Here is a 71,458-nt window from a genome sequence, read left to right as displayed (position 1 = left end):
TGGCTGGCCTTGCTCCCTGGTCGAATGGGAAGAACGCCATGCGTTCTGGCCTCCTTCCTGGACACAACCTCCCTCCCCTCGGCCTCCTCATGGAACTTCCCACCTAGCTCCAGAGCAGGTTGTTGGGACGATGGAGAAGGTAAAGGCTGGGGGTGGGTATCCACCCCCACGTTCCTTGGCTCTGCTCCAAAGCGCGCCTCTACCCGTTACTTCACTTCACTTCACTTCACTTCGCTTCGCTTCGCTTCACTTCGCAGCTGCCATTTTGCCTGTGGGGCCAAGGTCTTTCCTCAAATGGGCACCCAGGGTGGGGGGGTGGCGATGATTCACCCGAAGGATGCGGAAGGGCCTTCAGTAGGAGGGCATTTGGCTCCCCTGTAAATGCTTGAGCAAAAAGTGCTGTCAGGAGGCCATAGCCGGGGGCTAACCCTTCTCTCTCCAGGACAGTCTTTGTTTGACGAGGGTGTTTCCCCCACGGTTGCCAAGGTGCCAGCAGCTCCTACAAGATTCCACTTGATAAGGCAGGGCTAGGAGTGGGGGCGGGAAGGGGCGCCCGGGGATTCGGCTTGGCAGGTGGCAAGTGGAAGCCTGCAGAAGATTTTGGCGCCCCAGGCCCTCCCGCTGCCGTGAGCCAGTGACTGTCCTCCCGGAGCAGAGCTTCAATGAGCACATCTGGAGAGCGTGCGTCTGGCCCCATGACAAACCGTCCTCCTCAGTAGTGGAAGGGGGAAAGCTCCGCGTGGTCAGCGGGGCCCGACGGAAGCGCAGAAGGGTCCCCGGTGCCCCCCCGAGGCGGCTGGCCATCCTGAGATGCGCAGCCTCTGTAACCACCAGATCGCACCCGGGGCCTGTTCTGAGCTCACCAGGGCTCAGCCCCCTCCCGCGCCAGGAACTGGACATGTCAGGGGTGCATACGCTGGCCGGGGACCGGGGGACGAAACCATGCCTACAGCTCGTCCCCCAGACCCACCGTCCACGTGGCAAAAGAGTCCAGGGGTGGGCCGTAAGTCGACAGCACCCAGAGCTAAGTGGCTGGTGGAGATTGGATGGGTGATTGCACTTCCCGGACGCTCATCTGAAAGGACAAGGTGCGGACAGTGACGTGACGGCGGGAATGGAGACGGGCCGTGTCCAGCTGCTAACACGGTCCCGGGCGCTCGTTGGGAAAGCACTCAAGACACGGTGGCCGCTGCCCCTTGGGGGTGTGAGGACACAAGGGAGGAGGCGAGAAGCTGGGTCCCCAACCACTCAGAGCCCTGATGTGTGGAGAACCTTGGCTCTGGTTGTGCCCGGAACATGCTTCCCTAACTTCACTCACCGCACTCTGGTATCCTGCAAGGTCTCCCCCACGTCCCCTCGGGCTCCGCAGGCAGACCTTGTGGGGCCTCCCTCCATACTTCTAGCACAGCCCTCTATGTTCTGGATGCTGAGTGTCTGCATTTGCCCCTCCCCCATGCCCCCACCACTTGGGTGTGGGGGTTCAGCCTCATTCGGTCCTGCCCCTTCCCTGGCGCAGAGGTGCCCATAAATGTGACTCTCCTCTGGGCCCCAGCTCCGCTTCAGAAAATGCCAGCGGCCCCAGGAGCAAGGATGAGGCGGGCCCTGTAGAAATAGGGCGGCGGTGATCCTTCCTCCCACCTGGACCCCATTCCCGCACGGTGCCGGTGAGATCATCGTTCATCAGCTGGAGGGCACCTGGCGTGCAGAGAGGGCAGGGGAGTCATGGAAGGGCATTTATGACTACATTAATGGCACATCAAAGACAAAGATCCGGCTCAGGGCCAGGCTGAACCTACACCCCATTTTTTTCCATGACCGAATGACAACCTCAGACCATTCCCAAAAACGTGGGCACCTTGAGAGCTCAAATCAGGCGACCGCCTTGTGCACAGAACATTCCTCTCTTTGAAACTGAAGCCAAGAGAAGGTACGTCCCATCCTCATTTCAGCTGTGGGTCTCCTGGCGGCTCTGCCTGACCCCGGAGTCTGAGCTAGGTCCCCTTGCTCTCATCTGTCATCCTTCCCTGGAGTTTTCTGCTACACAGAACTCACCACATAATCCAGGTATGCTCTAATGTGCAAGAGCGTTTGTTTAATATCCAGCTCCCCTCCATACCCATAGATACCAGGGCGGTGATGTATCCAAAGAGGCTAGGGCTGCGTGACAGAATTAGTTTCCGGTTGCCGCTGTGACGAATGTCCACAAACTCAGTGGCTTCAAACAAAATTAAATGTATTCATCAGAAGTGAAAACTCAGTCTCACGGGGGGTAGGATCAAGATGTCAGCAAGGGCTGGTTCCTTCTGGAGGCTCTAAGGAAAGAGCCCACTTCTTGCATTTTCCACTTTTGGAAGGCTGCCCGCATTCCTGGCTCCTGGTCCCTCCCTCCGTCTTCCAAATCCCTCCATCTTGAAATCCCTCCGTCTCTGACCTCTGCACCTGTGGCCATGTCTCCTTCTTGGACCCTGACCCCACCCCACCCCTGGCTCTCTCCCTCTTATAAAGACCCTCATGCTGACATTGGACCCACTCAGATAATCCAGGATAATCTCCTCATTTCAAAACCCTTAACTTAATCGCATCTGAAAGTCCCCTTTACCGTGTAAAGTGACATATTCATAGGTCCCAGGGATTAAGACGTAGACATCTTTGAGGGGCCATTAGTCAGCCTGCCACAGCGACCTGTGTGACATGTATTTGGAAATCTTAGAAGAAAGGAGGCTTCCTAAATCCCAGCAGGCTCGCCCTCCAGACCTCAAGATGTTTTTGTAAATCTGTGCGGCCCATACGTGGAAGCCACACCTTGCTCAACTTGGAGGTGATGTTTTCTCATCAGCTCTGTGTGTTTGTGAAGCATGCAAGTGATGTGACTACCTGTGTAGAAGCAAGAGGACCCCCTCCTGCGTGGGTTGAATTGTGTCCCCCAGAAAAATATGCTCTGGCCCCGCGACCTGTGAATGTGACCTTATTGGGATATGGGGTCTTTGCAGATGTAATCGAGTTAAGATGAGGTCCTGCTGACGTAGGCTGGGCCCTAACCCCAATGACTGGGGTCCTTATGAGGAGAGCCAGATTTGGACACAGAGACAAGGACGGGGGACGAATGCCACGTGAGGATGAAGGTGGAGATTGGGCTGACGGAGCCACGAGGCAAGGAATGCCGAGGATTTCCAGCCACCCCCAGAAGCTGAAAGAGGCAAGGAAGGACCCCCCCAAAGCTTATGCAGGGAGCACAGCTCTGTAGCACCTTGATTTCAGATTGCTAGGCTCCAGAACCGTCAGAGAATATGATTCCATTGTGTCAAGCCACATGGCTTGCGGTCATTTGTAATGGCGGCCACGGAAACTGACACACCCCTTCCCTCCCGCCTCCCCCTGGGATCCCATAAATACGCCCTGAAGACCCTGCTAGAGGAACGGCCTCGCACGTCTATCTCCCAAGCTCTGGCGCCTGCCTTCACGGCCCACATTCTGGGCCACAGCGAAAGGCTCTGCCGTCGGGAGCGAACCACTGACGGCCCCTCGGCGGACTCAAAGTCCCCGCTGCGAGTTCAGTTTTTAACTTGTTTCTTGGAAAGCACCTCTCAGGACCATTTCAAGAAAAACAAACTGTGAGGTTTGCTTCGGATCTACTTCATGTGAATCATCAGCGCTCGCTCCAACAGCAGACCAGAGGCCCGTCAGAGCTTTAGGACAAGACTGGGGCGTCTGCGAGGGTACGTGGCTGGAGCAGGGCTCCTGCACCCCCGTCGCCCCACACACCCCCTCGTTCGCTGGCCCCCTGCCCAGGCCTCTGCCCAGATGGACGCAGAACTGCACAGTCAGCAAACAAGAACTTTCAAGGCGTATTGTTGTAAGGCTTACCACGTTGGCAAATTCAACAGGAACATTTTGAACTCAGACGGTTCCTTTCACCCAGAAATCCCACACCGTTTGGTTCCCCACCAACGCTGCGTGCAAAGCCTCTTGCTAGCCCTCCGGGGCTCCATCAGGTGAGCGGGAACCCTCCTTCTAAGAAGGGTGCACTCAAGCTAAGACCTAAAGGAAATGAAGAAGTCATGGGATGACTCAGGGGACCGTAGTCCGGGCAGTACGTGCAAAGGTCCTGAGGCAGCAAACAGTTGGCCAGTGTTCAAGAAACTGCAAGAAGGCCGATGGGGCAGGAGCGATGTGCATGTTCAGGAGCATGGAGAAAGAGGGGCTGGAGAGGGGGGCAGGGGCCAGGTCATGCGGAGTGTTGCTCTATTTTAAGTACAGTGGGAAATTACCGAAGGGTTTTGATGAAGTCCAGGGAGGGCTGACATAATAAATTCTCATCCTCCTTTTTTCCCCTCCTTCTTTTCTTCCTCATTCTCTTCTTCCTCTTTTTCCCTCCCCCTCCCTGTTCCCTCCTTCTCCTTTCCCTCTCCTCCTCCTCGTCTTCTCTCCCTTCTCCTTCTCCTTCTTCCTCTTCCTCTTCTCCTCCGCCTCCCCCTTCTTCTCCTCCTCCTTCCCCCATCACTTTTGCTCCGTGTTGAGAATAGACTAGACGTGAGCACGAATGCAGGAAGTGGGCATCTTAGGAAAGATGGCCCAGGGCTCCGCACTCGGGTGGTGACCACAGCGAGGGGCAGAGGGCATAATCAGGAGTGTACCGGAGGCGGAATGATAGCATTTGCTGACGTGCTGGGGGCGGGGGGCGGCGGTGACAGACTGCCTGCCCTTCACTGGGTCTCTGCCCCGACACAGAGTGGCACCCCCGGCCCACCAGCTCATAGGTGACCCTGGGGGAGCTGTCCCAAGGTGACCAGAGTCCCACCCAGGCCTCACTGTCATTAATCAAGTTGGATGGCTCCTCTCCGTCTGGTGCGAGATCCCTCAGTGACACTTTCCTCCCGCAGGACAGGTAGTAGTTTTTCCAAATTTTGATGGTCTCCTTTGCACACAATAGGGCCACGTTTCATTTTTTAATTGGCAGGAAATATCGTGCCTGGGAGGAGCCCCCTGCCCCAAGCAGGGTCCTACCCCCAAACCAGTGGTGATCTGGTCAACCGGGCGAGAGCAAAGGAAACCCTGATGTGCAGCCTTTACCAGTTTCTACGCTGTAAATACTCTCCCCGGGGCCACTTTCACGCTGTCAACAGTTAAGTGACTCACAGGATTCCTGAATAGTTGACATTTGGTTCTGGCCTGACGGATCTGACCTCTGGTTCCCGCCTGCAGCAGCCGGCCGTGGAACGATGCTGCACGACTCCTAGTCCGGAACTCTCCACCAGGTGACCCTCTGCTTCTCAGCAAGCATGCTTACCCAGGCCAGGAGCACAGTCCCCAGGAAACATGAGGACAGGCAGAGTCCATAGACCAGGGGACATCCTCGGTGACTCGCCGTGTGCTCAGTCTGTATAAGTTAGCTGCAAAACCACAGCTATTACTCAGGCGGCTTCTCTCCACTGGGGGTGAAGAGAATGGCCCGGCGGAACATTCCCCATGGGTAAGTGTGGGGAAGCATACAGAGTCAGAAAACCTGAGCGCCGGACTCTGACTCCACCGCCAACTGGCCAAATGACTCCAGACAAGTCACTCAACCTCGATGAGCCTCGGCCTCCCGTGTCTGCAAAATGACAGACAGATCGTGTCTGTGGAGCCCACATTGTTTCCTGGAGAATCTGCTTCTGACCCGGGCACCTGTGGGCTGAGAGTCTGGACGAGATCGCTGGCCTCGGACTCCTGGGCCAGCCGCCACGCGTGTTGAGCTAAGAGCCGGCTCCTACGGGCCGTCCCGTCCCCCTCCACCCTGTCCTCCGGGACCCCGGGAAGAGTCAGGGGGACGGAAAGGGAGAGAAGATGGAGACGACTCAGGGAGGAGTGATGAGGTTTGATGGCCGGGCGGGTCTTGGAAGTGTAGACAAGGTAGAACTCCAAGATGGCGCCCAAGGTTGAGCCGATGCTACCGGTTCCCACGCCACGTGGCAGACCGTGTGAGCCTCTGGGCACACCCAACCTCGCCTCTTCTGCTAGCTGTGTTCTCTCCCTTCAAAACCGCAGAAGGGAGAGTCGTTGAGGGAGGTCAGAAGAGGGGACTGGAGGTGTTTAAACACCCAGAGAGCAAGGACTAAGTCCCTTCCTTCCCTTCTTGTTCTCAAGCCCTCCTGCGCATCCTGGGAACACTGGCTGTTGACACACGAAATACTGAGGCAACCTTGTTGATGCTCTTGGCCCTCTACTTGGGTGAATGTGCCTTTTCAAAATCAAGATGTGCTGGGGGGGGGCGGTTCTTAATAAAAAAATATATGAAAATATCCCCACACAGAAAGGAATAGTGAGAGTGACCATATAAAAACAATTTCAGCTGAAAAAAAATAACACGGTTTCCCACCAAGTCCCAAAGAGAACCTAGGTTTCCATGGGATGTTCAGGAGGTGTAGAACCTCTAGCCGTGGGTGGGATGGGACGCTTGCTGCCTGTCCAAATAAGCAAACATCCTCCCTGAACCCATATCCGTGCCCCACATGCCGTGGTTCCCATTTGCTTCCTGTTTTCGGCCCTCCCAAAAATACAGCTCACAGGCGTTTTATTTTCACCTCCTCACCTTGAAAAGCACAGATCTGCCAGAATGTGTCTGTCTTCGCAGGGAGACAAACCCAGCAGGCATTCAAGACACTCAGGCGAGAAGAAATGCATCCCATCGGAAAATTTCCATCGCCAGCATTTTTTTTTTTTTAATTTCCAAGATAAATGGGGTTTTACTTATAAGAAGACCAAGGGCTCCATTATCTTTCAAATACTTTGCTGCTTCCAAGGAGCCGAGAAAATTGGTCATGCACCTGGCCAGCTGATCCAGCCTCAAAAAATCTTCCGACCTTAATGAAAAGGGCCTAATTTGTCCTCCCCTTTAATAAATGTTTCTTTGTTTCTTCCCAGCAATATTCAGCATGTGGGGCGGGCAGGCAGAATGCCCAGTTCGCGCAAATGGGCAGGCACACCTGATTCACCAGGATTCTTCCCACTGCCTCTAATCCAGGGAACCCTGCTCCAGAGGGCTTGGAAAGGGGAGCAGATAACTCAGCCCCCAATCTCCAGAGGGCCAAAGAACCAGTACGTTCCGATGTGGATTTGAAGGTTTACGTGTATGTGTGCGCATGGGTGTGTTAGCAGACCAAATTCTTAGAGGCCGCTTGAAGGTGTCATAAAAGATAATTCAGGTGGAAAACTCCCTGGAAAAAAAATTCCCCGGCTCTCCAGATGCCTGCGTCCTGACCTCCAGAACCGGGGAGAGAGTAGCAAGGATTTGGATTGTGGCCTACGGGCAGAATTTGCAGGTCTGTTTCCCAAAGAATAAATCGCAGCCCCTCAGGCTGGAACAGGCAGGTGCTGTGAAATCTGGCTGACGGGTCAACTTCAAGGTGATCTGCCTGCCACGTCTTCTCTCTGTTCAGCTAATCTCCCGGCACCCCCTTGGTGCCTGGTAAAGGTAAATCATTCTGACTACGTGTATGAAACGGGAGGGTCTTTGCATACCTGTAATTACTACCTGACAAGTCTCTGCGGAACCTGGGAGTTTCCCAGAGGGCCAGAGGGGCCACTTCTGGAGGGGGTAAGTCAAGGTGGGTCCTCCAGGCAACATCTGGCGAGAGGAACCAGAATTCAAGCTTACAGAACTGGGTTTTTACAGTTCTTTACAGGTCCTTACAGAACTTATGTTTTATTGCATGGCTGAGAGACTCAGAGTCAAAGTCCCCAGGCTCCTAAGCCGTCATAAACCCAGCCGAGATGGTCACCTATACCTGTAAACGTCTCAAAATAAATAATGCATAATTCCCTTAAAGCAGCACCGTCCCACAGAAATATAACGCAAGCCACGTTAAGTCATTTAAATTTTCCAGAATGGACGTTAAAAAAAAAAAGGAACAAGTAAGATTAAGTTTAAATGATGTAGCTCAATTGACAAAAAATCTTATCGTTCTCATCAATAAATATAAAAAACTATTTGCTATAAATATCAAAACTGGGGCGCCTGGGTGGCTCAGTCGGTTAAGCGTCCGACTCTTGGTTTCGGCTCAGGTCATGATCTTGCAGTTTGTGAGTTTGAGCCCCACATCAGGCTCCACGCTGAGAGTGTAGAGCCTGCTTGGGATTCTCTTTCCCTCTCTCTGCCCCCCCCCCGCCCCCGCTTATGCTCTCTGTCTCAAAAATAAATAACTCAACTTTAAAAAATATATAAAAATCATCAGTGAGATATTTCACATTCTTCTGTTCCACGTTCCAGGCTTGGAAATCCGAGAACATGTTATATTTCTGTCACATCCGAGTTTGGACTAGCCACATTTCAAGTCCCAATAGCCACAAGGGACACAGGTACTGCGTTAGACAGTAGCCTCAGAAGGTGACATTTCTACCTCGCATTTCGACTTCCCATAAACATTTCATCTAGAACCAAAGAAACTGTGATACACGACATTTTATTTGACTTAGAGTCCTAGCGCTCTTAATAACATGAGAATTTCTAAAAGTTTCTTTTGACTAGTACTACGTAGGTCTGAAGCCCAGACTTGGCCGGCACTTTTCTTTCAAATATCGATAACTGCAAGCAAGTGCACATGACTCAGACTCCTCGTTTGGGGCCTCTGGCAATAGAGAAAGAAAGAAAACCAGATTCCCACCGCTCTACCCCTTAGGGCCGTTCACCCACGTTCAGCCGAGCATATAGGTGCTGTCTGCCTGGGGACGTTGGGCACAAAGACTGCTCTCAAGGAAGGCACCGCTCGAGTCACATGCAAGCAGTGGGAGAATGCCTAAGGGTGCATGCGCCCGAGCGGTGATGGCCAGCAGGTGCTTCTCCTGGGAGTCTGCCAGATGGGAGACTCTCGGCCTGGATCCTGGAAAATGGCTAGACGCTCTGCAAGGAGGAAGGAGGAAGGAGGAAGGAGAAGGACAGGAAGGTAGCCATAGACACGGAACGTGCAGGACCGTCGGTGAGCGCGGACAGGACTGTTCGTAGCAGGGACCGTCTGGAGCCACTGCCAGCGATGCAGTCTCACCCGTGACCAGTGTTCGCAGCGGCGTCAAAAAGCAAAAAGAAACAGGCGACGTTGATTTCAATAACTTTTTTTTTAGTTCAGCCCCTTTATCCCCACTATCGTCATCTCAACGTGTGTGATAGTCTACCTTCTTTTTTTAGGTTAGCCTTGAACTCCGTGGCGTCGTTTACATTCACCACACGTCCCCACGTGGACCAGCCCCCTTCCCAGTGCCCCTTAGCCACCGGCGCCTGGCGGCTACCATATATGGCTGCGAAAATCTGGACGCCAGCGCCTGTATAAGGAGTCACAGCTCCTGCTCGGAATTTTGAGTCCGAGTGGGAAGGCAGACCAGCTTCAAGGGAGGCGGCTAGGGAGGAAGAGGGAGGTGGGGTCCTCCAACATGTCCCAGGAGCCGGCGCCCCTCGCTGCGCGTCCTCATCGGTGCCGGGCAGGCGACACCAAGCTCCTCCCGCGTGGTCCCGAGAGCGGCTGGGTGAACAGCGGAAAGGGAAACCGAGCGCTGAGGGACGTTTGCTAAATTTTGCCAAGTGCCTGGACACCAGATCACGAGGGTGACCCAGAAAACAGCCAGTGCACCTGTGGGGGAGGCCTGGCGGTCAGCCCGGCCGCGGAGGTCACCCGAGGTCACTGCCAGGGGCGCGGAGCACTGGGAGGCCGCCTAATGTGGAAATGTTTGGACGCCGAGCGGCGCAGGCGCAGCGGGCAGCCGCCGGCCGGGACCTGGCCGGGCCGGCAGGGCCGTGAGCGCAGCGCCTGACGGTAACCAGACGCTGCGGGGACGCCGGGAGCCGCTGCGCCCGCGCTTGCCAAGACCCCACCACATCTTTCCTAATAAGTCTGGCGGTGCCTGCGTCCTCTCGCTGCAGATCGGCCTCTCCCCTCCGCCCGGTCTTATTTAAGAAAAGGGGGTGGGGTGCTGCAGGAGAGGGAGAGCGAGCCAGCCCAGCGAGAACTTGGCCTGCTGCCCTGCTGTCCCCTGGCCTCCTCTCTCGGCCACAGATCCGCTTTGTGAATGGAGGGGGCGTTTTCTCCAAGGTGGCTCTCTAACCCTTTGGGCGCACAGGTCGCACTCCAGACGTTGAGCTCGTGTCAGACCCTTGTCCTGGCGTGGGGAGGGGGCGCCCCGATCTCCCCTGCGCCCTTTCTTTCCTCCTCCTCTCCTCCTCCCCCTCCCTGGAAGGGCGCCACCCACCTAACTCCAGAAGGAGGTCACCCTCCCCGCCACTGGGTCTGGCTGGGATCCTGGGCCCCGGAGCTGCAGCAGGGAGACGCTTCCTAGCGGCTGTCCCAGCCCCACTCCAGGGAGGGCAGGGTTACAACACGTGTGTGTTTGGGTCAGGAGCACTTTTGAACTATGGCTCCAAGAAAGAACAGCCTGTACAGCCACTCTGAGTCTCCCAGCAACAAAGAATGTGCAACAGATTAGCCCTGGCTTGCAAAACAATTTTTTTTAAAAAGAGGTGCAGGCTGGTCTCTTTGTAGGGTTCTGGAGCAAGGGTGGCTGGATTGAAAGTCGCCCTCACTGCCTGGGCCGCAGAGCACCAGCCCCGCGCCCGCTGACGGTTTACGACCTTGGCTGACTAGTAAGCCCTTGTAACACCATTACTGTCGGGGTCTCGCCAGCTTCTAGACCCAGATGCGGTTGAAGGTCAGCCGCCAGGGGACAGGGGCTCTCCTGCCATTGGAACAAGGTTACAAAGAATAATTTTTCCTGCCCAAGGGTTTGTAGATGATTAACATGTTTCTGTTAACTGGAGAGTTAATAGTTATTCAAAGCACTCTTTGATAACGGGGGCGGGGGAGAGAAAATGGATGTGTTAACCATTAATCGAAGGGAAATGCCATAAAAGTTAGGGTGGAAAACGCGAAGCCTGGGAGAGGAATTCACGGGCAACCTCGTGGGGAGGAGGACAGGGCGCAGAATGAGGCCATAAAGTTCATGCATACTTACAGCCGGGTTTTGGCTTTTTTTTTTTTTTTTTTTTTAATTCTTTTCCTTGTTTCGTTGTTCTGAGGAAACAGAACCGGGGATAACAAAATAACAAGAGAGGGAACATGACAAACAAAGCCGGTTTTATTGGCTTTTTTGCTCCAGACTCCCACAGCTGAGTCTGCCCCCCGTGTGATCCCTTCTTCCAGCCCCTTCGGGAAGAAGAGGAACCCAGGCCCTCGTGCTGGAACAAAGCGAGGGTGCCCAGGAGGCCCGCCCTGGCCGGCGCCCTGGTCCCTGACCCAAATCACCCCCACTCGCCTGGAGGGGAGGCTGCCTATTCCCCGTCCGGAAGACAAACAGCATTAGCCTCAGTTTCCCCACCAGGTTCCAGCATCTCACAGCGGGCTGGCCCAGGGATCGGGAGGACATAGGGCACAAAACTGCTTCGCACGGACAGCTTCCAGGCCCCCTAACGGTGGTGCAGGGCCAAGGGGAGCCTTAGACAGATAGCGTCATCCGCGACCGTCATGCAGACGGGAGCCTTCTCTCTGTGCAAGGCTCGTGCAGGGTGCTGGCGGGGTATTAAGGCCAGATCCTGCCCTCAAAGGGCTTACAGTCCATTCAGGAGGTAAGACGATCTGTGGCAAGTGACAGAAGAGCGGTGCAAACAGAGCGCCAAACTGCAGAGCAGACTCGAAGGAAGGAGGGCCCCCCCCTCCCCCCCCCCGCCCCCCCCGCCCCCCCCCCCCCCCCCCCCCCCCCGCCCCCCCCCCCCCCAGCCTTCAGTGCTGGGCCGGTCACGGAGCTCACAGAACCGCCCTGAGCCGGACTCTGAGGCTGGGCGAGGCTTTGATGGGGGGGAGGGGGGGGGAGAAACGGGAGCGAGACAGGAATGGCAGGAAATGTTCAAGGAAGAAATCTAGCTGGAGCAGAGAGGAGGGAAAAGGAGATGGTGTTTTAAAGAGAGCCTCGGGCCTCATCCGAGAGGAAGTCAGCACGCTTCACTGCGTTGACTCTATTCCCTGGGACTTTGGAGGGGGCAGGGGAATTACCAGAGTGCACTTGGTGAGGCGAGGCGGGGCGGGGGGGGGGGGGCAGGCGTGAAAGACGAGAACAAGCCGATCAGCTGTTGGGCCACCAGGGTGGCCCGGGCAGTGAGCGTGGGGCACGGAAGACAGATGGATTCGTGTGGGGCAATGGTTAGGAAGTCAGAAGAGAGAGCACGAGAAGGTTCCAAAGACAGCAAGTGGGGGGGGGGGGGATGCCAGCTGGGGATTGGGGCTCTGTCATCCCTGGAGCTCAGGCTGGGGAGGGCAGCCCGAGGCAGAAGGGAGGCCCTGCCTCCTCTGTGCCCTGAAAGGAAAAGGATCAAAGAGTGAAGATACAGCTCCTTTGGGGGCCCCAGGAGGGAGGCCAGACAAGAGACCTTGCTTCGGTGGTCCTGTTCTCATGAGCCTGGGGTGTGGGGGCCAGGGTATCTGCTGAGAGCATGGCAGGGAAGGGGGAGGGCTCACAGACCGTGGAGAGACTTCCACGAGTCCGGGGAAGGAGTCGAGCCATGAGGGGGACCAAGGACAGCAACCGTGAACTTATGGGCCCAGTGGGCCAGGTTACCTGGTTCTTTCTAGCATCCCAGGAGTCCAGAAAGCCCAGAGTCAAAGCGGTGTATTTACCCCTTCAACACATCTTGAAGGTTGACTGTGGGCCGGGCGCCGTTCTAGGCACTGCGGGGAAACGGCGAGTCAGAGATACCTTCCCCGCCCTCACCAAGCTCGCTGCAGACCGAAGACATCAAAACGGGCGGCTACGATGCAGCATAATGGGCCTTGGTCCTGCATATCACATTCGCCTTTGGAGATCTTTAGGATCCCAGAGTCCCGCCATTATCACTACCACCAAAAAAAAAAAAAAAACCAAAAAATCTCTTAACACAGGGCACGAGCAAGTGTGTTTTCTAAAGACCGAGTCTCACACAGAGCAAGCGGGACACTGCCTCTTGCCCTCGCTTCCTCATCCGTAAAAGGAGATCATAACGGCATCTTCTTCATCGGGCTATAGTGACAGCCGGACACGATCCGTCCTGCAAAGCCTTGAGAAACAGCCTAACACGCAACAATCGCTTAACACTCGCTGGCTGTCAGCTGAAAGGCACGGCTGGGGCGCTGACGGTATAGTAACGCGGTGCTGTGTGAACCCGCATGGGGAATCTGCACCAGGTCTGAGGGTCAGGAAGGGCTTCCTGGGGAAGGTGACTTCTGGGCCGAGACACGCAGAGAGCGTGGGGTTAGCCAAGCCAGAGTGGATGGGGGTGAGATGGGGAAGGGGGTCACATTTCAGGCGGAGGGAACAACGTGTACAAAGTTCCCAGGCCACAGGGCCAAAAGCACAGAAGGGACAGGAAGTGGTTTGCTGAGGCTGGAGTGCAGAGAGAGAGAGCAGGAAGACAGGGACCTGGCAACATGTGAATTTTATCCCGAGGCCACCAGGGCGCCCCTGCACGGTTTTAGGGGGAGAATGATCAGATCTGTGTTTTAGAAGCATCTCTCTCGCAGTTTGGACGTGAAGTTGGAGGGGGACAAGCCTAGAGGGCAGGGCGAGCTGTGGGAAGGTTGACATGATCCCACCAGGGGAGACCAGTGGCCCGAACCACTGACCAACCGCAGAAGGCAGTGGGGAGACAGAAATGGGCAAAGAGAGATGCCCCTGGGTGGCCAGTGGAAGGTGGGGCCGAGGGAGATGAGCTTTCCAAGGACGACTCCCACTCTTGGGTTTGAACGGACCTCCCGGGTGGGTGGTGGCACCACCTTGGTGAGAAAGGGACCATGGAAGAAGCGCAAGATTGGGGAGAGAACGACGAATCGGTTTCGATGTGTGGCGTTTTCGGTGCTTCTGAGATGTCCCGGTGGGGCTGTGTCCAATGGGCAGTTGGGAATCAGGGCTTGAAGCTCTGGAAATGTGAATGGTTGCAGGTAAGTTTTGAGCGATTAGAACCAAGGTTGGGATGCTGTTCGGCGAAGAATCAAGGGGATATGGGAAGGGGTTCCATTTGCTCGAGGAGCAGTATTAAAATGGACTAAATAAACATGGTCTAGAGTGGAGAGGGAGGTGGACAAGGTCCAAAAGAGTTCCCGGCAAGTGGCAGCAACAGTGAAAGTGTGTAGTCAGAGAGGGAGTCCTCTGAGTCCAGAATTTTTTTTTTAATGTTTATTTATTTTTGAGAGAGAGAGAGAGAGAGAAACAGAGTGCGAACAGGGAAGGAGCAGAGAGAGAGGGAGACACAGAATCAGAAGCAGGCTCCGGGCTCTGAGCCGTCAGCACGGAGCCCGACACGGGGCTCGAACTCCCAAACCGCGAGATCATGACCTGAGCCGAAGTCGGACGCTCAACCGACTGGGCCACCCAGGTGCCCCCTGAGTCCAGAATTTTTGACGTGACATACTTCTGAGGGACCCTTCAGGTGGAGGCACAGCCATCTGTATGACCAAGAAAAGGTAAAAAGGAAAGTGAATGGTTGAACTATTGAACTGGCAATGAGACTGCCCGGGTGATGTGGAGGGGACGAGTGACCTGGATGCAACCCTCACTGGGATGTGACTTGGTGGCCCCAAAAGGTGACAGCATGGACAAAGATTTGTGATACTCATGGATGGCCAGTGGTGGCACAATGCTGCGGAGCCCGCACTGGAGGGAGAGTCACCCTCCTTCCCTCCCAGACGCTTAGAAAGACATGGGCAAAGATATGAATGCCTTTGGACCCACTCCCTCCACGCGGCTCCTGCAGGGGCGCTGACCAGGGAAAGCTGACTCTATCCCCAGAGCGTGGGACTGCAGAAACGCATATGGTAACTCACCTACTTACGCGGGCATAGAGAGACGGCTTCTCTCCTGAGCTCTGTTCCTGACTTGCTCCATGAGTGAGAGCCTTAGCTTTTCCATCTGTCAAATGGGATAGCAATTCTTGATGTCTGCTTGCCTTACTTGGATGCTCTGGGTATAGATATTTCCCCCGAGTGTTTTGGGTTCACGTTAAAAGGAACTACGTACACATGAAAGCACTCACTGCTGGATTTTCTTGAACAGCTACCGGCTGAAGTGGCTCATCATTCCTCTGCCTGTCTTTGTTGAGAGATTAAAAGAGAGGATCCCACAAGACCTTAGCTCTAGAATTCTCCGCTCTGTAAAATCTCTTTGAAGAAAAACGTCTAAGGGCGTACCCAGGGCTGACGGATGGCGAGAGCTATCTCTAGAATTGTTTGGTTTTCCAAACCCCTTTCCCTGAACATTCTAGACTAAAGCATTCAGCACGGAGGAGTGAGAAGGAATATGAGTAATACTTTGAGACCATGTACAGACATGGTTTGGATTCCAGGTTCATGCTGTCATTCACTTATTCATTTATTCCACTAAAATGTACAGAGCATTTATCGTGGGCTCCCTACGAAGCATCCAACCACCAAGCCCAGGGTTTGGTCGCCACTGTCTGACTCCAGAACCGGCTGTCCCTGGCTTGGGTCTCCCTCAGAATCAGATTGTTTGCCTCGCACCCCATACCTGCTCACATTTTGCTCTTCTCCATGGTCCGTGGGGTAAGGTGGCTGCCAGGTAAAAGGAAGTTGTTTTCTGGTGTGCGTGTGTGTGTGTGTGTGTGCATGAGAGAGAGAGAGAGAGAGAGAGGCCAATAGAAGGAGGTAGACTAGAAGTCCCAAAGACCACTGTTCTCCACTATCCTACAGTGGGATTTCCTGGGGGTGAGGTGTGCAGTTAACCTGTCCAGGTAAAATGTCCCATATCCTTAAGGAGTATATAGGTTTCTCAAGCACAAGGATCTGAATCCCTTGGTCCTGGGAAGGGCTGTTTACACAGTAGAGGGTTATTGAATGGTAGTTGAATAAACGATTCACTCGATGAATTTGAGGAAAAGATCATTCACTTAAACTCCTGCTGATGTAGACAGACACTGAAGAGACTTCTCTGTTCTTGCATAATGTGGTCCGCCTGCAGGTCCCTACCTGGACCCCAAGTGGAAGGCACAGGAGAAGAGCGACAAAAACACTGTCCCTGAAGAGTCAGTCCCTATAAACTCACCCTAAACTTTGACTCATCTAAATGGACCGCCACTTGCGGCCACGTTTGTAGAGCTGAGTAGAGGAAGGACCCGAACAGAAATAACCCTTAGATCCTACGTTTTTCCTCTTTCTGCTCAGGGGCTTAACGAGGCCCAGGACCACGAGAGCCTTCTCAGCCTTTCCAGCTGCCCGCTTCCGTGGCCAGCCTGGGAAAACAGGGCTCCCCGGAGCTCACCTGAGCACGGCCGACACGTCTGTTCACCTTCAGGAAGAACACTTTACAGCCAGGTCCACCCAACAATAGAACGGGACACCTCCCAAAGCAGGGAGGGTGGGCCCCGTGTTAGCCAGTGAAGGCTGTGCCTGGAGCACTGTGAAAGGGACTCCCACCCCGGGTCAGTGACAGCAGCTTGAAACTTCTTTTCGCCCTATGGTTTGGGGTCATGGGACTTCGCAAAGAGTGTGGTGAGTCATAGACTGACCCCACGAGAAAGAAGGGTGGGCTGAGAGACGCAAATTGAGCTGGTGTTTGGGGCCATCCTCACTAACAGATCCAACGCGTGCCAGCTGACCCAACTCGTGGTTCACCTGCACGGCTAGAAAACTTGACCGTGGAAGAGTTTCAGGGACAGTGTGCAGTAAAGGCCTCCACGTGGCAGAAACGGCTGGCGTTCGTGTTCTGCTTGTCTCCACCCTCGCCCTCCTGAGCTCCTTAGGCACTGATTGACATGTGCAGTGGGTACACGATGTGTGTGAAAGGCGCTGGCATAAAAGTGATTTTATGGCTCTGGCTTGGGTTTGTAAGCCAAGCAAACAAAAATCTCAGGAATAAAAGGGGCAATAAAGTAATCGCACAACGCTTTGAACTCACACTAAATACCACCTTTATTTCAAGCCTCTCAACGGGTTTTGCAAACAAGTTTAGAACGGCCATCGTGTCCCCCTTTTATCGGGGGGAAACCGAGTCACGGCGCAGTGAGGGTTTGAGAGCTTGCGGGATTTGTTTCAAGGGAGGGGTCTGGGGAGACGCCTCTGTGTTGGGCTGTCGGGAGGGCGCCCCCCGACCACACCTTTGCCCTGAGCTTAAATGTATAGATTCTTACCCATCCGTGTAAATTTTACCCTCACAGCCCAACACAGCTGAACTCCAGTGGGTGGCTCATGGACCCTGGAGTTAACAATAGTAGTTTTCATGCTTATTGTACATCAGACACACCCGATGCTCTCCTATCTCTCCCCTGCATCCCCTCACAGTGCTGAGGGCTGGTTACTGCTATCCTCATGTGTAAATTAGAATGATGAGACACGAGCCCATTAATACACTTGCAAAGGACCCACGACTGGAGCGGGGAAGTCCTGCGGGGGGAGGGGTCTAAGCCCAGAGCCTCCACTTTAAGGACCAGGGACACTGACTTTCAAAAAGGGGGTTCAAGCCAACATTTTTGTCCAGAACCAGAAATTTTAATGCATTCTTCGTCTTTATTTCAGAATATGGGGAAGGCTAGGACAGATTGGGGTAGGTTTCCCTTAGAGTCCAAGGAAACAGTTTGGGAGACAAACAGCTAATGAACAAACCATGAGGTGAGCCGGACAAGCATTTCTAAAATTTTATATATATATATATATATATATATATATATACACACACATATATTGTATATATATTGTATATACATACATATATATGTGTGTATATATACATATATATGTATACATATATTCTATATAATATATATGTATATAGAATATATATATAAAGAACTCCAAAAAATGTCACAAGAGATTCTTAAAACGATGGAAAAAATTCTATTCATTGTTCTTGGTTTGTTTGGTTGGTTGGTTGGTTTCAGGTTTTTTACTATTTGAAATTTGAAAATTGTCGCACTGAACGCATTTTAATTGTCCAATACGGGAATTATTCGGCAGTTACAAAATTAGGTACCACTGGCCCAAGCACCGCCCGCTCTGGATTGTGTGGTCCTCACTCGCTCCTTCCGAGCACACCTACAGCCCCTCGTGGCTCGCAAGGGGACTCTGGTAGCTGTTCACCAAACCCATCTCCCTTTGCTCCCAGGCAAGCCAGGCCCCATTTCCCAGCCTCCTTTGCTGTTAATTAAAGCCATGCGACTGGTTCTGGCCAATGGAATGTGACTTCCAACCAATGATCTCTAAACTTTCCTGGGCAAGTCTCCACTGTCTTTCAGTACCATCAACCTCCTGGATTGAACACCTAAGGTGCCTGATCTCGGAACCCACATATGGAGGCTGGCAGAGCCTTCATCAGCCTGGAACCTTAAGGAATGGATGGAAGAGAACCCCCTTCCCCATTGTCCTGCTGCTGATCACGCATAACTGAGTCAGTGTTTAGAGCCATCCTAACAAATAGATCCTGCGTATGTAAACTAATCCAATTCACGGGGTAGAAGCTGGTCATTTGGATGACTCAAAAAAAAAAAGAAAAAAGCTCAAATTCGGAACCGTCTCAGTGACAGTTGTAATAGTTCACAAAATGTCCTAAGATGTTAAAGTAGCCAGCATAATCTTAAACTAATAGAGCAATTTAGAGATAAGCATCCACCCTCTCCAGGCTACAAGTGAAAAGTTCTATAACATCTCCCCACGACAGAGCAGAAAGAAACCCGGGGCACGGACATATCTCATTATTTTCCTTCTTTGGTGAGTTAGTGGCCGGTGATAAAACTCAGCCCCTTCACTTCCCCTCCTGGATACCGTAGGCTGAAGATGACAAATTGATTTTGTCTTGAAGCCACCTGCTAGTGATTGATAGTCACTACCTGCATCGAGAGGGATTCTGAGGCCAAGTCAGGAAAGAGTACAGCGATCAATAGGTATTCTCCGTCAAGCACTCGGAAAGGGGAGTGGCCACATAAGCCCTGGGTCAACCAGTGGTTGTCCAATACCCGCCCATGGACAGATCCCGTCAGAATCCCTTGGGAGGCGTGGTAGCAGTTCCCTCTCTAAGCCCCAACCCTCACCCTCCCCAGATTTGAGGAATTAAAATCTCTGGCTGTGGGCCCTGGAAGTCTATGTTTTTGTCGTCTTTCCTTGGAGTTGTGATAAAGAGTTAGCTTTGGAAGCCACCCTGTAGCATGTGGACATCTACCCAATGCCTGGTAGTAAAGAGCCCCGGGCAAGTCACTTCACCTCTCTGTGCCTCAGGTGCCCCACATGTAATTTAGGGATAATAATAGCACCTCCCTCTTAGGGATATTAGGAAGACTAAATGAGGTTTTACATAAAAAGCACTCAACAAACATTACCTTTTATTCTGTTCTCTTCTTCTGTGAGTCTGTAAGAGGCATTTTGCCCACTGCCACCGGGGTAGGGAAAAACGCTGTTTTCTAAGATTTCCAGGTGCCCCAGACAGCACCGTCACCCCCCCCCAAGTAGCAGGAAAGACGAAAGTATTCACTCCCCATGTGCAGCCCTTCCTCAACTCCACATCCGAGCTGCCTAAGGACCCTGGATGGCGAGCCTGGGGGAGAGGCGAATGGGTATGCGGTGCGGATCTAAGTCACAACCATTACGGTGAGAGTGTCAGGGACAGCGATGCTGGTGAGATGCTGGTCATGGTGATGACGTAAGAGTCGTCACCACGTGATGTGATGGCCATGTGCCAACCAACGTTTCCGATGTGGGTTCAACCAATGTCGCTGATGAGCTAGATCACCCTCAAACATCAACTCCGGACCTTTCGAGCCTTTCCGCATCATGGCGTGTTGACTGTCTCTGCAATACCGATGGGAGAACCCATCTCTCTATAACGCGAGGGGGAAAGGAAAAGGGAAAACTCTCTCGTTCTCCAACTTGTTCCCAGCCAGATGCAAACAAACAAAACTCCTGACTCGGGTGTACCTCAGGAAGGCATCTTATTGGAAGGAGAACTGCTAACTCACAAACGATCCAGAAGTTTCCAGAAATGAGTGGGAAGCAAAGAGCACCCCGGGCCAACAGTTTTAACCACAGCCAAGGTCAACACAGCAGCAATCTGGTGGTAAAGCTGCCTCCCCGGGACCCCGACCAACCTGCTGGCCCCACGGCCCTAACACTAACAGGCGGGGGGGGGGGGGGTGTTGGGGTGGGGATCACCACCCACCACTGGACCAAGTCCACTCTTCCTACCATTCACTTGAGTCCCCCACAGCGCTGCCAGCTGGCCGAGCCTGGGTCCTGTGCCCACACCCCAGGGCCAGGGATCTCGGAGAGCAAGTAGCCGGCACTTTCTGTTCGCCCTGGGGGACGGTGGAACCTACGTATAAGAAGTGGGTTTAAATTCAGGGCAGCCCGAAAGCAGGAAATGTTTACTACACCCCGCTAACCCTGGCTATTTTCAGCTTTTCAGGAAAAGCAGAAAACCGACGTCTTACTACTCTCTCTTACTACTGACTCTCTCTTACTACTCTCTCTGCTGCTCTGTGGCCCGATTTACAAGCAGTCATTGGGAAAGGTGAGGCCAGGCCGCAGGGGAGAAAAACCCTACGGTGAGTTTTGGACACATGTTTTGATGGCCTTTTCAAAGCAAAGCCTTTGCTCCTGGACAGTGGTAGCTCAGGAGCCAGGGGACCTCTGTCAGTCCCAGACAGTGGGTTAACAGAAGGCCGGAGCACCGAGGGACCCTGAAAGGTCAAGAGCCTGGACGTGCCCCACCTCCAGCACGTTCTGTGGAACCACTCACCGGGTGAGGAGCCGGGATGTCTGAGCTCTGGCCCTGCCCCGTCTTTGCTCCTGGCAGAGCTTCGAGCAGATCTTTCAACTTCTGTGACTCAGTTTACTCAACTGCCAAATGGAGATAATCATGTGGAGCTCAAAGGACTTTTGTAATACTCTAATGAGTGTTTATAAACCACTTTGTAGGAGTTTATGGTTATTTGAGCTGGGAAAGGAATTACAAATTATTCGGGAGTAAACAGTATTTAGAATCTGGCTTTTCAACAGTCAACAGGTTTTCCTGGATGTCTATGAGACCGTCATAATAGGACACCCTGAGGTCCCGTGGTGCAAACTGGTTTCATTCAAAGTATCTCTCCTCCCCGAGAAGCATATTACATGCTTCGGGAGGGCCATTCATCTGCATCGCGTGCCTTTTACTCCACACCAGCTAACAGAACAGCTGGCTTCAGAATGGAAGCCAGACGCCCAAGTTTTGCTTTTTGGTCGTTTTTTTGTTTTGTTTTGTTTCTTAAGGATCAGAGATCAGAGATGAAGAGGCAATGGAGAATTCTCCCCAACTACGTCCAAAGTGCCACACACTTCCAAGAAAATTTGTACCACACATGATATTAATAGATAATCCTTCACAGAGAAATATAAAAGTCTGTCCCAACAAAGTTTGGAATAGAAAAGATAGAGCCCAGGGGCGCCTGGGTAGCTCAGTCGGTTAAGCATCTGGCTCTTTTTTTTTTTCCAATTTTTTTTTCCATTTATTTTTGAGAGACAGAGTGAGACGGAGCATGAGCGGGAGAGGGGCAGAGAGAGAACGAGACACAGAATCTGAAGCGGGCTCCAGGCTCCGAGCCTCAGCACAGAGCCCGACGCGGGGCTCGAACCCACAAACCGTGAGATCACAGCCTGAGCTGAAGTCGGACGCTCAACCGACTGAGCCACCCAGGCGCCCCAAGCATCCAACCCCTGATCTCTGCTCGGGTCACGATCTCATGGTTCATGGAATTGATCCCTCGCTGACAGCGCAGAGCCTGTTTGGGATTCTCTCTCTCCCTCTCTCTCTCTCTCTGCCCCTCCCCCACTTGTGCATGCTCTCTCCCTCTTTTTCTCTCTGTCAAAATAAATAAACATCAAAAAAGAAAAAAAGAGAAGATAGAGTACTGACGTGTAGGGAGGAAAAGAATAAAATACGGCGAGTCCCTGCACCAAGCTATGTGTTTCCGTCTGCCCGTTCTCCCCTGTGTTTGCACAACTTTGTGAGTGTAGATATCACCGCCTCCACTTTACCGATGGAAGAGAAAGCTAAGAAAGGTAAGCTGCCTCATGGCAAAGTCGCACACGCAGTCAGTGCGCGGCGGAGCTCATGCTCACGCCCACATAAATCGTCTCTTCTGCTGTTTCGTTATTGTGGTTGTTGAGCACCACCATCATCGACGCCCCCTCACTACATACGCACGCGCTGCACAGATGTCCCAAACCTGGTCACGTTCCCTTGCCCAACAATCAATGCCTTCAAGCTACCAAGTCACATAGGCAGGATGTGGAGGGATAGATAGGGCAAACGTTGGCACTTCCTGGCTTTTCTTGGGTTGGCCAGAGGAGAAGGGGCTCAGGACTTTGAATATTGGTAGAAAAGCCAACCTCAGTTCTTATTTTGCCCTCCGTTTCAAAGGCCAGCCTGATTCTTGGCCAATTTGCAACCTCTTTCCCTGGGCAGCATGAGTCAGGGCTTCCTACCCCTGACCCACATGTAGAAGAAGGAAGACATGGGAATATGGGACCCATCTTCTTGGGAGATAGCGTCCTGTCCAAAAAGCATTTTCATATCGGTGATTCCATTTAGGTCTAAAAGAGCGAGAAGTCTCTGAAAGGAGTTGGGGGCGGGAAATGACCAGAAGGAGACAGGTCCAGAGCATTTCCCACAAACCACTCAGCCCGGCCCCCAAGACCCACCACGATCTGACAACAAATTTCCGTTCCCATCGTAGGGTTATCTATTCAGATTCACTCGACAAACTTTTACTGGGAATCCCTGCCTTATTCTAAGCATAAGGTCTACAGCAGGGTGTGAAGGACTGGTCCCTGGCCTCAAGGAGGCTATAATCTAGAAGGGAAAAGGAAAAATGATATCCATTCAAGAAAAATTAATTTAAAGAAGAGATGAACAAAGTACCTTTGGAAGAACATTCCATTCTTCTCAGCTGAACCAGACTCTTCACGGCTCAAAAAAAGTCCTGTAAGTTCTCAGCTCCAAGCCTTGGGTCTGGCCACCCTCTCTGCCTGGGGTGTCTTCCAGGCTCCCGCTCCCTTTGGTTTAAGGTGCTCCCCACCCCCGGCTTATCCTGGCCACTGCCTCTTCCAACAAGTCTTTCGGCATGACCCACACTCTCTCCTTTGAACTGTTATGGCTCTTAGCTAGTACCTCCTTTATGACACCTCCTATTTTCCACACAGTTAACTTGTCTTAAGGCCCACATAGCACTGTTCCCCCCCCCCCCCCGCCCACTTAAGGGCAGGGACTACATCTTACCCAGGGTAGAAACTCAATACATACTTATGGAATTTAATCAGATCCCACTGAAAATCCTAACAAGTAGAATAATGCGGAAACTTAATTGTATCTGCTGCCATTAAAAGATTCCTATTACAGAGTATTGTTGACTTTAAAAGCGGGTAACCAGGGGCACCTGGGTGGCTCAGTCGGTTGAGCATCTGGCTCCTGATTTCAGCTCAGGTCATGATCCCAGGGTCGTGGGATCGGGCCCTGCATCGGGCTCTGAGCTGAGTGTGGAGCCTGCTTAGGAGTCTCTCTCTCTCTCTCTCTCTCTCTCTGCCCCTCCCCCTTGCTCATGCTCGCTCTCTGTTTCTCTAAAAAAAGGTAATTTTAAAAAGCAGGTAACCAGATAGAATGCATAGCCCGACACAATTTATGTAAATACAGGTGCGTATTGTTTTAATCAGGCCAGAAACACAGCCCATCCTATGTGGCTCCTATAAAGGGGCTTCAGTGAAGGGACCAATTTAAGAGCTGTGGACAGTTCAGTGAACACACGGGTTGGTGACACCCAGACCAGGGGGGGAAGGAATGCGGGGGGAGAGGCAATGACCCCATGAGCATGAAGAACAAGGAGGGGATAGCGTATCCTGGGCCTGCTTAGGACAGGAGCCGTGCCGGCGAGGCCAGAGGCAGGAACTGAAGTCAGGACGGACAGGCGACCGCTGGGAAGTCGTTGGGGAGGAGTGTACTGATTTCTCTTCCTTCCACGGGCTTCATTCCGGCCAGTGCCTCACGTTGGTGGCACATAACAGGAAGCTGGGATAGGGTGCACGGAGGAGCCTGGCATCTGCCATGATGGGTCAGCCTTCTGCGCAGAGCAGGGCAGAGAAACGGCCCGGGGGCTCCCTGAAACTCTACAGACACACACAGGGGAGAGTCAGAAAAGATGTGAGCTGGGAAACACACGGAGGTGGCTTATGAAGCTTTTCCTTATCTCCTTAATTTATTTTTTCTACGATGGGCATATGTTGTTTCTATAATCAAGGGGGAGAAGTAGGGTTTTTCATTTAACACTCTGACCTTCTATGATTCCATGCAGGCAATTAAAGAAAATTGACTTGGAGCGCCTGGGTGGCCGGTTGAGGGTCTGACTCTTGATTTCAGCTCAGGTCATGATCTTAAGGTTCATGAGTTCGAGCCCCTGGTGGGGATCTATGCTAACAGTAAGGAGCCTGCTTGGGATTCTCTCTCCCTCTCTGCCCCTCCCCCAGTCATGCACACCCATGCTCTCTCTCTCTCTCTCAAAATAAATAAATAAACCTAAAAAAAATTAAATGGACTGAGTAGGCATATTTAATAAATAGTGATCTGGGCTTAAAAATCTCCTTAAAACTTTTTCAATCTCTAACTTATAAAGTCAAAATCATGCTTAACACTGCACATATTCATTCACTGACTGGTTTATTCATTCAACAAATATTTTTGAACATGTCTTATGTTGGACCCAGGAAATGAGGCCAGGCAGGTACAGCCTGCATGCACAAAGCCTAAAATCTGGCAGAGCAAATGGGCGTGGAACACGAAACTATCTGACACAAGGGAAGGGTCCCAGGTGACAGGTGAAAGGGTGCTTGGGGGGGACCCACCCCCCCAGGAGACACACAGTCGTGCCTGGATACTCCATTTGGTGGCCTCTTTCCTTGTCCTAAGAAAGGGCATGGGGAACTGCTTCCTACCATCACGATAGGTAATATCATTTTTTTCCCCTCTGAAGGGTCAGAGGGACAAAACCCATCAGTGCCTCCATTTCTACTGGGCTGGCTGTCCAAACAGACTGGGTCTATGCAGCATGAAAATGAATTTAGATAAAAGCTCATTTTATTTTTTTTTTAAGTTTATTTATTTTGAGGGACAGAAAGAGAGAGGGAGAGAGAGAATCCCAAGCACACTCCACGCTATCAGCACAGAGCCTGACGCGGGGCTTGAATCCCTGAACCTCGAGATCGTGTCCTGAGCTGAAATCGAGAGTCAGACACTTAACTGACTGAACCACCCAGGCGCCCTACTAAAAGCTCATTTTAAAAATCAACAAACTACGGCCCTGTGGGCGGTTCATCGGGTTAAGCTTCTGGAATGGATTTTGGCTCAGGTCGTGATCGATGTTCTTGGGTTCGAGCCCAGGCTGAGCACAGAGCCTGCTTGTGATTCTTTCTTTGACCCTTTCCTGATCTCTCTCTCTCTTTCTCTCTCTTAAAATAAACATTAAAAAAAATTTTTTTAATGTTTATTTATTATTGAAAGACAGAGACAGAGCATGAGCAGGGAAGGGGCAGAGAGAGAGGGAGACACAGAATCTGAAGCAGGCTCCAGGCTCTGAGCCATCAGCACAGAGCCCGACGCGGGGCTCGAACTCACAAACCGCGAGATCATGACCTGAGCTGAAGTCAGACGCTCAACCAACTGAGCCACCCAGGCGCCCCTAAAGATTTTTTTTAAAAAATCAACAAATGAAGCAGGTATTTCATAAACATGATGCCAAACCACAGAGCTTGTAGATGAGTGAGCTGTCCCCAGCCCTCGTTACACAGAACCCCGTCCTCATCCCTACGATCCTCTTGCTGTGTGACCCCCCCCCGGGATGCAGGCCTCTGCCCCGCTGGGCCTGGTGTTTCAAGGGTTTGTCACTGTATGGGCCTTGGCTCTCCTCTGTATTAGCAGCTCCCATATTCTCAAATAGGGGACCCCTTTTCAGACCCCCCAAAATATGGCAGACTCACATGTGATAATGGTTGTATGTTTACCACTTCTTGATCAAGAAAATACAGCATGACAAAAGCCCGTAAAGAATTTAGGTATGCCGGGGCGCCCGGGTGGCTCAGTCGGTTCAGCATTCCGACTCCCCCTCAGGTCATGATCTCGCGGCTCACGAGTTTGAGCCCCGCGTCGGGCTCTGTGCTGACCGCTCGGAGCCTGGAACCTGCTTCGGATTCTGTGTCTCCCTCCTTCTCTGCCCCTCCCCCACTCTCATTCTCTCTCTCAAAAATAAACATTAAAAAAAAAAAAAGTATGGGTGTAGTGGCTTCACTAAATCATGGGATTAAGGGTCATTTTGGTTTCTCCTTCTTTAATTTTGTTACTTTCCACATTTCCAACTACTATATTGCTGCTCTTATCCTAAAAATATATATACGCTTTATTTAAATGCTTTGTAAACTGTAAGTGCTTTCTGTGAGGCTGTCTCCTCATCTGTGGGGTGGGGACGAAAACCGCACAGAGCTTCTAGGGCTGCTATGGGAACGTACAAGTCATCACGTTCTTGCAGAGGGACTGCTATGCAGTCAGGATGGAAAGCACTCAACACGGCGTCTGGCATCTAGAAAACATCCATGACGTCATTTCTTGGTTTGTTGACTGACTGACGGATTTGTTCCCGCTATTGAGGCAGGAGAATCACAGAGAGACCGCCCTGCCCTGGGGATCACAGCCCAGTCTCTCAACTTTGTTTGGACAGCTCCCCGCGGGCGCACTGGGGACAGTCCGGTCCGTCCCCCCGCCAACAAGAACACGAAATCACAGGTCAGGACCCCAACCCCAACACGGTCAGGATGCTGGCTGCTCAGAAGCTGAAAAGCAGCCAGCACCATCCGGGGCGGCACCTTTAGGTCTGGATAATCCTCTTTAGGGACAGGTGCTGTTTTAGCGCTGGCAGTCTCCACCCGAACCCAGCTTGTCCCGTGGGCCTGTGCAAGGGCACTTGGCTTTTAAGGCAGGTCTCCTTGCCTTTGCAAGTGGAGGGGAAATGAACCGATGTTGACTGAGAATATTCCAGTACTCTGGCAATACGCCAGACTGTGCAAGGTGCTTTTTCCTACTTTATTTCATTTCAGGTGACAGCAACTCTATGAGACAGACATGGTCATGTCCCATTTTTCAGATGAAGAACCTGACGGTCAGCAAATGTAAGAAATGTGCCCAGAGTCCAAGAGCTTGTAAGAGGCCAGCCTGGAATTTTAACTTTGGTCCAGTTAATTCAGAATCCTACACGCCGCTGTCCTAATCACACAGACTTGGAGAGGTCACTCTGAACGCTGATCCTAATCTGCAAAGCCCTTTCCTGTCTTCGAAGGGGAGAGTCCACAAAACCTGAGGCATTGGGCACTTTTCTCCTTCCTTCTTCAGCATCTTTACCACCCCCCCCCCCGACTGGCAAAGACTGATGACCTGCCCAAACAGGAAGGTTCATCTGGGGGCAGAGAGACCCTTGGTCGGTATGAGACATTCTTTGATCAAAATTTAATGTGCATGAGAGACACCACTGACTCATCTCATTGGTTAAGGGACTCAATTCCAATAGCAAATTGAAGGAAGCACGTGTGCCAAAGAAAATCCTTTTCAAAAAGAGGGATGTAGGGCGCCTGGGTGGCTCAGTCAGTTGAGCATCCGACTCTTGATTTCAGCTCAGGTCATGATCTCAGGGTTCTGGGATCAAATTCTGCTCGGCATGGAGCTGCTTAAGATTCTGTCTCTCTCCCCCACTCTGCCTCTCTCTTCTTGCTCACTCTCTCTCTCTCTAAAATAGAATTAAAAAAATAAAGATGTATGGTGGTGATTTGTCTCAAATAAATGAAAACCAATTGTGAGCTTTAAAAAATCTTTTAAGGCTAAGTGATAGGAATCAAACCTATCACTCAGTATTTATAGATCCACGATTGAACTCTGCCATCACCGCCCCCTCCCTCCTAACTGGGATCTACTGAGGTCAACTATAATTCTCAAGCCAGCATGTGCTAGAAAAATAATAAACTCCTTTATCAGCAGAGATTGGAAATTTCCTAACTCCGCCGAGCCACAAAATATTAGCTCATTAAATGTCATCATTTAGAGATGATGAAAAAGAGGCCAGGGAGTCGAGTGCCTTCCCAGAGTCTTTTTTGCAGGGACTTCAGGGATGTCGGTGTCTAGGGGGAATCAAGGTCACAGAATACGTAACTGTCGGGCACCCCAATAATTTAATTCAGTACGAATGAAAATGACTTCACTTCTTGGTGGGGACCCCGCATTTCCTTAGGTGGCAATGCAATAATCAAGGCCACAGAAGTGGGCTTGGAAGCCACAAGGAAGAAATGGGGAGAATGGTGGAGTCCACCTGCCTTGTCTACACTCTCCCTGAAGAGAGCAGACTGGACTGTCCATGGACCACAACACTCTCGGACGGCAGCTTCCAATCCCGAAGCCAGCGAGACTCACTACTGATGTGCTTTGTCAAATCCGTCAGCTTGGAGACGTTCAAAAAGGTCAAGTGAACCGTAAGACGGCTGGGGTTTGGCCCTTTTGGGGGACGGCCCAGAACGTAGTTGGGCAACGTGAGTCCTTAATTCCGAAAGTTAAAATTATTCTAAGTCCCGGGGATGTCAGGTACAGCATGGTGACTACAGTTAATAACACTATACTGCATATTTGAAAGTTGTTAAGGGAATAAATCTTAAAAGTTCCCATCATCACAAGAAAAAAAAAAAAAAAGAAACCTCTGTAATTATGTGTGGGGAAAGATGTGAGTTAGGTTTATTGTGGTGATCGTTTCGCAATGCATACAAATATCGAATCATTATGTGTACCTGAAACTAAAATAATGTCGTATGTCTGTGTCTGAACATAAAATAAGGTAGCTCTGTGATTTCCATAATGGACAGGCGCTCAAATAACCCAAAGGGCAGATAATAATATAGTAAAAGTTGTCAGACCTGAAAATGAGGCTATGATGTTTTATATAGAAGCTTTGGCTTTCAAATTATACGTTTAACTAGATCAACACATAAATTGTCTCCTGGTTTAAAGCATCCGACATGGAACGGATGTGACCATGTGCATCCTGGGTGACAGCAAGACCCTCCGTGTGACGGAGGAAACACTGGTGCTCTGGATGAAGCACCGAGCTGGATAAATCCGGCTGTCTGCTTGATGAGCCCCGATCGGTGCTTTCTGTGAGGCTGTCTCCTCATCTGTGAGGTGGGGACGAAAACAGCACAGAGCTTCTAGGGCTGTCATGGGAACGTGTAAGTCACCACGTTCTTGCACAGGGGCTGCTATGGAGTCAGGACGGAACGCACTTAACACGGCGTCTGGCGTCTTAGAAAACATCCATGACATCATTTCTTGGTTTGTTGACTGACTGATCGATTGTAACTCACCGGAAAACAGACCGATGTTTGTCTGGAGTATGAACAGGGGTGAAGTTTTGTCCTTCATCACTCCCTATGGTTCTCTGCACCAGTCGGTTGAGTAAGTGCCCCGCCTGACTCAGCAGCAATTCTGTGTCAGTGCCATCTGTGGCTTCCCTCGGTGTGGACGGACAGCACCTTGCACTGTTGTGTGTGCAAACTCACGCCCCCGTTTATATTAGAACACAATGCTAGGGGCGCCTGGGTGGCTCAGTCAGTTAAGCATCCGACTCTTGGTTTCGGCTCAAGTCACGATCTCACGGTTCTTGGGTTCGAGCCCCGCATCGGGCTCTGCGCTGACAGTGTGGAGCCTGCTTGGGATTCTCTCTCTCCCCCCAACCCCCCCGCCGCCTCTGCCCCTCCCCTGCTCGCTCTCTCTCAATAAATAAATAAATAAATAAATAAACTTAAAAAAAAAAAAAAAAAAGAACACAGTGCTAACCCCCGACCCGCTGCCAGCGTTTGGTCACACGGAGGAGAATGGTCCCAGAATTCACATGGAACCAAAGGGTAAATTGAGAGCCTTTTAAGGAAAAGTCTGTGGAATATAAAATAAAAATGCCTTCGGGGATCGACCTACAGCGATACCTCCAGGTGTGGCGGGGAGGAGAGGACTCACTTGGGCAGGCTGCTGGACTAATGGAGCTCGTGAGCATGCTAATCGGTGGGGGAAATGCTTCTAAACGTCATCCAGTAATGCGGCCCTTGCCTGGTCCACCGAGATGCGAGGTGCCAACATCTCCGTGTAACTGAACGCAGAACCGCCGAGATTCCAGACCCTCAACACACCCGCCAGAGATGCCTCGTATGCATCCAAGCGCTTCAGTGAATCCGTCTAGGATAGTCTCTCCTCTGGTGTCCAAACCAAAGAGAAAACCTGTTCCCAGACCGAGCAGGGCTTTCAGAAACTAGGTGACTATTCACCAAGGAGACATTGAGGACATTTGCCTGCAAATAATTGTGATAGAAAAGAATCAATTAGGGCCCCATCTGCAGTTCGTTAATATGATCCGTTGAAAAAGGAGGCCAGATTCACCGAGTCAGTCCGAAAGGCTAAAAATAGGACTAATGTGAGCCTGGCCCAGTGCACTGAAGGCAATAAAAAGACCTCTACATCTGCTAGAGCAGGAGTCCCTGGACGCTCCCTGACTCTTTACTACTTATCCTCAGTGGTAATTGGGAAGGGAGGCATTTATCTGCTTTCCAGAAAAAGCAAAAAACATTCCGTGAGGATCACTGTGGCCAAAAATATCATCCTGTGCTGATGCAGGAGAATCAACAGAGGTTGTTTTCTTAGCACAAATCTCCTTCTAAATTGTCCGAAGGAATGCATCTCCTTCGAAAAGATTTACGAGTCACTTGGGCAGCAATTGCCAAGGTGCGGTGGGGCAACGATCATGCATTTTTTTTTTAAAGGAGTTTATTTGTTGTGATGTGTTTATTCCAAAGAATATAAACACACCCAACCTGTGACTCCAAGGCTTTGCCGTCTGCAGAGATGGAAAAAGGAAATCAGAAGGTGGCACACCTTTGAACGTTTGAAAACTGGAAAATAGTCTTCTAGGGCCGAAGCCGGTTGGGTTCCCATGGCTCGGACAAGTGATGTGTGCACAGAATCATTTTCGTAGCCTCGCTGAACACGGAACCAGCGAGATCTCCAAATGCCCAGTGAAAACCCGCGAAGTTGCAAGGACCACTTGGTTTTCTCCCTACATTAAGAAGTCTTCATCCAAATGACCTGAGCGACAGTATAGGATTCCTTTTCGGATCACCAATCTCTGGGCCCAGATCCCTGAAGTTGAACCAAGCGTACCCCATGCCCCGGAGGAGACAAGAAAGAGCGTTTTACCTTTTTGAGCCAGCTAGAGGGTACGGGCACAAGGAAGGAGTTCCTGAAGACTTTTGACAGCTTACTCCACCCCCAGGCCCTTATCCTCGTTTTTTGAACCACAGCCATTCACATCCTGGGATGTTGAGGGGATGCCCCGGTAGGAGGCACGTGGACCCTGGGTGCACCTGGATGGGACTGGGATTTCAGAGGACACCTGAAATCTGGTGGGGAGGTCAGCGTGGGGAGTGAGCCATCCACTCACACGGAGAAAAGAGGGATTTGATGCCTTTTTACTTCGCACTAAACCTCTCATCTCTGGTTAAAGAAACTGTGGCTCATTCCACGATGGAATACTATTGAGTTAGACCAGATGCGGAAGCAGAGAAAAAGAGAAAGGAGTTGCGGAATAACACGTTAGCATGATTTGCTTTTGTGCAAAAGGAGAGGACTTAAATATGCTTGTGTATAAACGTAGAGTGTTTCTGGAAGGATTTACCGAAAGCGTTAACGATAGTTGCTTATCCAACAACGGTAAGAGAGGGGGCACCGAGTGTGGGGAGAAGGCTTTTAAGTTCCACTTTAGAGCCATCTGTGTGTTGGCAATTTTTGCAATGATCTCTACCGCTTTGATAACAAAGGCCTTTTCAAAGATAGCAAACAATGGGAAAATAGTCCAAAGCTTGCATCGATGCCCCCGGAATTTTAGACCATGGGACGTTTGTTAGAGTGAGCGGTTCACTTGCATTTACAACATAATCACAGTACGTAATGCACGTTACCTAATAATCATCATGACGGAGACCAGCATTCCCATATTAACCACGATCCAGCACGCACGTTGCGTAACAGTCTCACGTAAGAAACCTCTTTCTGCAGAAGCACGGGATGGACACATGGGCATGAGCTTGGATCGCCCCGGCTCCAGCTGATGAGACAGCCCCTGTCCCTCTGGCTGTAATCACAGCCCCCGATCCACGTCAGGCACTGGCTGAGTCGCATCGCAGACATCAGCTCTCGTCTTCCTGGTAACTCTCGGCTGTTGGTTCCACGTCTCTGTTTACAGATGAGGAAATCGAAGCTTTGAAAGTTTACCCCATTATTGTGACAGCGACACTGGCACCCTCCCGGCCACAGCACGAAGTTCTCCCTCGGATTACGTTTCCCCATCCTCCCGACAATGAAATGTGAGTAGAAGTGAGGTGTGTCGTTTGAGGCTAATGTAACCTGCGCTTTCTCTCACCCTCCGCGCGGAGATCTCCAAGGCCCTAGGGGTCGGCGAGCCTGGGCTCCTGAATCGCCGCCTGAGGACGGTCACCCACTGTCCTGAACTGGACGTAAATATCAGTGCTAAGGCTGTGAAATCGGAGGGGTTCTTTGTTACTGCTGCCCGTGTTACCCTAAGTAATGCAAAGTGCCAGAATGCAGTTGGATTTCAAAGGAAACAGGGCTGGGCCAGGACGCTGGGGCCATTCGCCTGCAAAGCACGCTCCCTTCCCGCCATGCTGAAATGCTCCCAAGCCATACCGTGTAGCTACTCAGCTCATCTGTGGCCTTAGCCAGCCGCCGGCCCACCGTGGGGCCTGGGACCCAAGCCAAGAGGCGAAACGATAGGGGTCAGGGCAGACGGCACCCCAGCCATGCGACAGCTCCCCGGCTACCTTTCTCTGCACAGAAGAGGAGGGGGCGGGGGTCCCGGGGCGGGGGGCTCCCAGACAGGCTGCAGTTCATCAGCAGTGTCTTCGGGAATCGCTCCGCCAGGGAAGGCTCTGATGCCAGCTTCACCTCCCGTCTTCCTCCATCGCCTGCCTCAGCCCCTGCTCTGCGACGGCTGATACGCAAACCGCTGTGCTTCCAACCGCTTTCCCTCTGGGAAGCCGTGGGCCTGGTCGGCGACGGCCTTCTTGTCTACTCGTTCCCCCGGCCCGTTTCTGGTCACAGATGGAGGGATGTGATGAGCCACCGAGAATCCGAGGAGGAGGCTGTCTAGTCCAAAAGGGGCTGCGGATGTGGGAGTCGGGATCAGAGCTCCAAAAATATTCTGTATTTCAGAAGCTGTCTTATCCCCTGCGTGGCTGGGTGGCCCAGAGAGATCCATTGTCCGGTGAGGGGCCCTGGTAATGAGCTGCGGGGAACAGAAAAGCCGTCATCTTTGGGGAACACGGGATGTGGCTTCGATTTGGGGTGTATCTTTGGCTCCTTTGTTTAGGCGTGGTCCCTGCAAGCTAAAAAGAGATGTATACCACACAAATAAGGGGAGAGAAGCAAGGAGAAAAAACATTCGAGGGGTCTTTGCTGACCTTCCGGGGGGTGGGGGTACCTTAGAGGAAGGCTCAGTTCTTGGGCTATCCGTTAGCCACTGCTCTGCCCGCCCGCACAGCTTCCCGGCACCCTCCGTGAGCGAGCGGCGTGCTGGTGATAGACCTCACATCTGTGCAAGGCCCCGGAGGAGTCAGCTCAGACCACGTCAGCTCTCCCTGCATGACTTCCATGAGGACAGCATGGCTGGCGGGTGGTCAAAAACCAGAAGCGAGGCCCAAACCCTGGAGACAAAGGCGGAACTGTCCGGTCCAAACCAACCATAGCCACTGGGGAATGAGAACAACGTGCTTATGTGGTAAGCCCTGCAGAGAGATACTTTTCTAATATTTTCCAAGACCTCAGCTTTCTTTTCTTTTTTTCTAATAAAATCCTACGCGAGACAATGTTACACGGCAGTTGCTTCACCAACGTTGCATCACATTCTCACTGGCAGTATTAGCGTTTAACCATCCTAGAAAACCAGGATATTTGTATCCTGAAAACGCAAGTAAGTAATTTCCTCTTTCAGTTCTAAGTGTTTCACTGGTACCTCCAGAAGCTTCTGTGAAATCTGGTAAGAAGAAAGGTAATCGATAATGTTATTTTAGGGGGCACCTGGGTGGCTCAGTTGGTTGGGCATCCGGCTTCGGCTCAGGGCACGATCTCACGGTTCATGAGTTTGAGCCCCGCTACGGGCTCCGGGCTGACAGCTCAGAGCCTGGAGCCCGCTGCGGATTCTGTGTCTCCCTTTCTCTCTCTGCCCCTCCTTCACACTCTGTCTCTCTCCCCTTCTCTCAAAAATAAATAAACATTTAAAAAACTTTTTTTTAAATAATGTTATTTTAGGATAAAACACTGTATTAAATTTTTTTTTTTAAAGAAAAGCATTTTTTTGTCTCCATTCTAGTTTTTTAAAGAACTGCAATCATTGGGAATACTTCTTGGTTAAGCAGCACGAGTGTATTTATCAGCGGCATCCTTTTCTTGTTTCTGACAACGTAACTTTCCGTACGTTGGCGCACTCCCTAGCCTGACAACAGATACCTCCTCCAGTTTGTAGGACACAGTCACCCTTTGTTCCAGACTCCCTGGAAGGCACTGAGGATCTGGCGGTGATCAGCTCAGCCCTCGTGGACCTTATGCTCTGCTGGAAGGAAGAGACGAACCCCAAGAAGCTGAGCCGCTGTGTCGACTCGTACTCGGCAGACCACCCTTGCTGCATAAGGTACAACATTTCAGCCGCATATCCACGTGCCCCAGAAACACAGTGGGAAACCTGAGCCAGCCTTCCTCGTGACTTCAGGCCTTGCCCCGACTCCAGTGGAGACAAGCCAAAATGTTTCAGCTCCCAACCCAGGGCAGATCTCAAATATGACACGTGACTCAAAAGCAGTCGGTGAGATATGGCCCCTTCGGCGAGTGTCTGATTGGTTCCAGAGGAAAGAGTTTAGACAGCCCGGCTCAGAGCACACGTCTGGAGGGGAGTCCTCGGGGTCTGGGTTTCTGGCAGGCCTCCGGGCTCAGGGACTAGCAGGGCTCGCTACGTGCTGACACGTGAAGCGCTTGTGAGACACGCAGCCCGTGGAAGCCAGCGGGGCTGGTCCCACCTGCAAGCTGCTTACCTCACTCCACCACCCCCTGAGGGGGGGAGGCTGGAACATGTTTCCAGGGAGTGGCAGCCTCTTAAGGCTATAATAATGTCGATCAACTCGAATGGACTAATATCACAACACTGTGATGGGGTCTTCAAGAAAAGATACTAAAATGGTCGCGTTATCGGAGAGCTGAGCACGCTAAAGTTGACCGTCTTACTCTGGGCCAAGCCAAGTGGTGAGTCAGTCAGGGACAAGGCTGACATTTTCTTTTCAGCAAGTCATATTTCCTTCCATTAAAAAAGTAATGGAGAAGCCAGACCCCAAACGACAAACGCTGTAAGATTCCACTTCTACGAGCTCCTGAGAGGAGTCAAATTCATAGAGACAGAAAGGAGACCGGTGGCTGCCAGAGGCTGGTGGGTGAGGCGTGGAAATGGGGAGTTAGCGTTTCATGGGGACAGACTTTCAGTTGGGAAGATAAGAAAGTTCTGGAGACGGATGGTAGTTGATGGTTGCCCACGGTGGGAACGTCCTTAATGCCACTTAAAAAATGGTTAAAGTGGTAAATTTGCGTTCTGTATATTTTATCACAATAAAAAAAGTTATGGAAATATTCGCTCTGATTCTTTAATTAGATCCTTTGAAGATGAATTGTGTTCTGTTTAGCATTTTCTTTCTGTATGTGGGCTGGCCTTTCCGCAAGGCATCAGACAGAGACTCTTAAGGACAGAGACTATTATTTATCCTTTGAGCCCCTCAGCACCAGTACAAATCCCTAATATATAATGTGGGACAAATGTTATTTGAAAGAAAAAAAAAAAGAATGAACAAATGGACCCAGCATTGCCTCATCAGCAAAGGTCATGTCACGGCACCGGGTTTTTTCTAAAAACATGTTCACAGAACAGTAACAACAACAAAGACAAAGGACATTATTGAGTGTTTTGCATTCAGAGTAATTAAGATTCTCAATCCAAAAAAAAAAAAAATTGTTAAATACACATATGTAGTCATAGTGAAAGTTTCCTGCCTACATTTCCCATAAAGCTCTTACTTCACTCTAATAAGAGGTAGGAGTGATGAACGAATGAATGGCTTTCCTTCCTGGTCCACGGAGTTAGATTTTCCCCATCTGTATATCAGAGCCTTCCATGCAGAGAAAGAGAATGTCCTGCTGGTCCCTGAGGAAATAAAGGAAGCACCTAAAGTTGGTCCAGCATCAACGTCCCTTTCCGGGGCAGCTCCCTCCTCTGGGTGAGACAGGAAGTGATCACTGGCCGCCCTCCCACTGACTCAGCCGTGAAACCTTTACAGTAATTCGACTTCACTACACTGATGCTTCCTTGGGCGAAGACTTTCTCATTTTTCTGGTAAAACAGATCTCTGAGGCTCGAGAAACCCAACAGCAAGAGAAAGGAATGCTTGCGTTACTCAAAGCCAGAGAGCATGGATGGCGGAACGAACTGAGACGCCTTTCTCCTGCAGCTTTCTTTTCAGTGCTGAGCCACCCTCCCAGTGTCCTCAAATTCCTAAGGGTTTTTTTTTTTTAAATCTCACATTTTGGTACTAAATAAATCCAACCATTTGTGCACTCTAGTCCTTTTTAGCAAAGAGTGCGTTAGCTGTTTTCTCTGCAGAACAAAACCAAAACCCCATCCAAATGAAAAGCTGCACACAAAAATAAGGGATGTCTTCTGATCGGTGCAGTAGAATTGCCATGAATTCGGTCAGGGTTCCTGGCCTGCTTCACCATTTTTTTTTTTTTTTTGGTGGCATTAAGTACATTCACGATGCTGTGCAGCCATCACCACCATCCGTCTCTAACGTTTGGGGAGATCTCAAAGCATGTAATCATGGTGAGAAAGCTTTTTTCTGGGCTCAGAAATTCGGAATGACAGAAACTATCATTTGTGGCATTATCATGGAGGAGAATCTGAAAAACCTCCGGCCACAAAATACCTAGATATGCTGTACAAAAATAACACACACGGTTTTAAAAGCACAGCTGAGATCAGTAAAGGAAATCCCTGAGGCCAAAGCGGGCTGAACACCGGAGCAGGTGCGGACACTTTGGCTGCCTGTGCAGAGGGAGCCCTGGCAGGGAACAAAGTCACCTTGAGCTTCAGAACCACAGGCCATGCTTCACGCAGCCTTGGGGTTTAAACTGACACACCTGTATGTTCTAGAAAGTCCATGCTGATTAGATAGCATCAAAAGAGTCCCAATCTAGTAATATCACAGGGGCACTTGCTGAAGCAAATGAGAAACTTCTCTATGGAAACAGATCCCCAGCCTCGGCCACACAAGATTCCCATAGTGCACGTTCTTTGAAACGGAAGTTCACAATCAAAAACTACAAAATGCTTCAAGGGACATGAGCATGAAGAACCAGAGCCAACAAACAACGGCAGGCAGTAATGAACCTCAGGAACCCCCAAGAACATCAGATAATGAAGCTCTCAGAACAGGCTATAAATTATGCCTAAATGCATTTAAAAATGTAAAAGGGAGGATCAAAATTATAAGCAAATAATCAGACTCTATTTAAAATTAAAAAAAAAAAAAAAAAAAAAGACCCAGGGGCACCTGGGCAGCTCAGTCGGTTAAATGTCTGACTTTGGCTCAGGTCATGGTCTCACGGTTCACGGGTTCGAGCCCCAAATCAGGCTCTGCACTGACAGCTCAGAGCCTGGAGCCTGCTTCGGATTCTGTGTCTCCCTCTCTCTCTCTCTGCCCCTCCCCTGCTCGCTCACGTGCACGCTTTCTCTCTCTCTCTTTCTCTCAAAACACGAATAAACATGAAAACATTTTAAAAACCAAATTTGAAAAATGACCAAATATAACTTCTAGACATGAAATGTGCATCATTAAAAACAAAAACGTATCGAATGGGTTTTAAAGATCAGCTTAGACAGCTAAAGAGAGCACTGTGACCCAGGAAATGGTTTGGAAGGGGATCACCTGGAGTACAGCGCACAGAGACAAAGAGATTTGCAAAATGAAAGAGAAGTTGAAGACATGGAAGATGAACAGGAAGCTCTAGCAGGTATCACACTGGAGTTCCAGGAAGACGGGAGCAAGAGGCGATATTTTAAAGACAGGGGCTGAGAGTTTTCTAGGGCAGGATGGAAATCAGATTCAGGAAGCAAAACTGGTTCAAAGCAAGATAGACAAAACTAGACACAGGTTAAGGAAAAATTGCCAACGGGAAAATCCACGAGCAGAGAGTTGGGGGGGGTGGGGGGTGCGGGTGGGGGTAGCTTGACATAGACTTTTCTATAGCAACGATGGAAGCCAGAAGTCAGTGGAACCTTTTCAAAACACTGAGAGATACAGGATGAGCTTACTCGGTTTACAAGCTAAACATGGCAAAGGAACAAACTCCGGCCGTCACAGATCCTGCTCAGGGTTAGTCGTAAAAAGTTACTTCTGTAGGAATGACAGATCATGAGGATGTGATCTGCACGGGGTCACTGCTCTTGGCCCAACGCTCGGCGGTCACCAACCTGGAATTCTTGATCATACTGAACAAGGAGGCCTGCCCTCCCGTTTTTCACTGGACCCTACGAATTATGCAGCTGGTCTTGTTGGCAGGCCCTGAGGGCCTTGTACCACTCAGGAGCAAGCAAGCAACATCCTACACAATGTGTGGTCAAGTTCTTTAAAACAAAGCAAGCATTCTGCAGAAAAATCGAAGTCTTGTAGCTTAAAAGACAAAAAAGGACTCATGCAAATATATCTGACGGAGTTTTTCAGCTACAAGCGCTCATGTCCCTTGTACATGGGGAGAGAAGGGGAAACCAAGCTCTGTCAGGGAAATCACCAGAAAGGAGTGAGAAAGTCACCAAAAAGCAAACACCTGTTAAGCCAGGTGACTTGTATGCATGCACCAAGGAGCCGTGCAAAATCCAGTGGCTAGAGAGAGCTGATGTTGGTGGAAAGAAAACTATTTCTCTTAAATCCTCAATAGGAACACTCCACGGCATCACTGGTGAAGTCTAGATAGTGGTCCAAATCAGACAGCTGGAAACACACTAACGCCAATCAATACAACCTAGAGGAAGTCCCTCCTCTGCTCCTTCGAATTAGACAAGGACCTTATAACAGGTAACGACGAGGAGAGGCTGCTGTAAAAAGTGTCACGGTGCATCCGTTTAATTTTCTCATTATCAGATGATTCTGGTAATATAAGAAGGTGCCTTAAAAGGCAGTACTGGTATGAACCTATCTGATTCATTATTTTTTCAAAGGCTCAAGTTTATGACCTTAAATGATAGTGGGCTCTACCCATCAAAATAGCTTTTCACAGTTACCCTGACTTTTGAAGAAATGCAGAGTTAATTAAACTCTGTGTATCATATTTGCAGCCATCTTGGTCCATTAGGCGAAAGAAAAAAAAAAAAGTATCAGACGTCTAATAGAAAGTACCATGTCTCGGTCTAAAAATTCAGAGTTGCAAAATACATAGGCTCGTAATATCAGAATTAAAATGGAAACTTTTCAACTGCAGTTTCTGAGGTTATGTGGGTGGGAGAGAGTAAAACAGTGAGCCACGGTGAAGTGGCAGACGAGAGAGAGAGACAGAGACACAGACAGAGACACAGAGACAGAAAGAGAGAATGATGGATGCAAGTCTATACTGGGTTCTGGGGTCCTGGGGGCCATGTCTGTAGTTTTTCACTGGGGATAGTTTTTTGGGCAATGGCCTGTGACTGTCCTCATTGAGGTGGCAAGTGAAAGTTTCCTAGGATATGAAACTAACACGCATTAGTAAATTACCCAATTGGGTATAAATGCTGATCTCCTTTCAGTGAGCCATTCTCATGCTGGAAGGGGGGAGTGTGGACGGTCCTTTGGAAGCCTTGCACCATAATGTAACTCTTCGGTAGTCCCAGACACTCCCTCCCAGATGGGACCTCTATCCTGCACAGCATGGCACAAGGAGTACAAATTGGGGAGTGGGTGGGATGAGTTCAGAAAGGGGGCTCCAAATTGGCTGCACCTAAGCATCCCCAACGCCCACACACGCCTGATTCTCACTCATTCCCTCCTTCGCCAGAGAACTCTCTGAAATTGGCTCTCTTGGCCGGTTTCTTTCCCTCCCGAGACAAGCTATGGTAGGAGGTGGGGTCACTGGCACATCGGAGGCATAAACAAGGATGTCTGAGCTCAGGACTTGCTGAAGACACCAATAATGGCCTTCTCATCGCGGCCTCCGCCTCCATGCTTAGCCTCTTCCTCCTTCGAAGATTCCTCCCGTTTGGCTTTGATGGCCCAACGTCCACTCCTTCCTCTTTCGGCTTTTGTACGGCATCTTGAGTAAACGATGATGCTACAATCCAGCGTGTGCTTCTCTGCGTGCTTTGGGGATGTACGTTTTGTGGAAATAACAAAAAGAACCTGTTTCTGCTGGTTTCCCATGCGAAGAAGACTAAGGTTTGGCAGTGGTTTGCTTATTGGTTTCTAGCCGGTTGGCCTAAGATGTGTGCCTCCATCAGAAGGAGCACCCCACCTGTCCCAGGCCAATGAATCTGACCTAATTGAAATACGGGAATAAGCACACTGCAAATATACTAAGAGGAAGAGAAGAGGACAAGGTAACAAGTCGTTAGGACAATGGAGATAAAGGGAAGAAAGGATGGTGACTTCACTGGTGGTGCATTCTAGAAGAGTCCCTGGCTAACACCCTTCTCCCATGCAGGGTCCCCTTGTGAGGATGGCAACCCAGGGACTAACAGCCAAAGTTTCCAAGTCAAGATCTTTTAAAGAGCTGGTGCACAGTGGGCCAAAAAGGACATTTTTTCAAAACGCGGTACAGGTACACAGGAGATGTCTAAACACTTTCAGAACATTGCAGGTAGCACCGATCAGAAAGCAAGTTCACCCTCCTGCTTACTGCTTATTTATATTTAGGATATTTACTGAATGTGCCTCTTGCACTACAGCCCCTGGGCATGTAGGAGGAATGATTTTTTTTTTTTTTTTTTGAAAAGGGCAGTCCCTGCTCTTAGGACTTAGGGCCCATCATCTGCAAATGCATGCCAACGCAAGCCAATTCCGGGGATCATTTTGTATGCCTGTGTGCCTTTTTTCTTACCAAAGTTTCTGGGAATGGCTGCATGAATGTGATTTGAAAGAGGGCTTCTGCAGTCAAGGCTTCCACAACCTAACATAGGACGGAAAGTTCTGGGCAGACCCGCTAAACTAATCCTATTTAGGCAGGGACTTATAGAGATAGAGGAGATGTGTCTACACAGTCACAAACACAGCCTGCCAAGGGACAAGTGGGTTGTTAAATATCATTTTTAAGCTAAAGAAAATCTCTTTAAAATGCACATTGTGAGGAGGTTAGTACAAAGATCCAAAGCCATGGGAATTGCATCTTGAAAAATGCACAGGAGGGGTGCCTGGGGGGCTCAATCAGTTAAGTGTCCAGTTTTGGATTTCAGCTCGGGTCATGATCTCACGGTTCGCGGGATCGAGCCCCAAATCGGGGTCCGCCCTGGGCGTGGAGCCTGCCTGAGATTCTCTTGCTCTCTCCGTCTGCCCCTCCCCTGCTCGCTCTCTCTCAAAAAAATAAAGAAATAAACATAAATAAAAATAAAAACGCACAGATGGCAAAGCAGAAAACTACATAGATTTGATATTTTGGTAGAAAACTTTGAGGACTGCGCCAGCGAAGGGAAGGCTGAATTAGCACATCGACGCTGTTCCAGCCTGGCCCCTGCGGGTTCCCGGGTGGCCCACCCAGACCAGAATAGTTGTCTGCAGGAAAGGTAAATCGCGGCGTTCCCAGCAGCTGGCACACTGCCAACCTCCACTTCCCATTCTTTCACTCTCCCTCCTACCCATGACCGGAAGCAGGAGGAACAGAGAAGGAAAGGTGGGGCTGGAGGACACGGGGGCTCACGGCAGAACCGAAGCCACCCTGTGACCTCTCAAAGGAAGAGTGATTAAGAACCGTGGCCCTGAGTTTGAATCCTGCCATTCCTTCGGGACCCTTCCGGTTCCAACAGCCATTACCTGCGGCTCTTTTTCAGAACATTGCCCATAGGCCATTAGACAGCTTTGCCTGCCTACAGGAGGAACCAGGAAAACGTGGGAACGGTTAAGGAGCAGCCCTTACCCAATGACCGATGGCTGATGACAGGATTAAAGCCCGCATCCCCAGGCCTCCAGTGGGAGCAGCCCCGAGGGGCCTGCACTTCGGAAATCCCGTGGGCAGAGTCTGCAGGGCTCAGTGCAAGACGAAAATGCAAGTCCCTTGTTCCAAACTTGTTAAGAATTTCAAGACAGCAACAGCAGCACGTCAGCCCAAGCACAGGGCCCTCCTGAGCACGGGGCCCCACAAGGGCACAGGGTGCACACCCACGAACCCAGCCCAGCCCGTGGGATTAGGTGGAACCCATCAGCCCAGGGACTTCTCGGAGATGGCCCCTGCTTGGCTCGCTTCCCGGTCCAGCTGCTCTCTCAGCAGATTTCTCCAGGAATCACTTCCCTAACACATCACCTGCCTGTGAGTCCTCATCTCGGGGTCTGCTTCTGGGAGCCTGACCTGAGACAGGACCTCAGGTGTGCTCCCTGAACTTCTTGAAACCTCAGTTTCCTTCATCGGTAAAGATGGGAGGAAAACAGTGTCTCTTGTTGAGGTGCTGGGAGAATCCCGTGAGATAATGCGTGGAAAGTGTTCAGCACCATGTCGGGCCATGAATGCTAGCTAACATCATTTTTGTTATAATGACCAACAAAATTAAGTGCCCTTGCCTTCACAAAGGGACTCTGGGTAAGTAGAATCCTGCCTGTTCCCTCTGTCCCCTGTGCTTGGAAGACCACACCTGAGCCTATGGCCCAAGTTTTGTCACTAAGGTTTGACAAAGATAGAGGCATCTGAGAGGGGAAGCAAAGAAGTCCCTTTGACAAGATAATTAGAACAGAGTGTCTCTGACATAAGGGTGCTGATCGCCCTAGCTAGCTTGGCCAAAATGAATTACATGTGTGATGAGATTACTTGACAAGATCCTTCTAGAAGTGCTAGGTGTCATCAGCCCCGGAAGTTCTTCTGAGACAAGAGAGATGAGTATGAGGCCACCATGGATAGCAGAAGTTGTTGGAAGAGGACAAGAGTGAGTAGCCTTCTCTTTACTGTCACCCGCATGCCTGAACTGTCAACACCACAGCCTAAGCAGACATCTTGTTGGAAATCCTACCTTTTCTCACACAGGGGGTTGGTGCTGACCTCAAGAATTTCCCAAAGACCATAATTGGCCTCCCTCTCCAGCCTCTCAGACTTGTCTAGGCCAAGGTGGGTTCAGGGATCGAGCCCCTCCCATAGGAATCACTCGTGCTTTGGAAAGCTCTCCATCCATTGGAACGCATATCCCTCGAACACACAATCACAAAACCCCAGTGACAGCCAAGACTCTATCCAAGCCAAGACTTTCTTTACCACTTAGAACCCAACAAAAGAAAGGGCTTTGGGACAGCCGAAGTTGGTTTCACTGTATCAGGCGCGTATTGACTGACCTGGTCGGCCCTCCCTCTGTGGGAGGCATCTGAGGATACCAAAATACCTGAGACACAGCCCTGCCCTCAAAGTGGCTCACAGGTTCATCCAACTGAGTCAGGGAAACCCAACTTTTCTCTGACGTGAGAAGACGTGGTTTTTGGATGAGCAGCCCACATCACATGGCACGCAGATGAGGAATCGCCCCTGTCCTTAGCCCTTTGCTTCTTGATTCCTGATATGACATATGGAAATGGATGGCTGGGGCAGGCTCCTCCCCTACCCCCGCACCCAGGCATTCCACACTGTTGCTGTTCATATCAAAAGAACAGCCATGGCATCCCTGGTTACTTCCTGGCATAGGGCAGGCAGTGACTGACCGAATGAATGAATGAATCCATCAATTAATCGGCCAGTCAACCCACTAACCAACAAAGATACTTGGGAGTGCATTTTCCCAAAGAAACAACACTGTGGGTGGCGAGTGGCCCCAAGGCAGCCCCACACCCTGACTCTAGCACCAACACAGCTGAGATGCAGCTGGGGACAACCGGTCCATTTCAACTCTGCTCAACATACTCCTCTCCACGAACTCCGGGAGCCCAGCTGCAGTCGCACGTGGTAGGCTTGCTTCACGAACGGGTCCCTACCTGACTTTTCCTGGCCAAGGCTTGCCCAGAACAGAAGGCGGTGCTTTGAATCAGCAGGGCTTCAAGTTAAGGTGCTTCTGAGGCTTGGCGAGGGGCCCGGAGAGACAGCCAGACTCACTGAGGGGCAGCTCTATATTACACAGCAGCCTTGTCCAGAGGACAAGTTTGGGTTTCATTGGACTTCTCACCTAGAATAAGGTCCAAGTGCTTCTCACTGTAATGCGGCACTATGAGACATCTGTCACCATTCTGGAGAGGCTATTTTTTCCCCCTTTGATTTGCTTCACAGCACGGGCTGTTGTTGCAGCTAATTGGGGTGGGTAAATCATGGCCGGTGCCACGTGCAGTCCTCCCTCCCGGGACTCTCTCAGACACCAGCAGAGTCCCTCAGAGGCACTCTTGCCCCTGGGAGTACTCTCGGCCATTCCCTTGTATCCCTGCTTGTCAACCGGTCCCCACGCCAGCCCCCCCCCCCAAGCAGCGCTTTCTGTGTCTTGCTCACCTGATCAGAGCCCTGGGATTGGATGCGCTCACCATCCCTGAAGGTGGGGACACCGTCGCTGCACCTGAAAGTGGGTAACTGCCAACTCCTGGCCGTGACACGTCAGAAAACGGTTCCCTGCAAATAGCGAATTGGAAGCACTTTACCCACCATTCAGAGCCGTCGCCAGAACCGTCACGCGCATCCAGCCCAGATCCTGGCATGAGGTAGATGTTTTCTGTCGTACCTTCGAAGCAGTGGCACATGGTAGGATGGATAAGCCTCCTGCTGGAAGGAGGTGCCTCGTGCTTGGAGATGTGGTTTTCCTTTCCGACCTACCAACCGCCGGTATGTAGAGATCCGAGCTCAGGACCAGGATCAGAATTTCTGAATTCTCAGATTCAAGTCATTACTCACACGCCATAAGGATCATAGAAGAGGTATCTGCATTGTAGAAATTCTGCAGAGGGGGCTCTTGGGTGGCTCGGTCGGTTGAGCGTATGACTTTGGCTCAGGTCGTGATCTCGCGGTTCACGAGCTCCAAGCCCCGTGTCGGGCTCTGTGCTGACAGCTCAGGGCCTGGAGTCTGTTTCGGATTCTGTCTCCCAATCTCTCTGCCCCTCCCCCACTTGTACTGTCTCTCTCTTTCTCTCTCTCTCAAAAATAAATTAAAACATTAAAAAAAAAATTCTGCAGAGGATTCTATAGTCCTCGGACACCTTCACTTGCATTCTGGCCCCCTATTTAACAGAAGCCATTTGCCGCCGAAGAAGTTCATTACTGAAGCTCATAAATACAATTTTTCCCTTGTATAAGTCAGGGTTCTCCAGAGGAACAGAACAATAGGGTGTGTGGTGAGAGAGAGAGAAGGATTTATTTTAAGGAACTGGCTCACATGGTTGCTGGGAGGTCTGAAATCTGCAGGGCAGACTGGCAAACTGAAGACCCAGTGAAGAGTTACTTTTGCAGTCTCAAGTCTTGAGGTAGAAATCCTTCTTCCTTGGGAACCTCAGGTCTTTCTCTCTTAAGGCCTTCAACTGATTAGATGAGGCCCACCCATGTTACGAAGGGCCATCTGCCTTCTTCAAACTCTACGGATTTAAATGTTATTTGTACCTAAAAAATACCGTCACAGTGACATCTAAACTAGTATTGGGGTACCATAGCCTATCCTGGTTCATACGTAAAATTAACCATCACATCCCTTTAGTATTTGTAATCCTTGTCGCTGAGCCAGGTTGACGTACAGAGGAATGAAGCGTCAGAGATGGGGCAGAGAAACTTACAGGGCAAAGCTTCTTTCAAAATGTAAGCTCCTCACTGGCTCTAAGCTACTAGAAGGAAGGGGCATGTCAGATTGGATTCTGATCTCCACCTCCAGGCCCAGGGCACGTGAGAGATGCTTCACGAACAGTGAGTGCACGTTAGCCTCGGGATCTGAACGAGCCCGGACCCCCATTCCAGCCCTGCGGCAGATTGGCTGTGTGGCCTCGTTCTGATTACTGAACTCCGTGCCTCGTTTTCTTGTATGGAAACAGGAATAATAAAGTGAGAACCCTAATCCAGATGAAGATTAGGTAAACGAATATTTGTAAAATGCTTACACCGATATCTAGGTGTTTGTTAATAGAATACACCTCTTCCCCAGCTCTGGGCCACAGATGATATTGCATTGGCCATTTAGTGGCACCACTGCCCCCAGAAGTTTGAGCTTGTTCTCATCAAGCCTGATGGAGGGTCCTTGCATCCCCTGGTCCACGACAAGAGTACAGGGTGCCACGCGAGGACCCCTGGTTCTGAGCACACCTGCCTGCCCACACACAGCCCAGGTGCTGATCACGAAATACAGCCATCCTGCCAGGGAATTCTGCCCAGGACACACGGTCCTCACAAGCTGTAACCACTCGCAACCACCAGGAAGAGCAGAGCACAGCAGAACAAAGATTTGCCTTTATCTTTGCAAGGAATGTCGAATGAATGACCTCCTCTCTCTAGATGGCCATTTTCCCTGTCTCACAACGTTGAGTTTGCTCAAGGATGGTGTTGGACCTAGGCTGATTATTTAATTCCGTATAATTTTTATTAGGAACGGTGATCAGAATAATGGTACTGGCGTCACCCATCAACATTGCATTCAACTCAATTTTATTTTTTTTTTCTAAATTTTTTTTTTAATCTTTACTTATTTTTGAGAGAGAGAGAGAGTGGGCTGGGACCCCTCAGATCCACTAGCAGAGGCGGCAGCAGTAGCAGGGGTGGGGTGGGGGCAGGGCTAGGGGTGGGGAGGTGCCGCTAATTCAAAATGGCGGGACATGAGAAACAACAGAATGGACCTGTCTGGAGAACACAGGCTCTTTCACGGTAGAATTCACCCTTCAAATCAAAATGTAATGGGAGCCAAGTAGGTGAAGGCCGAGCTGTTTTTATTAAAGCAAGGGTGGAGGGGGTGGGGGCAGGAGGGAGGGCTCTGCTTCTGTTCTGCTCCCTGGACCCTGCATCGACCACTTGCCTGCTGAATGGCCTTAGGCAAGCTAACTGCCCCTCTGGCCCTTCATTCTTTCGCCCTTGAAGCAGAGAGAATGCATCAGAGGACTATGTAGGAGAGTGAATAAAATGGCATACAGACAGCACCAAGCATAATGCACAGGACTTACTAACAGCTCCTACCCCTCCTCTTACCTGGGGTGGGTGAGGTGAAGAGGAAGCTAAACTTTGTTCCCTAAAAGGCTCCCGAGCTCCAAGTCCTTGTCTGGATAAACTATATGGGAGACCCCAAAGGCATCAGGGTGTCGGGGCTGGGTCTGCCTTAGACCCCAACCGAGACAGAACAGAGAGTGGTAATGTCCCTCACGGGGTCATAGGTCACCTGTTAATTCCATCTGCCTTCCGTCTCCAAGGGAACAGAGGAGTGCTGGATCTCTGTTCCCTCCTCTGTGTTCTGAGATCCTTCCACCGATGGGCTCTGGTGAGTGTCCCCGAAAGCTAAGGATCCACGACCCTAGGTGGCCAGTGTCCCTGCAGTTTTCTGGGTTTGGGAGCCAGCAAGAACCTTGCTCCTCACTGCCGTCGGTCTTGGGCATTTTCCTTCTGTGCTCTGGGGCTCAAAGGAGCACAACCACGTGCAAGTTCAGCACAGATTTTTCTCCACGGAACTGGCTCAGCTGTTACACCTTCTAAATCTCGGTCCAAAATGAAGCTTCCGAAATTGGATTCCGGCCCCCAGTTCCACTTTACTGAAGGCAGTTCAGTAAATCTCAGGAGGTACACTCTTCAGCCCTCCCACCCCAACCATGAACTTCCCCAAACCCCCTGGTGGCCGCCTTCTTGTCATTGCTGAAATATCCATTTGGGATAATTTCCCAAACCACATTGTTATTCTTTAAATTAAAGTCTTCCTGGAGCACCTGGGTGGCTCAGTCGGTTAAGCGTCCGACCCTTGATTTCAGCTCCGGTCATGACCTCACAGTTTATGGGATTGAGCCCCGGGTCAGGCTCTGCACTGACAGCATGGAACCTGTCTGGGATTCTCTCTCTGCCTTCCCTGCTCGTGTGGGCTTTCTCTCTCCAAATAAATAAATAAGCATTTAATTAATTAATTAATTAAAGCCTTTCTGGCAAAAACAACTACAAACAACAAGTTCATTAACATAGCCCGGTATACAACTAACATACTGGATGACAGCAATACTTAGATATACAAATAGCAATCAGGTGGAGAGGAAAACGGCATATCCTTCAAGAGATTTTTTTTTCAATAGCAACACAACAAAATATCTGCAAAAAACTTAAGATTCAGGCAAAATGTCTCAGAGAAAAACCTTTAAGAAATTAAAAGAAGGGGCAAATGGCTGACTCAGTCGGTTAAGCATCCGACTCTCGATTTTGGCTCAAGTCACGATCCCGAGGTAATGAGATCAAGCCTCACATCAGTCTCCTCCCTGGGCACGGAACCTGCTTGAGATTCTCGATCTCCCTCTCTCTCTGCCCCTCTTCAACTCACGAGCTCGCTCTGTCTCTCTCTCTCTCTCTCTCTTGCTCTCTCAAAAGAAAAAGAAAAGAAAGATAAAGAAATGCAAAAGAAGAGTAGCACCAATGCAACACATGCCATGTTCTAACAGAGGAAAATTCGCAATCATGTCAAGAACCCCGCGACAATTAACACTATCATATCAATTATGTTAATTAATAAACAATGTGATTTCGATATAAATATCAACTTTTTTTAAACTAAATAAGCAGATTCTAAAATTCATATGGCAAATGAAGCAAACAAGAAGGGCCAGGAAAAGAAAAAGGAAAAGAAAACAGAGCAAAGGGGGAAAAGGGAAGGAATGAGAAGAAACAACCATCCCATGTATCAAAGTGCATCACAGAGGCTCAATAATGACAACAGCACTATACCTGCCAATGGACAGCCCAGTCAATGGAGTAAACTATAAATCGACCCGGTTCTGGTCCGAAATTCGGTAAATTACAAAGTCGACACGCCTAATCATTGGGGAATAGGCCAATAAATGATGTCAAGATGATTGAAAAAGAGTTAAGGATACCATATCATACCTCATATTTTGCCACAGCATCAACTCTAAAGGGATCAAAGAGGGCTGCCTGGGCGGCTCAGTCAATTAAGCGTCCGATATGGGCTCAGGTCATGATCATGTGGTTCGTGAGTTCCAGGCCCACATTGGGCTTTGTGCTGACAGCTTGGAGCCTGGAGCCTGCTTCAGATTCTGTGTCTCCCTCTCCCTAACCCTCCCCTGCTTGTGCTCTCTCTCTCTCTCTCTCTCAATAATAAATAACAAACATTAAAAAAATTTTAAAAAGGGATCAAAGATATAAAGTACTTAGATATAAAAGCACAAAGATATAAAAGTACTTAGAAGAAAACACGTCAAATTCCTCTAGAACCTTGGAGTATGGTTCTCTTTTATCAGAATCCGTTAAAAAATAAAAAGACATTGCAGTATTCTACCACCTAATTTTTAAAAAACGTATACATACACACACAACATAAGCAAAATCAAAAGACAAGAACATGGGGTAAATATTTGCAAGCCCTGTCACAGAGAGCTAATCTTTCCTTAACATAAAAGGAGCTCCTAGAAAATAGTTAAGGAAAAAGATCAAGCCAACAAAGCAATTTTTGTTTAGATGGGCAAAGGCTACGGGTGCAGAGGCAGCTCATAGAAAAGGAAAGGCAACGGCTCCTCAGAGAACGGAATGAAGCTCAGGCCCACTTTAATGAGAGAAAATGCAAATTAAAACTGCATTGAGATGTCTCTGCAGCAAGGCTGCGGGGAAAGAGGTCTCTCCTCGATTCCCAGGGGCTGCGTCTATCGCACAACCCCACTCAGAGTATCCGGAAAGCCTTGTAAATATCATAAGCACACTCACTTGTGACCCAACAGTCCTACTTGCCGGAATTCGTCCCACAGACGTACCTGCACATACAGGAAATGTCCTGGGTGGCACTGTTTGTAGTAGCCAAACCTTGGAAGCAACCCAAGGGTCCATCAGTGGGAAACTAGTTAAACAAATTTATGGTGTGTCCATAAATAGGACACTATAAAAGCTGTAAAAATGAATGGAGACACTCTTTAGGCACTGATTTGAAAGATCTCCAAGATATACAATTAAGTGAGGAGAACAAAGTCCAAACCCATTTGCGTAGAATGCTTTTGTCAGCCTTGTCACAAAGGTATTCTGCCGTCGGTCCAATTTGCACTTTTCCTAAGTGAGATGGTGGGTCCTTCCTGTTCTTTTATGACCATTTGTATTTCCTTTTCTTTAAAAAAAATTTTTTTTAATGTTTATTTATTTTTGAGAGAGAGAGACAGTGTGAGAGGCGGAGGGGCAGAGAGAGAGGGAGACACAGAATCCGAAGCAGCCTCCAGGCTCCGAGCTGTCGGCACAGAGCCCAAAGTGGGGCTCGAACTCACGAGCCGTGAGATCATGACCTGAGCCGAAGTAGGACGCTTCACCGACTGAGCCACCCTGGCGCCCCTGTACTTCCCTATCTGTGAAAGGAGGAAAGAAAAAGAAAATGCTCGTGTGCATGCACACACACACACACACACACACACAGAGGCATGATAAAAATGCCCAAGAAACTACCATCAGTGTTCACTTGGGTTGGGTTGAAGGGAGCAAGGGTAGAAGTCTAGCTTTTTCGAGTGTTGATTTTTGAACCAAGAAAATGAACGATCATTCCAACGTAAAAGCAAACTAAATTCGGTCTTTCCCTACCGATTCCTCAGGCTCCTGCTAAGCCTATCGTTTTCACGTCTGTCGATTATTTTTCCCACCTCTAATTGTGACTTTGGAGGAAGGGGCGAGGTCAAGGGTGAATGGGCAGCGGCAGGGGGGTGCCCACAAGACAGAAAGATCGCCTCATGTGAATGGACTCCTGCCCAGTGAAGTCAGAAGAGGGGCTATTTTCACAACAAGGGGAACCAGTGCCCACTGTGGAAAGAAACTGGCCACTGAGTGGGGGGCATCTAGACAGAGCAACTTCAGGCACGGACCGCAGGTTCCTGCCGCCAGCCGGGGAAAGAGCAGGCTCCCAATTCCAGAATAGTTCCTTTCCAGCCTTCAGTGCGGCGGCGGGACCCAGCCCCGACTTGATTTCACCGTTGTGTTCAGAGCTTTGCCTGGATGATGAATGTGCACCTGCTCTCACGTTTGGCTCGGTAATCTGCATTTCTCTTGGAGCGCCCGGGACAGCAGCCTGTCCCCGCCGCCCCCAGCTTTAAATATTTTCCCAGCCTGAGGGGACCCCCGGCCACCGCTTTAAGGTTCTACCTTCCTTTATGGAAGAGCCAGGGCTGGCCAAGGCTCTGCAAGATGAGCCGGCTCATCCGACGCACACGGAAAGGAAAAAAGCAAACCAGGGGTCCCCAGAGCTTCGGGTCCCCGCAGGCCTGACGCCTGCATTTTCCTCACTTTGCTCGGATTTTATGAGCTCAGAGCACGTGCTAGAAGTTAGCAGAGCGGCTGCCCCAGGAAAAAATGTGCTTGTGCCCCCATTTGGGACTTCAAGGGAAAGCACGGAGGGGCGTGGGAGCGCAGGGAGAGGGGGAGACGCCAGCTTCTCCGGTTCCCACCAGCCTGGACGTTGTCCACATGAATGAGCTGGTTGGGTTTGGGGAGGCTCTGGTCCCTGAGAGTGAGCAGCAGGCTGGAGAGAACGCATTTGTTCTGTTGCTGACGGGGCGGGGGGGGGGGGGGAACAGATTTATCACTAGGATCCTGGCTCAAAGGGGGCGGGAGACGTGGACACTGGCCACCCAGGAGGGGTCCTGGAGACAGAGGGCTGGAGGCTGGGCATCGAGCAGAAGCCACGGCCCTCCGGCCCCTCCGCAACCCCGCTGCCCGAGGCATCCCCTCCGTGGGTCCCCACCATCAAGGGCTGCTCTGTTTCCCTAATTAAAAACAGCAGAGGAAGGGAGACCCTGGGCCTGGTTCACAGACTCAGTGACAGAGAGAATATGCCACGTTCCCTGGGGCTGGTGACTCATCCACTCTTCGGAGGGGACATGTGTTTTCCCTGCTGTCCGCAAAAGCACTGAAGAACCAGGGACCGTCGGTCAAGGCCAACACGCCGTTAGTATCAGGCATAGGCAGGCCACACACCAGGAGGCCCTGGGCAGGACATCCGAGGGCAGGACTTCCCTGCACCCAGCCCATTGATGTTCCTCATGGGGGACGCACAAGACTGCAGCCTCCGAAGGACTTCACGGAGTGTGGTCCACCGACCGGACTAGTCCGCCGACTGGTCTTCCTACCCTCATCCTCCCCATCTGGCCGGGACCGGGCGACTCCTGGACCAGGCAGCTCATCTCCTCCCCAAGGGCCGTGGTTGTGCCTCAGCATCGATGACACATCTTTCTTCATGACAGGTGTCTCACAAAGACCCTCCCGCCCTTCGCAGACCTTAGATCCTGAGTGGGCACAAGAGGGCCCGTGGACGATTTCCAGACTACGACGTGCCTGCGGGCCTCCCCTGCAGAGTGAGAGCCCTCACGTGTCACCAGCCTCACCATTCACGCCCACGCCTGCTCCAACGTTCCCATGTCCCTCTGGAAGTGTGAGCCCCACGGTGCCATCCCCTCCCCGAGGTTCTCTGAACAGGACAGAGGGTGTCAGAGCGCGGCCCCTCAGTTACTCGTTGGCTGAATATGTGCCAAGCACTGTGCGCTCCAAGCTCTTCGAGTAGGGTTTCTAGCATAGGGTGGCTCTGCTGAGTCGGGGCAAAATGTGGCAACCCTGGACTTCTCTGGTTTGAAATTCAGAGTTCTCGGTCTCTCATACGTGCCTGTGGGACCAGGCTCTGTGTGCATCGGAGGTGACTGCCATGCGGAATCACCATGGGAGGTGAAGCTTCAGGAGGCGGCGGCTGGGAGCGCGGCAAGCCGGGGCTCTGGAAGCCGGCCCGCTGACGTGTGCCCTCCTGCCAGCCTGCTGCCTGACTCAGCATCGCCCTTCGTGTCTATTCACAGTCCGAGGGCCGTCGTGAGCAAGTATTCCAGCTTCCACACTGCGCCAGTGTGAAGTGAAGCTCCAAGCCTGGACTCCTGCCATGAAGCAAGTCGCAGGCACGTAAGGGACCAAGTGCCCCCGTTAGAGCCTGCGCGTCAACAGAGGCAGCACGGGGAGAAACAGGCAGATAGGCAGCAGTGCTGCATGAAAACTCCGGGAAGTGTGACCTGTACCTGAGTCCGGACTGACTCCCAAGTCCCTGTGACCTACGGCGGATGTATTAGGCATCTGCTGCTGTGTAACAAATTAGCCTACGCGTAGCCGCTTAAAACAGCAATGGCATTTCTTATGTTGCAGTTTCTGTGGGTCAGGAATCCAAGAGTGAATTAGCTGGATGGTTCCGGTTTAGTGTCTCTCCTGAGATTGTCGTTAAAATGTCAGCAGAGGCTATAGTCCTCTGACTGCTTCACTGGGGTGGGAGGTTCTCCTTCTAAGATGGCTCTGCTGTCACACGCTGGCGGGTCGTTGCCAGCAGTAGAACTTGTTCCTCACACCCGTCCATAGATCTGTCCACCAATGGCTTCAGCAGTTGACAGCTGGCTTCCCAGAGGGACTTATCCAAGAGAACAAGGCGGAAGAAGCCTCAATGTCTTCCAAGACCCAGCTTCAGAGGTCACGCTCAGTCATTCCCATAATATTCTTTCGGTCACACAGGTCAGCCCCATTCATCATGGGAGGGAACTACACAGAGGCGTGACAACCAGGAGGTGGGACTTTCTGGGGGCCGTTCAGGGGCTGTCTGCCACATCGGGTGAGTCTGACTGAGAGCTGACATTTGTTTCACCAGATACCTCTCTACACCTCTACTCCCATGTCCCTTGGGGTTTGTTTCTGTAATGGCACTCCCGGTATCAAATATGTGTCAAAGGACACCCAAGCCTGTTCAGCAGAGGATGGAGGAACTCCAACTCATCTAGGAATAATGGGACGCATGCTCATCCAGGAATAATGGGACGCATGCTCATCCAGGAATAATGGGACGCATGCTCATCCAGGAATAATGGGACGCATGCTCGTCCAGGAGTAATGGGACGCATGCTCATCCAGGAATAATGGGACGCATGCTCGTCCAGGAAAAATGGGACGCATGCTTATCCAGGAATAATGGGGCACATGTTCAATTCTGCCATAGAGAAACCACCACCGCAAAGAGACGGCAGAGGCCACATCCAACCAGCCCTCACCCCCATTCTCCATCGAGGCCCTGGTGAAGTGCTTGAGCTTAATGTAGAGACGGGGGCCAATTGTCAGGGGAGAGGGACAATTTCGGGCGCAATGCTGGGTGCTTCCATACATGTTGTCTTTCCACATATCCCCTGGACTTTGTTCTAAAGTCTTGAGGCACAGGGGACATTGAAAGAAAGGGAGTAAGTGAAACGTGGGCTTGTAATCCTGAGGAAAGAGTAAGAATTACCTACATTTGGTCGCTGAGTATAAGCCGTTACTCTTGGGGGAGGGGGCTGCCCCCTCTTCCCATCAGGTGGCATGGGACCGTGGAGGAAGACAGCAAGAGAGACATCAGAGTGGCAGTGGTGAATCTCGAGGTCCCTTCACCAGCAGGACAGGAGCAAAGGACTCCAGAGCGGCACCTGTGTGCAAAACTATCTCCCACCAAAGGGACCCTTTGAACCCTCCTGGGACCCTTACCTTCCAGGGAAAGGGAGGGCTTGGGTTCCAGAAGTTATGCAGGTAGGACTTTAAGCCAGAGCCTGCTGTTAGTAGGACACATCATCACTCGCTGAACATAAACCCCTGGAGAGCTGGGGAAACACAGGTTACCATGGCCACCGTCCAAGCTGGTATCAGATCCCGAAGCAGCAGCAGAAAGCTGATTTGGAGCCACCTCGGTTTCTCCATCTGCAAATGGGGGGGAAAAGGTAAAAAACAGCTGTTCCCACACTGGCAAAGCCAATGCCCCCATGATCAGCAGGGTATCCCGGCTCAAATGTGGCCACACCAAATTTGTTAAATACCTCAAGGAGGACACAACACTGTCCATGCCACTGAAATTAAAACTTTTACTTTACTCTGGGGCATTTGGGTGGCTCAGTCGGGTAAGCATGCAACTTCAACTCGGGTCACGATCTCATGGTTCGTGGGTTCAAACCCCACGTCGGGCTCTGTGCTGACAGCTCAGCGCCTGGAGCCTGCTTCGGATTCTGTGTCTCCCTCTCTCTCTGTCCCTCCCCCACTTGCTCTCTGTCTCTGTCTCTGTCTCTGTCTCTCTCTCTCTCAAAAATAAATAAACCTTAAAAGCATTTTTTTACTTTACTCCGCTTAAATGTTAAAATAGCATGTGGTGATGGAAAGAGCTTTGAGCTGAGGGTACCAGTGTCTGGGTCTGGATCCAGCTCTGCCATGAACTCGGTCAAGTTTCTGAACCTTGAATTTCTTGACTGCACAAACAGGATGGTAACAGCAAGCTCACGTGGTAACATTTGCATAAGTAGCCTGCAGTCCCTGCTTTCATGTCACCCGTTAGTTCTTCTCACCACCCCGGGCTCGCGGGAGGGCGGGAGTGACACGGCCCACACACACGGCGCAGGGCCACCGCTGTCCTCAGAGTGACTTAGTGATGGCTCATGGGCCGAGGGGGCAGAGAGGGACCCCAGGCACCATCACTACAAAGGCCCCTCGCTCCGTCCCCCCCCCCCCCCGTCACAGGTGGACAATCCAGAGCCAGTCTGCTCAAAATTACATTGACCTGGTCTGGGCTCCGGAAGGCAGCCCAGGGAGCCGAAGCACAGGGCTCCGTGACTACCAGCTGTGTTGTCAATATTTCCTTTGAGGAAGACAAGATCTTCTCATTTCTGGCACTTTGCAGAAATTCATAAGACTGCTGAGTCGCCCGACACCTTGAGGCCTCCCTTCCTGCCGGTGCCCTGTTTTCCCGCACAGCTCCCCGGGGCTGCCCCTGCACCTGCCCAGGGGATGATCCCGCCCTCCTCCCTGCTCTTGGCCTTCCTCGTGATTTCCTCTTCCCTTATCAGCTTCAGACCCTGTGAAAGCTGCCCTACGCCTGGACTGGGTCCTCTCTGCTTCCCTCTCTCTCTCCTCCCCCCGTCTCTGCAGACGGCTCCCGGAACCACATCCCCAGCCCTGACATCGCTCCGGGCGGCCACGAGGTTCTGGTATCGAAACGCCAAACACCCTCTGCCCTGCAGACCAGCTCCCCCCCACCCAATGCTGGTGAGGACACTCTCCTGTTCGTCACCTCCCCCGGCACCTCAAAGTCCTTCTCCTCCACCCCGCATCCAGTTACGGCAAGCTCCTGGGGAGGCTTCCTTCCTAATGGCTCTCATACATATTTCTTCCTTTCCATCCCCACTGTCAGCACAGATCTTCCAGAAACACCCCTTCCCTATCGCCTTCCCTCCCGGGAAGCCCTCCACTCGCCCGTGTATCATTCAGGATGGGGTTTAATTCCGATGCCTCGCCAGCCAGCCCCAATCTGCGTTTCCACACCTACCTGCTCCTGCCTGAAGCCCTCGCCTTAGCCCGACCACCCGTTTTGTTCCATTGTGGCTTCGGACGCGCGTTCTGTAAATGGCTGCTGCTTCTGTCCCTTTCTCGAAAAAGCTGATTACGGGAGCCCATACTTGCACGGCAATTTCCCCTGTTTCAGGCACTGCGCTAGCCGTTTTCCACCCAGCCAATCCTGGAATCCTTACACCAACACGAGGAAGCACAGAGAGGTTAAGTAAGTTGCCCGAGGCCACACAGCCAGCGGGTGGTTGGGTCAACCTTCAACCCTCTGCCATCCCTGGCTCCAGGGTCCCCGAACCAAGAACCCCACACGGCCAGACAAACCCGCTGGTGCAGAGAGGTTCCCTTACAATTCAGGATCTTAGCATTAACCAAGCCTGGCGTGGCCTTAAGTGATTTCAAAGAGTTCATTCCTGGAGGAGAGAAAGTTTTCCCATTGACCTTCAGGCCTGGGAGGGGATGATGAAAACATAAGTCATCCTGCCATTAAAATTAAGTTCAATCACCCCTAATGGAATGCCACCTCCAAGATAGCCATTAAAGCCACCCGCCTGAGGCACTCACGGGGGTCTACGTATATCACCATTACCTTGTCCGAGGACAGGGGAGACCGGGGGAGACACTCGGTGGCACTGAGAGCGCCCTGCAGAGGAGTCCACTGCTCGGCCCCGTGACGGGGAAGCCTGGTTTCCAGGTGGTAGAGACTGGAAGGTCTCCCGGGAAACGCAGGCTTGACCCACACGCAGCGCTCGCGCTGCCTTTACGCTGAAGTCAAGCTCCAGGAAGGGGTGGCCTTGCCCGGTCCCTGGGCACACACAGCTACACCGCCACAGCATCCTGGAGGTTCTAGCTCCCTCCGAGGTCCCCGGGCCCTCGAGGAGCACTCCCATGTCTCGAACATTTGTGGCACCAAGAGCCTTCATTCACAGGCACGAGGAGAGGAAGTTGTCGTTTTTATTCCAGTTTGCAGATGAGATCAACAAGATTCAGGGAGGTGGGGTAACTCGGCAGAAATAATTGGAGTGCAGCGAGAGGGCCGGGGTAGGGCCTCTCTCCCACCTGGACCCCCTTCCTCACCCACCAGAGCTGGAAAGACCCACCACTCCCGAGCCAGCCTCCTCTGCCGTAGGCCAGAAGTCCCCTCCTGTTGTCCAGCCCTGCCCTTGTCTGCTCCCCCTTGGCTTGGCTGGCCTTCAAAGGCCTTCTCCTTGGTGGGTCCTCTCTGACCCCCTGCAAGGTGGCCCAGCAGGTCCTCCTACGTGAACAGTGGTCCTCACTTCCCCGCCCGGACCCACTCCCACCTGCCCCGTGGACGAGCCAGACCCGGCGTCTTGCTCTGTCCTCCCTGGTCAGCACGGCCTCCTCCACTCCCCGGCAGGCAATGACGCTCTGGCCACTGATTCCCGGGGAACTCAGCTTCTGACCCGAGCCTTGTTCTGCACCCTCTGGGGTTGGTTTTGACCGGCCGCGGCAGGTGGACGTTTGTCCCTGTTCTGATTCCCCTGAAAGCACCTGCAGGGACATCGCGCATCGCTGAATTCACAGAGGCTTCCAGCTTTTAGTTATTTTCAGGAGCCTTTGTCTCCAAAGCCATGTGCTTTTCCGTGCCTCATCCCTCGGATGGATCCAGGGTGGCAGAAACAGCCCGCAACTTCGGGGCCTCCCGGACCCCCCCGTACCAGCCAGCTCTCCAGGGCTCTGCCGGGAGGAAGCCCGGTCCCAAATGGCCCACCGCTTCCCTAACTGTTCAGCCCTCAAAGATGCACCAACACCCTGTCCTCTTCCCAAGCAAGATGAGCCCAGGCGAAAGGTAACCTTGATTTCAAGCAAAGGTCCCTACACGAGTCGTTAACATTCATGAGGTACTTATCGGCAGGCACCAAGCACCATCTGGACGATTTTACCTGGACTGACCCCTCCAATCCTTCCTATGAGGAAGGCACCATTATTTCCCCATTTACCACCAGGGAGGTCGAGGAAAAGGGGCCAAGTAACTTGTCCCGAGTGAGTCATTACTGGAGTCTGGGTTCAAACCCAGAGAGTCAGACCCGAGAGCTGCGTCTTGGGCGCCTCCTCTCATGTGTGAAATGTAATCATGGCGCTGAGGGAAGAGGAGACTTCGGGGTCAGAATTGTCATTTCGCTCCTTACTCTGTGAAACTGGCGAGTTATTGAACCTGTCAGAATATTGGTCCCCTCCCCTGTAAAAACTGGGCAAACAATGACTGCCTCTGGTAGGGTGCGTGATCCAAAATTAAACAGCACTGCGTGTGGAAGTGTCTAGAACACTGTCTAATACGTGGTGGGTGCTGGGTCATTGTTGTTTCCCCTGAGGAGGTCTTCAAAGCGCCCGTTGCCATGGTGATCGCTTCAGGGCCGAGTACTTAGGGGTCAAGGGGATTTTCAAAAGCTCCTTGAACTATTCTAGAGGAACACTTCTAAGTTTTTAGAGGTTTTTTAACAATCATCTGACGTGAAGAGAAGAAAAGTCTTGGTCTTCCTGAAGATCGTGGCTGGATTAACTGCATTCACTAACACTTCATGCATACATAATAAAACACAATGGTTTTCACGGAATACATAAACCATCAAATAATCCTATTTGGTCAGTAGTCTGGTATTTCCAGCTTGTCAGAAGGCCAACATAACACAGTCTGCGTCTGCTTCAAGAAGAGAAACTTTTCCACTCTCTGAGATAAGGCTTGTTGCCCTTGGTTCCTGGTCCCCAGGAGCACCGTGGGCATGTTGTGAAGAGGCCGTAGGCAATTCTCTGCAATTCTGTTCTGGAACACAACCACCGCATGCCCCCTCACCCGGGCCCGGCCCTTGTATGACTGGCACAAGTGAAAATTTCAGAGGGACTTCACGGAGGGATGGGTGTTAACGTGGGCACCGAATAAAGTCAGGATGCTGCCCTGCTTCTCAGAGAATCTGTGGGCCTAATTCTAATTCCTCTTCCTCCCCTTGGACAAATCATTTAACATCCTCAAGGCCTATTTTTTTAATCTTTAAAAATATTTATTGGGACGCCTGGGTGGCTCAGTCGGTTAAACATTTGACTTTGGCTCAGGTCACGATCGCATGGCTTGTGAGTTCAAGCTCCATGCTGACAGCTCAGAGCCTGGAGCCTGCTTCAGATTCTGTGTGTGTGTGTGTGTGTGTGTGTGTGTGTGTGTCTGCCCCTCATTTGCTCGCATTCTGTCTCTCTCTTTCTCTCAAAAATAAACATAAAATAAAAAATAAAAATTTTTTTAATGTTTATTTATTTTGAGAGAGAGAGAGAGAGTGCACAAATGGGAGAGGGGCAGAGAGAGAAGGAGAGACAGAGAATCCCAAGCAGATTCTGTGCTGTCAGCACAGAGCCCGATGTGGGGCTTGAACCCACAAACCATGAGATTGCGACCTGAATCGAAACCAAGAGTTGGACGCTTAACCAACTGAGCCACCCAGGTACCCCAAGGCATATTTTCTTTAAATTATTTCAGAAGTGTGAATGATATTACAAGTATCTCTGAAAATATAGGGTAAAAGAGAGAGAGAGAGAAAGAGAGAGAAAATGAAAATACAGGGTAAATATAATTTCCCTTTCCACATGTTATTCCACACCCTTGAAATATATCTGCAATGTTCTTCCCTCTTCCCCTTCCCCTTTCTCCAGTAAATTCCGATGCGTCCTTTGAGACTCATTGGACAAACTGCCTCCTCCAGGAAGCCCTCCCATACTCCAACAGTCTAACTTGGCTGCCCTTCTCTGTCTTCTATAATGTCCAGGCTTCCTTCTACCTTGGCACTAATGATCTATTTCATTAACCAGCGAACTCCTAGCTGGTAAAGTGGGCCTTGGCTACCTTTGGACTCCCAGAACCCAGGCAGGCAAGGCCTGGCCCATGGTAGGTTCGCAAAAGAAGCTTGTCGAACAAATGAATCACGAAGCTGAATTCCATAATCCAAGCCATATTTTCTCATTCGCTCTCAATACGGCATACAGATTATACCTCTAGAAACAACCAAGTCCGAGGTTGTGAGATCAGAGAATTGGGTCAGAAAGCAAGGTGAGGAGCAGGAGGCCCCACCCCCCGAACGTTCCAGGCCCTCAGCTCCACGCAAGCTCAGTAAAGACACAGCAACACGGGGAGGGAAGGATAACCTTTCTGTCCCTTGCCAAGCTGTAAAAAGGGATGGCAAGAAATCATGCCCTAATTTTCCTCCTTAGATCATGCTAGCTTGTGGAATTTAACCACGAGAAGACTGATAAATCCCAGGACAAAGCCGGAGGACGAAGTCGATGTCTGGCATCAGCCAGATTCTGGAACCCAAAGTCGCAGAGTCGTGCTGAGTCGTAAAGGTAATCTGGTCTGTCCTCTGCTCTGCATATGAACCTCACTGGACCCGGCAGTCACTCCCGGTCATGGGGGGCGGGGGGGGTGCGATTTTCAAAAATCTTAAGACTCTAAGTTGTAAGTGGCAAAGAGAAAAGTCGCTCAGATACGGTGACATTTTTGAGAGTCAACGGAACACTTATTATGCACAAAGCGTCACGTTGGGAGGCATGAGGGGCCCGGAGATGAAGAGAATACATCACGCCTGCCCTCAAAAAGCTCGCGCTGTGGAGGGGACTCGGGGCCAGGACAGCAGTGGCCCAATCGAGGGCACCTATAATAAGGGCTGTAAGACAGCATAAATGGAAAGTTGGGGGTAGAAGCCATGTGTGGGAGTTCTTCAGAACAGCTAGCCGCGTTCCTTCAGAAACTCAACCAAATCACATGGTAGGCTTGATTCAAAAGAATCACCTGTGAGGGGGGAAAAAATTGGGACAATTGGAATCTCCGTGTGGATTGGGTATTGGATGACAGCAAGGAATCACTGGCCCTTTTTAGGCCCCGAACCAGAATATCACTATGTCTGAAAATGCCGGTAATTTTTAGAGATGCAAAGTCTAGTATGCAGAAGTGAAATGACATGATGCTATAAAAAAAAATTCAGAGAGAGAGAGATGAAGCGGGTGCGGTAGAATCTTGATTCTGGATGACACATGGGTGACGCGCGTCGTCCTCTGCTCCCTAGCTTGCGGAATGTTTGAGATGCTCATAACGCAGAAAGGTTAAAACTGAAGATAAGGCGGCAGGCAGTGAAGAGAGACTTTCGGCTGAGCCTTGAAAGGCAAGCAGCATCTCACGGATGGAAACAGACAGAACCGTCATTGGTGAAGAGACCAGCCCAGCAGAGGTCCCTGGGGCGGGAGGGCTGGGGGTGGCTCTGTTTGCCTCTGTGTGGATCAGAGCTCCCAACCTCGGCCCCAGGGGTGAACATGGCCAGCCACCTGCATTGACCTGTTTCTCAAGGATGTGGTAAGCGCTGATCAACAAATAAGGCGAAAGACTCGGAAAATACTGGGCCCTGAACGCAGGCCGAGGGGAAGGGTGCCAGACAATTTTCCAAAACAACCTGTTTGTTCTTGCTGGGCTGACCCTTGCCTCAAGGACAGCCCCCTGCACCCTTCAGTGCTTGCACAATTTCCCCTCCTGCTGGATCCAGACTCTCTACAGAGACCACCGGCCCCACGTGAGGGGCGTCCCTCTTTGCAAGACTGTCTTCTTGGGAACACAGCCCTCATTCCAGCATCTCTGGAGACAGCAGACCAGAGCTGGCCATGCAAGAATACACCTGCATCCGCCTGCCTCTCCCCCCACCCAGCTCTCCCCACCCCCGATCTGGATCCCTCTGCTGGGGAGGGTGGGCTTTTAGGACCTGCGACCATGTCCTCCCCTCATCTCTGAACCTGATCTGTTTCTGGTTTATACAGTTCTGCTGAGATCATGGAAAAACGAAGCCCAGTCGTATCTACGGTGTGGCCTCAGTGTTGGCCTCGTGGGGTCACTGCATTTGACGGCCTGAGAGCCACTCGGAAATTGCCCGTGGTTCACTAGGGCCAGATGGGAGGTTCCTCTCTTGCGACCTTATCTTCCCTTTGCAGCCCTGGTAACTAATTGCCGAGGGTTGCAAAATCAAAGAGAAAACATTTACAATGAGAGTTGACCTAAAAAAGACTTAGATGGGGGTCAGCATACTTTCAGCGCGGCTTGACCTCTTCCAGACAAAGCCCCAGGGGGAGGGGGTGCCATGTGCTACCAAGAGCGTGGGTTTCAGAGTCAGCCTGAGAACCGGGTTTGAAGCCTGCCTCCCCACCTACTCGTTTGGACAACAGAGCTGACCTCAGATCACATTTCTTGTCTCAGAGGGGTTTACGGATTAACCGAGGCTCCCGCAAACGAGATGCAAACACGCGTCGCCTCCTTCTCCCGCTACAGATTCTCCATGTTGCAGATGAGGCCGTTGGAGGACGTGAACGTCAGGCCACTTTCAGCTCCAACTTCCTGCCATTCCACAAAACTCCAGGGGCAGTGGGTCACTCTCCTTGGTGGGCTCGGTAGTTTGGTGCATCCCTCATCCAGCCTGTCCCCACGCCCTGGGCGCAGCTGGTCCTATAAAACCACAAAGACACAGACCTGGGTGGAAGCTTAGCCCCACAGGCACACAGGCTACCAAGCTCCACGTGAAGAGGCTTCTCTGTTCTGTGGCCCCGTGGGCTTCTCCTTCCTGATTCCTGCCCTGCCTTGAAGGTCACCAGTTGGGTAGAAACGCATTGGAAGAAACTCAGACCTTAGCCATCTTCCTGGTAGGTAGCGTCGTGGATGGAACATTCCCTCCGCCAGATGCTGGGAAATGAATTCGCTCCCCGCAGGCTGAGGGCTTTGGGCCCATCTGTTCCTCAAAGTTCCTCACCTCTCAAGTGATAATCTGCCCTATCCACTCCTGGACGGTTGGGTGGGCCTTTCTGATTATATCGTGGATCCTATGAGGGTGTTCTGGAAAGTATAAAACCCTGGAAGAGTGGGCGGCATGATGACGACTGTAGTTTGGGTCTCCACACCAGACCTCCAGAGAGGGCCCCTTGACCTGTAGAGGAACATTCCTTTGTCCCTTTCTCAAGACCACGCCTGCTGGCCAACCCCTCTTCGGGCATAAATGCTGGGGCTCTTTCTCCCTGTGCATTAAACCCTTGTGAAGCAGCCTAGCCAACCCTCCCTGGGAAACCCCACGGGGTAAGCTCTACCATCAGCCTCCCATGGCCTCCAAGAGGGTGACCATATGTCTCCTGTACCCAGACTGTCCTAGTCTTCTCCTGATGCCTAGTTTCATTACCAATAGCACCTCCTTTCATTTCCAAACAAGCGTCCCCCCCTTGTGTAAGAAAGCGTATGGTCACCCTACCCCTAGGCCAAGGGTCACCTCTACCGGCCTGCCATCTTGCCAAACTGTCATCCTCAGCACTGAGGTCACTTCACGGTGGCTCACCCCCTTCAGATGTCATCTAACACAGATGTTATCCCCTATTTCACTGCTGCCAGAGGGGACACAGTTGTCGTTATACACAAGGAAGATGAGAGGGCGCCAGGCCCCCGTTGTCCGTGAGGGACACAACTCTGTTCTGCACCCCCGGCGGGGGAGCACTTTTCCTCTTTTCCGCAATTCTCCTCTTGCCCAACTCTTTATGTGAAGGCGTACCTCCACCAATATCAGCCCCCCCTCGGCCAGGGCTGTCCCTGGTCGTGGCTCCCAAGGCCTTGAAGTGGCTTCCGTCTGAGGAGAGGCCCACGGTTGCCAAGGACGTCGTGGGCCAGACAGACAGAAGCTCCTTATCCCCCGGGTTGACTGTTCTCTGCCGTCGCCACACGGCGTCAAGGGCAACTTGAACGAAGTTTGAGGATGCCACGGAGAGTTTTTGAACTGCTCCTGTTTGGACATTTTTTCCCCTCCTCAGCCGGCTACGCTGTGGCTTTTTCCTTACCGGATTGGAGAGGGGACAAATGCCTTCTAGATCACCTCATGTCTGCCACGGTTTGTAGTTATGTGACTTCCACCGCCGTGTGCCTTAGAGGGACAGCAAGGACACAGGCACTGCTCCCATTTTACAGCTGGGGAAACTAAGTTCAGATAAGGAAAGAAGTTCTGGTCGTCAAGTTGACCGAGCCAATCAGGCTTCCTTCTAGAAATAATCAAGCCTTTGACCAAATGGTTCACGCGCAAACATATTCTCTCTCTCTGTCTCTCTCTCTCTCTCTCTGTCTCAGACACACATACTCACACATTCACACAAACGCTGCTGTTCCCCAGGGGACTTCGTATGGTTTCCCTGGTCTGGTTTTACTCATGATACTTTCCTACTTCCTGGCTATAAATATACCAAGGTCAAACCTGTCTCTTAGTTTCACTCTACCAGCCAAATGAGCAGTTACTCCGAAATGAGACAGCAGGGAGCCGCCAGCCAAGGGAGAGGCAACAGATTTGCTCCGTCCTGGACAAAGCCAGCATTTTCTTTGTGTTTGGCCTTTTGGATGCAGCCGCGAGAGCGCTGTCCAGTGAAGCCAAGTCCCATCACCCACTCTTGGTCCCCCAAAGGCGTGGGCTGGGCAAGCACTTCAGATCCCACCTACCACAGACGGGCGGAGGCCGGGCCCCCTCACTGTCAGCCACGAGCCCAGCTGAGAAAACCCACCTTCAGCCTTTTCAGCGGGGGCTTCAACCCTACCCCAGAGAAGCCACCTCTTCTAACTCCCCGTCTCCCTCTTAACGCACATACAGAGCAAATTCTTCCTCCCTTCCTCATAGGCTTCAAATCAATGTTTCTTTCATTACTGTTGTTGTTTTGAATTAAAATACAGCCGTACGGTACCGTTGTTACATAGTCGTGATATTAGCAAGCACTCGCTGAACACTTGCTACGTACCCAGTGCCCTGCACTCATGTTCACCTATAATCTTCTCAACAGACCTAGACAAGTTAAGTTTCAGCAATACTGTGTAGCCACGGTCCTCAAACTGTTTGGTCTCGGGAACCCTTTACCACCCTTGAAAATGTCTATTATGGAAACCTCCGGAGGGCTTCCGCTCACATGGGTTCCGTCTTTCAAATGCCCTGTCTTAGAAATGAAACCGAAGCAGTTTTAAAACCTGTTCGTTCACTTAAAAATAGCAGTAATAAACTTCCTGCATGCTGACATAAATACCACGTTTTCACGAGAGAGGACTATTTCTAAAACGCAGCGGTGGCGAGAGTGGTCCTGTTTCACGGGTTTGTGCATCCCTTCGGTGCCTGGCTTCAGGACCGAGTTCTCATTTCTGCTTCTGGAATCGTGGTGCAGCTCTCTGGTGAAGCCCGTGGGAATCCACCACACACCCGTGAGACAGCACCGGGGAAAGAGGCAAATAATGCCCGAGTGTCGTTTTCCAAGAGCCTCGACTTCCCAGAGGCCACCCTAAAAGGTGGAGGTTTCTCCCCTCGGCGCAATGGGAAGCCGCAGAAGGGGTGAAGTAGGGAGTGACGTGCTGCGAGCTACGGGTTGGGATGGGTGCTGTGTCAAGAAGAAACAGAGGGGGGACAAGAGTGGGAGCAGAGGGACCGATTGGGAGGCTCTCAGAATAGTCAGGGCAAAGAAGAGGGGGCCCTGAGCCAGGAGGCTGACAGAGACGCGGCTGGGTTCCGGAGAATGCTGAGTGCGTGGCTCCATGGGCCCAAAGGGGAGACGTGCGGGAAGGGAAGGAAGCCTCTAGCGCCACACTCAGAGGGGCCCAACACTGCCAAAGGACTTGGGGGAAGTGCCTCCCTGGATGCATGGCTGGCTGCACCTGCCATGTCCTGGGCTATGCTCAGAGCTTAGACATCAGACGGTGGGCTGGCCTAGGCCAGAGAGAGGGGCCTGCCCTTCCGGGAGCAAGAACAGGACAAGCAGAGCCTCAGTGCTCCCCTCCGTGCAGCATACCAAGGCCCCGGAGAATGTGGCCAGGCTCGTGCCCATGCACCCTCCGGATGCTGGAGTTGGCATAGCCATGGGCACACAGAGGCCACAAAGCCAGGAACCAGCACCTTCACAGGCCCTGCTTGGAACACCTGCTTTCTCCAGCCCAGAAAACTAACGCAGTTCACGGCTGTACTGACCTTTGCCCACCCACCCCCCCCCCGCGCCGCCCTGTTTTAGTACCCCAACCACTGCCAGCCCCCTAGGCCCCTTCATGCTCCCCCAGCGGTCAGTGCCTAAGGGAGCTGCCCATGGTGTGGTGGATTGCATTATCAGCCCCATTCTTCCCTTCCATACATGTAGCCTCGCCATTCGGGAATGCTCTTCCCCGCCCCTTGGCTTCAGGCTTAGCAGTGTGGCTTTGTGTTGGCCACGGGCATATGGACAGAGGAGCCATTGTGCCAACTCCAGGCCTGGGTCTTGAGAGTTTTGCATGTTTCCACTTGCTCTTTCGTAGCCCTGTCATTATCGATAGAAGAATCTAGTGCCAGGTCATTGTGGCCCCTTAGCCTGGGACCTGGGATGGACCACCTTGGAATAAAATCAGCTCAACCAATGCTCACAGACCTACAGCCTGAAACTGAACCATCCCAGTTAACCCACAAATCTATGAAAATAGATGTTTATTCTTAAACGCTCCTGATGGTTTTGCAGGGTTTTTTGTTACACAGTGATAGCTAGCTCATACACCTGTTTCCTCACCTACAGTCTCTTTAAGACTGAGTTATATGAAGGCTGGGACCGCATTTATTTTCCATCTTGTTTCCCAAGAGCCTAGCACACCACAATTATTTAATAAGTGTTTTCTGAACATATGAAGGAATGTACAGATGCCCACCTAGACTATTCCAGGAAACCTCTAACCCGAGGATGGTCACAGAAAAGTCTAAATAAAGAATACCTACTAGGTACCCCCAAGGGCATGCCCATCCACCCAGGGTTGGGCCAGCATTAGGCCAGCCCTCAAAAACAGTCAACGGGCCAGGCAACAGCCGTTGGGATTGTATTTAGCTGTCCCTTGACCAAATTGGTATCCTTGGCAACCTTCCCATGGTTCAGAGCAAACAGCCTCTGTTAGGGGCAATCCCTAATGATTACTGGCCATTCTGTGCCCCACATCACCCTCTCTGAGGTAGAGAGTATATTCCTATATACTGAATGTTTGTGCTCCCAACAAAGTTCATATACTGAAACCCTAATCCCCAGTGTGGTGGTGTTAGGAGATGCGGCCTTTGGAAGGTGATTCCATCATGAGGGTGGGGCCCCCACGCATAGGATCAGTGCCCTGAGACACAGGAGTTTGCTTCCTCTCTCTCTGCCATATGAGGACACAGCAAGAAGTTGGCCAACTATGAACCAGGAAGCCCGTCCTCACCGGACACTGAACCTGCTGGTGCCTTGATCTTGGACTCCCCAACCGTAAGAAATAAATCTCTGCCGTTTAACCTCCCCAGTCTACCATAGTTTGTTTTAGAAGCCCAAACCGAATGAGACACGTAGAACAGCAAGCATCCCGAGAGGATCCCATTGGTCATAAACGGAAGGAGATGGAAGGAGACCAAGTGAGGCCCTACTGAGAAGCAGAGGGAGGCTGGGGTGGCTGGTTGAACATCCTGAACTCTCCTAGAGTGACATCTCTGGATATGGGGCCATGTCCCAAGGATGTGGGATGTGGGGCCCCCGAAAGGGACAGGCTGAGTGGGGTATAGGAAGGACGGTGGAGCCTGCTATGACCAACCACCCTCACCAGCTCCATGGCATGGGGACCCAAGGCCACACCCCAGTGAATGCATGGAGCCCTCTGCTGAGGGTCAGCAGCCTAGACGGGGGCAGGGTAGGTGGACCCCGACTCAACTTAGGGCTCCTTTCTCTTTCCTGCTGCCTGTGACCTCTTGGATGTCCAGGAGCACAGAGGAGATGGACAGCCCCAGCTTCACCTGGAATGTTCGATGTTATTACTGTTCCTGGAGACGAGGCCCCTTCCAGTCCAGGGAGGGGAACTCAGAGAGCCAGAGAAGTTGTTAGACCGTTCCTCTGTGGGGGAAAGCACATCTGAACCATGACCATGAAAAAGCTCCACTGTTTCTGGAAACAAGTTTAGGGGGAACGCTTATAAATTACCTCACTATCTGAAGGGCAACCCCAGATCTTTTAAAGGAGGCTGTGAAATAGCCCTTGTCAGTTTCCTCCGAGTTCGGGATTGTGTCTCTATTTTAAGCAAACGAACACTACCATGTCGAACCCGGATCTATGAAGACAGAGTTAACTGGGCTCAAATTATGAACGAATCTGGCCATTTGGTGCCGTGCAGCTGCAGGCAGAGCTGGGAAGCGGGTCCCAAAACACCATCTTCCTGTCCAACGCCAAGAGCTGTCGGGCTAAGCTGATCAGCTCTCACAGAAGCAGCTGAGCAGTGCAGACACAACCCCACGCTGGAAACAGAAAGGGGTCCCCCAGAATTCAGTCTTCCAGAAAGAGGATGTCACCCACAGCCCTACCTCCTCCACAGAAATGCTGTTGGTTTCGGCTTCAGCCAATGACCCAGCGCCATGAGGCCCCTGGGCCTCCGTGTGTTCACCAAGAACCTGGAGGTCATGCTGAACTCAGAAAAACTCCCCTCACGTTGGGCTTATGTCTCGATTCTGAGTTTCAGAAGCTGGGAACCAAATGACATAATGGAAGGGTGAGATCCGAGCGCTTATTATCCCCGAGCCCATTGTCCGTGCAGCAGATGCCACACGGGAGAAGTCACCCACAGAAGACGTATTAGGAAGGATGTCACCCCCTGTTAAAGCAGCACATTGTGTCCTGCGAGGGCCGGTGCAGTAAGTGGGAACGGAGAGAGGGTTGACATTTCGATTTAAAGCTCCAGTAACTTGCAGGTAACGTTTCAAGGATGTTCGGAGCACAAGAGGCAAAGGAAGAAGACTGAGGGACAGAGATTAACCCCTTCGCCTCCACTGCACATTGGCCGTGACCATCTCAGCTACAAATAAGGGCAGAAGGCACCGCCAGGAAAGAGGGGGGGTGGGTGTTAAGAGGTTTCCATACCTTGGGACCAAGGCTAGGCGTAGTCACAAATAATTCTCATGCAAGAACACGCTGCACGATGTATCTATTCCTTCAGACTTCCATTAACCGAAACAAATATTTATTAACTGTCCAATCTGATCAAAGATAAACATTGAGTACCTGTGTGAGGCTTAGCCCGGGTCCTCAAAGAGCCGAAGACAAAGCCAACCCACTTAAACGAGTTAGAGCGGTCAGAGGCAGCAGACTGAAAGAGCTAATGCAAAGGCAAATCAGAGGCCCGCGGTCCAAGGGCCTGGGGCAGGCGATTCAGCCTCTCTGGGCTGCTCTCACGGAAGCAATCTAAGTCCTCACCTAGCTATAATACACCACGCTTCTAAATATCCCAAGCCAGCTGATAGCTATAAAAGCTCACGTGTACAGGGGAAGAAGAGCAGAGATAAGAAAAGGCAGAAAGACAGGTCGGGAGAAGAACTGAAAGAACCCTCTGAAGGCCCTGGGCTCTGATCGAACAAGGACACGAAAACCAGAGTCAGTTTGCTACCCAGCTGAACCCTGGACCAAACCCAAGGTGTACTGGCCTACAGCTAAGACTCACTGGAACGATGCCTTTTCTCCGGGCTGTGTTTATCAGATGCTGACAACAATCCTGCAAGATAAAACAAGGAGTATTCGCCCATTTCACAGATGGGAAGCTGAGCCCGGCAGCCCAGGAGCTGGCCCGCCGCTGATGGTTGAATCCCCCTTAGACAGCCTCACCAGGGAACCCAAGAGCCCCATTTTGAACTGAATCCCAAAATACAGATTTTTTTTGGAGCCTAAAGACCTTCTAAGACTGCTGAACCAAGACATCAAAATACTCTCCGAACAGAACTGTCCTTTCATCCATTTCTGGAAACTTCTATAGATAGGACCACCACATAGCCCTTTGCCTGAGGGTAGGGGCAAGCCCCCGAGGTCAGCTGGGAGAAAAAAAAAAGCCCCTCATCAATCAGTACAAGGAGGCCAGCCGTCCACCGGGCTAGAATCCCTGCTGTTGGGATGGCTTTTTTCAAACCCAGGGTATAAAACGAATTAGGTCTGCAGGAATGTTGAACTGCAAGATGGGGCACACACACACACACACACACACGCATGCGCGTTCCGTTGAAGCTTCACTTGGGAACCACATACCCACAGAAGATGTATGGACGAACCCATGTAGGGAAGATTCAGAATCATGCACTCTGGATTCTTGGATCACGGACTAAGGAACTTTATTGTTTTTTAGGTTTACTTATTTACTTTTGAGAGAGAGAGAGAGAGCATGAGAGAGAGAGAAAGAGAGAGAGAAAGAATCCCAAGCAGGCTCCGCACTGTCAGCACAAAGCCCAACCCGGGGCTTGATCCCACGAAGTATGAGATCACGACCTGAGCCGAAACCAAGAGTCAGAGGCTTAACCGACTGAGCCACCCAGGCACCCCCCGCAAGGAGCTTCAAAGAGCCTCTAACGCCTCCTTCATTTTGGGAAAGAGGAAACTAAGGCCCAGAAAGGTCGAATGACTTTCTCAAGGTCAAAGAGCTCGTGTTCAAGTTCATTGCCAGCCTGCCTCTCCAAACCGCAGGCCACAGCCTTCCCCTTTACGGAGCTAAGAAGAGCCGACACCCCCTGCTCTTGCAGCCCCGCTCAGCAGGGGGTCGCCATCAGCAGCCCATCAACACCGAGCTCTCCCAGGGGTCATGGCACACCTTCCACCATGGAGGTGAGCAAGGACTGGGGAGGGGGGGATGAAG

The 71,458-nt window shown here is 51.2% G+C and overlaps 1 long non-coding RNA gene across 1 annotated transcript; it reads right to left on the bottom strand.

Annotated features, from left to right (window-relative positions):
* Nucleotides 1-23,650: 23,650 nt before the first annotated feature.
* LOC102950595 lies at nt 23,651-48,192 on the bottom strand. Its single transcript, XR_006209312.1, has 4 exons — nt 47,455-48,192; nt 44,797-44,913; nt 32,028-33,370; nt 23,651-24,113 (listed from the first exon to the last, which is right to left on the bottom strand). It is a non-coding gene; the product is annotated as an uncharacterized LOC102950595 (long non-coding RNA).
* Between the last annotated feature and the right edge of the window lie 23,266 nt (nt 48,193-71,458).

Source organism: Panthera tigris, chromosome D2 (genome assembly GCF_018350195.1).
Source record: "Panthera tigris isolate Pti1 chromosome D2, P.tigris_Pti1_mat1.1, whole genome shotgun sequence".
Classification (NCBI taxonomy): Eukaryota; Metazoa; Chordata; class Mammalia; order Carnivora; family Felidae; genus Panthera; species Panthera tigris.
This window is presented reverse-complemented; position numbering and strand designations above follow the sequence as displayed.